Genomic DNA, 71,342 nt, shown 5'->3' on the forward strand with positions numbered 1-71,342 from the left:
GGAGGAAGTACAATTTCTGGGTCATGTGCTATCTGCTGAAGGTATAGCTGTAGATCCGAGCAAGGTAGAAGAAGTCCTTAATTGGAAAGCACCTACAACTGTTCATCAAGTTTGTAGTTTCCTAGGGTTGGCAGGGTATTACCGTCGATTTATCCCTGACTTCTCTAGAATTGCGAAGCCAATTACTGGACTGTTGAAAAATCAAACTAAGTTTGTATAGTCAACAGAATGTGAAGAGGCCTTTCAGACATTGAAGAAGTTTTTGACAACTACACCAGTATTAGCATAACCTGATATCGAGAGGCCATTTGATATCTATTGTGATGCATCTGGAATTGGTATTGGCTGTGTTCTGATGCAAGAAGGCAGAGTCATAGCATACGCTTCCAGACAACTCAAGAAGCATGAAGAACATTATCCCACCCATGATCTTGAATTAGCTGCTGTTGTTCATTCACTCAAGATTTGGCGACATTATTTATTGGGCAATATATGTCATATTTATACAGATCACAAAAGTTTGAAATACATCTTCACCCAGTCAAAATTGAATATGAGGCAAAGAAGATGGTTGGAACTTATTAAAGATTATGATTTAGAAGTGCACTATCATCCGGGCAAGGCTAATGTGGTTGCCGATGCCCTGAGTCACAAGAGTCATTGTCATTGTCTGATTGTAGAACCTATGCAACGAACATTGTGTCAAGAGATGGAGCATCTGAATTTACAAATCATAGAACAAGGTTCCCTGTCCAATATTGCAGTTGAGTCCACTATTAAAGATCAGATCATTGTTGTTCAATAGAAAAGTAAGGGCATAGCCCATATTAAGGATAAAGTCAGATCTGGGAGACCAACATGTTTCAAGATTGATGAATTAGATGTCATATGGTTCAAAGATAGATTGGTAGTACCCAAAAATCTAGAGCTGTGAAAGCAGATTCTTGATGAAGCTCATTCTACAAGATACTCCATTCATCCAGGTAGCAACAAAATGTATCATGATCTAAGAAAGAGATATTGGTGGACCAAAATGAAAATAGAAATAGCTCAATATGTAGCCAAGTGTGATATTTGTTAGAGAGTCAAAGCGGTTCATATGAAGACTGCAGGTCCATTACATTCGTTACCAGTTCCATCTTGGAAGTGGGAAGATATATGTATGGACTTCATAGTAGGGTTGCCTAGGACATCTGCAGGCTATAATTCAATATGGGTTATTGTTGATCGCCTAACCAAGATAGCTCATTTCTTACCAGTCAGAGATAAATATCGAGCGGAACAATATGCCAAGCTTTATCTTGATAGAATCTTTAGTCTGCATGGGGCACCCAAGACCATTGTCTCTGACAGAGGGTCATTGTTCATATCCAAGTTTTGGAAAAGTCTACATGAGTCTTTGGGAACTAAACTTATCCTGTAGTTCTGCTTATCATCCGCAAACAGATGGACAGACTGAAAGGGTGAATCAAATTCTTGAAGATATGTTAAGAGCATGTGTTCTTTCTTTTGGTGCTAAATGGGATGAATGCCTTCCCTTAGCTAAATTCTCGTATAACAATAGCCATCAAGAGAGCATTAAAATGGCACCATTTGAGGCACTGTATGGCCGTAGGTGCCAAACACCTTTAAATTGGTCAGAAGCTAGAAAATGTTGGTTCTTTGGACCGGATGTGGTCAAGGAAGCTAAAGAGAAAGTTAAACTCATACAAGCCAATATGAAGGTAGCTCAATCCCTAATAGAAAAGCTATGCTGATAAGAGGAGACGACCGCTAGAATTCAAAGTGGGAGATTATGTCTACCTCAAGGTCTCACCAATGAAAGGAGTTCATCGTTTTGGGATTCGGGGAAAGTTGGTGCCCCGTTATGTCGGTCCTTTTCAAATCCAACAACGGTGTGGGCCTATCGCCTATCGCGTCAAGCTACCAGATCACATGTCAGCGGTGCATGATATCTTCCATGTATCTCAGTTAAAGAAGTGCCTTCAAGTACCTAACCAAGAGATTGACTTTGGTGATGTAGAACTAGAACCTGATTTGACTTATGCCGAGTACCCCATTAGAGTCTTAGATCAGAAAGATCGAGTCACTCGGAGACGTACGATCAAGTTCTACAAAGTACAATGGAATCAACACACTGAAGATGAAGCTACTTGGGAGTCCGAGGATTACTTAGAAGAGAATTTTCCTGACTTCTTTGCTTCTATCTAGTTGCAATACCTTGTCTATATTGTAACTTGTCTCGTTTGTCAACAGAATGGAAAACCCCCTCACTCGCCTTTTTGAATAAAGTTCTAATGTGTTAGCTTGACACATTTCCTTTTCCATTACTTAGCCTTAAGTTTTAAATCTTGGGACAAGATTTCTTTAAGGGGGAAGGGTTGTAACACCTCTGGTGTTTTGACCTAGCACTAAAATTTGACATGTCATCATATGCATTGCAAAGCATTCATAAAGTAGAAAATTTTTAATGCATTCACTAAATAAGCCTTATTTCATAATGTTGTTATTTCATGTGATGTGTTTCAAAACCCTAAATAAAGATCATGACCACAAGGGTCAAATTTCATGTGATCATGTGAGGTCATGTGTCATTTGACTTAAATAACCCTAATGGGCCATGTTACTGGTCAAAAATCAAAATTTAAGTAAAAGGAAGACAAATCAAATTTGAATTCATATTCAAATTATAAAAGCCTTTTTTGCCCCTTTTGACTAATTCAAAATCCATATGGAATTTGGGGTTGAGGAAAAAAGCAAAGTTGGAGGTTATTTTATGTGGATCAACTTTGGTATTCAAAGTTTTTCAAGTTTACATATAAAATTTGGAGTAATTTTGAAATGATTCAAATGCTCAAATGCACCCCAAATTCAAATTTCAAAATGGAGGCAGAATTTGAAAATATTTCTAGAAGCAAAGTTGTAGAGTTTGAAAAATTGAACAACTTTCATTTTTGGAGATTTTCAACTTCTTTAGAAAATTTGTGAGTAATTTGAAAAATGGACGCAGTGGCAGTTCTGTAATTATTTCAAAAATCAACATCCACCTCTCTGCTTGCCGCCGGCGCCATGCGGAGGTCGTCGCCGATCGGATTTCACCGCTTCTTCTCACGTTGACACGCAGCCGGTACCGTGGCGAGCTTGGGCGTGCGCTGTCGACGCCGGGCAACCCCTTCCCGGCTATAAATAGCAGCCGCCACCGTCGTCATTCCTGTTTTTCCCCTTCTGCTCTGCTCCGCCGCCAGCTTGCTCCGCCGCTCGCCGTAGCCTCCGTCGACCAGCATCCGTCGTGCCCAGCTACGCCTACGCGATCGCCTCGGCCCTGCGCTTCTCTGCTGGCTTGCCTACGCCACTTGGGTTGGCCGGAGTCGCCCGGCGCAACGCTTTCTTCCCCAAGACCTGACCAGAGCTCCGCCATCATCGCCTTGACGTGGCCAGGCCGTTCTAGACCGTCTCTGGCTTCACCGAATGTACCGGTGTGACCGTGGTGAGCTATTGAGCGCGATACTTACCTTGTTTTAGACTCTACTATGCCATTGCCAGGGTTACACCGTGAGCCATCATGCTCGAGCCGCCATGGCCGGCAGTGGAGCCTTCTCCGGCGCGCCTTCTTTCGATTTGAGGGCTGGGATGGGTTCGTAGTAGCGTGTAGATCATTTTGGTGAGGTCAGCCTCGCCGGAGCGTCACCGTCGGCGCATTTTGAGGCCGGCCAGTGAGGGCAGCGCCGCTGTGATTTCTTTGAGTCACTGACAGTGGCGCCTGGCTATCAGTGCGAGTGAGGAAGAAGAACAGTGAAAATTTTTATTTTCTGAATTTGTGAATAGTGCTGAAACTTTAGGAATTTGTAGGAAATTCGTGATAGCTCCAAAAATTCTGAAATTTTGTGTGTAGCTTCTGTACATGTTCTAGTATGATTTAAAAATTTGAAACTTGAAATTTGAATAAATTTTTAATGATCAAATATTCAGTCCATTAATTGAAAAATGCAATTTCCATGATTTTTGTAGGTCACTGTATAATTCCAAAAATTATGAAATTTGTTTTGGTACACTAATTTGTCATGAGGAAGCTTACCTAAAATTTTCAGGTCATTTGGAACAAGTTCATTTTTGGGCTTAATTCCAAATTAATTCAAAAATAAATAAAGACAAACCCTAAGTGTTTGATTAGTGTTGGATCTTGTTTTGGTCATGTTTTGTGACTAGTTGGGTTTCAAGATCCATTTGGTCAAGTCACATGTGTGGTTCTTGATGGTAGGATTGCAAGTGGTATTGTTGGCTTGCAACTGTACCGTGAAGGAAAATCATTTGTGGGGTGTTTTTACATTTCATGTACCGTGAAAGCATCATGTTTACATTATCATCATGTTAAAGCATATGTTATCGTTTCAGTGTAGAACCCGAGAATGAAACGATTCTAGTTGAGCAAGTTCTGGAAGAATCTCCGGTTGTCACGGGATTCGATAATTGTGGTACTGATCCGGAACCTGAGATCGTCAACGAAGGCAAACCCCGGTTTAAGCATTAAACCATTACCTTGTTTACTTTGAAAAGTTTATCACTGTGTTACTTATTGCATTAGGTTGATTAATTCAAATGTTACCTACTTGATGCATTGCCTACCTTGATAATTGTTTACCATCCTTGAAGATGTTTTCATTTACAAAGGCGTAGTATGCTTAGTATGCTTTATGGTAGGCTTTCAAAGTAAAAGTTTTGATACAATCAAAGATGGCATACTGGCCAAAGAAAGAAAGAAGGTAGAATGAACTAGAGACTAGTCGGGTGACTTATCTTGAATGTTGGGTAATGTTGCCGACTATGTCTCTTAAAGGCCACTCATTGTGGATCTTCTAAACGAGACACTTTGTAGTACTGGTCACATACTCCGGTAAGCCTACTTCGGCTAATCCGATACTAAGACGAATGCCCACGCACTGGGAGTGGAGAGATGGCGGGAGTAGCGTGTACCCTCGTGGCTAGAATGTGGCCGGATTTGAGGTGTGCTGTGCTCTCAGGTGGCGTGGAGATGGCATAGTATAGGAGGATCCAGTAGCGAGGTTGATATATGCAAGATTAAGTTCTACATATGTCGTATGATAAGGAATCCCCAGCTGGGACTTGAATCAATTCGAATTGCCGGTACTCCGCGGATATGGAGACTCGTTTCATTACAGAAGCAATGTAGGACTGGTGAATTACTAAAATATGAGAAAAGAATGGAATGAGAAGGATTGGAATATGGGAAATGTTCATTTAATTTGAGATAATGAACTAAAAGAACTTAGGAGTAAAACTTGAAAATAGGATAAGAATAGTAAGCTTTTGGCAAAGGACTTTGAATTTTGCTACAACCTTACCTTGTCCCAAACCCCTGCATCTTTAAAAGTCTTATACCCCGTTATGTCGGGTTAGTCTTGTTGAGTACTTTTGTACTCAGGGTTTGTTAACCCTTGTTGTAGGTGAGTCGCATGCGCAGGCTTGTTTTGGTCCCTGCTGCATGTCTGTGTTTGAAGTCAATGACGATGAGGAGTGATGAATGGCCTTGGACAAGGCACTAGTTTGTATGATAAATAAAGTTAATGTAATATTATCCCACTACTATGGTTGTATGACACTTATGGTATTGTAAGTTTGAAAACAACTGGTTTGTAACTATGTTATCTTAAGACTTCTGCTATCTTTTGCTCTGGTATATATATATATTTGAATAAATTATTGTAATCTGCAATGTCTGTGATTGGGATCCTGTTTGAAAAGAGAATCGTAGATGATTCGGGTCTCCCGAGGACACCCGACAGACCTGTTGAGTTGTTGGGAACTCGTGTACGCTATCCGAGGTCTATTAAGACAACAATAGGTGCACGTGGGCCCGATTCCTTAGGAGGTTCTGCCACAATTTGTCCAATTGGTCAGAGTTACTTGACTTGTCGAGTACTTTGTCTTGCTTTCATCTTTGCCTTGTAAACAATTCTGCGCGCTATCTTGACAAACTTTCTTGATTTGTCGAGTACTTTTCTGTCCCATGTAAATAACTCATTATATATATAGATCTTTGCATTGATAACCTTTCTTGATCTGTCGAGTGCTTGTATGGCCTTCTTTTGTGCCATGAAAACAACTCGTTATATGTAGATCTTTGTGTTGACAACCTTTCTTGATCTATCGAGTGCTTGTCTAGCCTTCTTTTGTGCCATGTAAACAACTCATTATATGTAGATCTTTGTGTTCTTGGGTATCTCTAGTGTAGCCCCTGAGCCTCTTGCTATTTGGAATAAGTAGCTAGAGGGTCTTGTCTTGAAATTGCTGTGGTCTATGCTCAGGCTTAGTTTCAGTCGTTTTCCTTTTTGTTTCGGGTGTTAGCTTGTTAGCTACCCTCATCGGCGGGCTCAAGCATCTTTTCAGCTATTTTGCTCTTGGCCGGGATGCTCAGGCGTATTTTCAGCCATTTTGCTTTTTATTTCGGGTGTTAGCTTGTTAGCAACCCCCATCGGCGGGCTCAAGCGTCTTTTCAGCTATTTTGCTCTCGGCCGGGATGCTCAGGCATATTTTCAGCCATTTTGCTTTTTATTTTCGGGTGTTAGCTTGTTAGCTACCCTCATCGGCGGGCTCAAGCATCTTTTTAGCTATTTTGCTCTCGGCCGGGATGCTCAGGCGTCTTTTCAGCCATTTTGCTTTTTATTTCGGGTGTTAGCTTGTTAGCTACCCTCATCGGCGGGCTCAAGCATCTTTTCATCTATTTTGCTCTCGGCCAGAATGCTTAGGCGTCTTTTTAGCCATTTTGCTTTTTATTTCAGGTGTTAGCTTGTTAGCTACCCTCATCGGTGGGCTCAAGCATCTTTTTAGCTATTTTGCTCTCGGCCGGGATGCTCAGGCGTCTTTTCAACCATTTTGCTTTTTATTTTGGGTGTTAGCTTGTTAGCTACCCTCATCGGCGGGCTCAAACATCTTTTTCAGCTATTTTACTCTCGACCATGGGATGCTCAGGCATCTTTTCAGCCATTTTGCTTTTTATTTCGGGTGTTAGCTTGTTAGCTACCCTCATCGGCGGGCTCAAGCATCTTTTCATCTATTTTGCTCTCGGCCGAGATGCTCAGGCGTCTTTTCAGCCATTTTGCTTTTTATTTCAGGTGTTAGCTTGTTAGCTACCCTCATCGGCGGGCTCAAGCATCTTTTCAGCTATTTTGCTCTCGGCCGGGATGCTCATGCGTCTTTTCAGCCATTTTGCTTTTTAGAAACAACTCAGGGAAAGCCATGATGAGACATATGTTTGTCGAGAAAGAATCATCTTTATTGATCATGAATATTGATATGTCACTAATGATACATATGTTTTTGGTGAGCGCTATCTTTGTTGATCATGAATGTTGATCTCTCGTGTCTTGTATACATATTTTCCCTTGAGTTGTTTTCATGCGTAGAATCTCGTAGCTGACTGATGTGCCATGTATTATTTACTTCTTTTCCGTCTTCAGTTATGAGCTTGTATGTGCCCGGTACGTTGACTTTTTTGACGATAAAAGGTCCTTCCCATGGACTGAGTAGTTTGTGGCATCCAGTCAGTTTTTTGTATTCTTCTTAGTACTAGGTCTTCGACTTGTAATGATCGAGACTGAGTATTCTTGTTGTAGTGGCGCCTTAGTCCTTGGAGGTATCTTGCTGATTGCAGGGTAGCGTTTACTCTGACTTCTTCTGTACTATCGAGTTCTAATCTTCGGGTGTGTTCTACTTCTCCTTCGTTGTATTGCTCTATCCTTGGTGACGTCCAGATCAAGTCTGCGGGTAGTACGGCTTCTGATCCGTATACTAGGAAGAAAGGCGAGTATCCGGTGGCTCTGCTTATTTGAGTCCGTAGCCCCCATACAACCTTAGGTAATTCTTTAATCCATTTTGATCCATAGTCTATTAGTTCTTCATACAGTCTTGGTTTTAATCCAGCTAGTATGAGTCCGTTTGCCCTTTTGACCTGTCCGTTGGCCTCTGGGTGTGCGACTGATGCGTAATCTATTTTGAAACCACAGTCCTGTGCCCAACTTTGGAATTCTATGGCCGTGAAGGGAGAACCCAAATCTGTGATGATTCGATTGGGCATGCTAAAGCGGTGCATAATGTCTTGGATGAACTCGACTGCTTTGGTTGCGCTGTATTTTGCTAGTGGTTTGAATTCAATCCATTTGGTGAACTTGTCAATTGCCACGAAGATGTACTCGAATCCGCCTTTTGCTTTCTTGAGAGGTCCAACTTGCTCCAGCCCCTAGCAGGAGAAGGGCCAAGCAGGTGGTACGCAGATGAGGTTGTGGGCTAGCATATGGGCCTGTCTTGCGAACATCTGACAACTTTTGCATCTTCTGACGAATTCTTCTGCGTCTTTCAAAGCGGTTGGCCAGTAGAATCTAGTGTAAAATGCCTTGCCTACTAGTGTTCTTGAAGCAACATGGTTTCCGCAGCAACCTGAGTGTATTTCGCCTAGGATTTCTTTGCCTTCTACAAATGAGACGCATTTTAGGAGTACTCCTGACTATGTGGCTCTTCTGTAGGAGCTTGTCCCCTACTAGGACATAGTTTTTGCTTCTGTGAACTACTCGGGTAGCTTCCTTTTTATCTGCTGGCAACTTATTTTCTTTGATATAATCAATAAAATCCTATGTCCATGAAGTGTTGATTACCAGAATCTGGTTGCCTTTGGCTGTGAGTTCTGGGGTTGTCTCACCGGGTTGTTTGATAGAAGGAGCTGATAACTCTTCTATGAATACGCCAGATGGGACCTTTGCCCTGTCTGATCCGAGCTTGGCGAGGACATCTGCTGCAATGTTGAAATCGCGCAGGACATATAGAATTTCTAATCCTTGGAAATGTTTTTCGAGTTTTTGGATTTCAGCGCAGTAAGCACCCATGTTTTCTTTGGTGCAATCCCAATCTTTGTTGACTTGGTTGATGACTACTGCCGAATCGCCATATACGAGTAATCGCTTGATTCCGAGGGTAATTGCCACTCGTAGCCTGTGGATGAGAGCTTCGTATTCTGCTTCATTGTTGGTAGCTTGCCATAATATCTAAAGGACATACTTGAGTTGTTTTCCATCCGGAGAGATTAGGAGAACCCCTGCACCGGCTCCGCCTAGCTTGAGTGATCCATCAAAGTACATCTTCTAGTGGTCAAGGATTGTATTTGACATAGGTTGTTGAATCTCTGTCCACTCGGCAGCAAAATCAGCAAGGGCTTGAGATTTAATTGCTTTCTGTGGGGTGAAATCGATGTTGAGAGCACCGAGTTCAACCACCCACTTAGATATGCCTCCTGTTGCGTCTCTGTTGTGTAAGATGTCTCCGAGTGGGAAATCTGTCACCACAGTAATCTTGTGGCTTTCAAAATAGTGACGAAGCTTTCGTGAAGTGATCAGCAGTGCATAGAGTAGTTTTTGCACATGTGGGTACCGGATTTTTTATTCTAATAGTACTTCGCTGATGTAGTATACTGGTCGTTGTACTTTATACACGCGCCCTTCTTCTTCTCTTTCTACTACTATCGCCGTGCTGACTACAGTAGAAGTTGTCGCAATGTATAGCATCATGTCTTTGTCTTTCTTTGGAGGTGTGAGGACTGGTGAGGAGGTGAGGTATGCCTTAAGTTTCTTGAAAGCTTCATTGGCTTCTTCCGTCCACTCGAACTTGTCTATCTTCTTTAGTAGTTTAAAGAAAGGTAACCCTTTTTCGCCGAGTCTTGAAATGAAACGATTGAGTGCCGCCATGCAGCCTGTTAGTTTTTGTACATCTTTGATGCTTTGAGGAGGGCCCATCTCTGTTATGGCTCGAATTTGCTTGGCGCTTGCTTTGATTCCGCGATGACTGACCAAGAATCCGAGTAGTTGCCCTGAAGGAACTCCGAATACACACTTGTTTAGGTTCAATTTCCACCTCCACCTTTTTAGATTCTCGAAGGTTTGTTTTAAGTCTTCAATCAGTGCATCCGGGTTCTTTGTTTTTATAACCACGTCATCCACGTATGCTTCTATGTTTTCGCTGATCTGATCACCAAGGCATGTTTGGATAGCTCTTTGGTAAGTGGCTCTAGCATTCTTGAGTCCAAACGACATGGTCTTGTAGCAGTATGAGCCGAACGGAGTGATGAAAGATGTCTTGCTTTGGTCCTGTTCTTTTAATGCGATTTGGTGATATCCGGAATAGCAATCAAGAAAGGATAATAGGGCAGATCCTGCTGTTGAATCAACTATCTAATCTATGTGTGGTAGCCCAAACGGATCTTTTGGGCAGTGTTTGTTGAGATCTGTGTAGTCGACACACATGCACCACTCGTCCGTATTCTTTTTCTATACTAGAACTGGGTTTGCTAGCCAATCTGGATGAAGGATCTCTCTGATGAATCTGGCTGTCGTTAGCTTTGTAATTTCTTTTTTAATTGTTGCCTTCTTGTTAGGTGAGAATCATCATTGCCGTTGCTTTACAGGCCTGGAGCCTTCATTGATATCAATTCTGTGCTCAGCCAACTCTCTTGGGATACCTGGCATGTCGACCGGCTTCCAAGCGAAGATATCTTTGTTGTCTTGAAGAAAGTTGGTGAGCGCGAGTTCCTATTTTGCCAAGAGGTGGGCGCTGATGGTTGCTGTTTTGAAGGGATCGCCGGTGCCCAGGTCGATTTGCTTGATATCGGCTTCTTTTGGTGGTGCGAGGATGCTGGGCTTTTTAGCTGGTATCTCTAGTTCTTCTTGGCTTATTTCTGCGGCAATAGTGGCTATTTTTTTTCTACCATTGTTGGCTTGTGCTTTGGCTGCAATTTGGATTGCCTAAACGTCATAGTCAAAGACGCGTTTCAAATCACTTCGAATAGAAAGAACACCGTTAGGCCCTGGCATCTTAAGCAATAGGTACGGATAATGCGGTATTGCCATAAATTTTGCTAGTGCCGGGCGCCCGAGGATCGCGTGATATGATGAATCGAAGTCTGCGACTTCAAACTTGATGAACTCTGTACGGTAGTTCGAGGGAGTCCCAAAGGTAACCGGTAGAGTGATTTGTCCAAGACTGTCTTGTCGGGTACTATGCCATAAAAAGGTGTGTTTGTTGGTGTGATCATCCCGGCGAGTTGTAGTCCCATCTTCCTTAGAGTTTCTGAAAAAAATGATGTTGAATCCGGCTCCTCCATCGATTAGTACTTTCATAACAGTCATACCAGCAATGGTTGGATCTAGAACCAGTGGGTAATGGTCTGCGTTTCCTACGCTGGTCCGTTGGTCTTCTCTTGAAAATTGGATTGGATACTCTGACCAATTGAGATATCTTGGTGTAGCAGGTTCTGCTGCCATGATGGTTCGTAACGCTAGTTTTTCTTGATGTTTGCTTCTGGAATCTGGAACCCCAGCAAAGATTACTGCCACTGTCCCTCTGGATTTTTGGAATCCCTTTTCTTCATGGTTGTCTCCTTTTTCTGATTGTCTTCTTTATTGTTTCTCTTGCTATCTTTTCTTGTGTATCACTCGTTGAAGGTGTAGCAATTTCCGATGGTGTGTTTTCCATTGGGGTGCAAGGGGCAACGTATGTTCTCAATGTCGTCATACCTTCTAGGCTTGGTAATTTTCTTTGATTTGTCGGCCATTGCTACTGTGTTGTCTGGACCACGCTTTCTCTCCTGATGTCTGTTGTTTCAAGGGTTTTGCCTATCCGGGTTGTCTCTGTTGTTTCTATCCAGGAATCTTTCCCTTGTTTTTCCTCTACAATAATCATCTTTTCCACTGTCCATCTGAATTCTTCATTGTTTCTTGGGTTTTCTTTGCATAAGTCTTGAAATTGCCACCTGGCCATGATTCCGTGTGAGAAAGCTTCGATTACTTCTCGTTGGGTGATGTCATGTACTTGAGCTCGTAGTTCGCCAAATCATCGATAGTAATTTCTTAGACTTTCCCCTCCCTTCTGCTTGAGTCCTTTTAACTCTGCGTGGGTGATTGGATGTGTAATAATTCCTGTGAAATTTTCACAGAAAGCTCTTTGCAAGTCTTCCCAATTTCTGATTGATCCTGGATTCAATTTGTCAAACTATTGAAGTGGCATGGTTTCTAGGGCCATGGGAAAGAACAAGGTTTTGATGTCATCGTCTCCTCCGACCAATTCAATCGATTATGAGTAAATCCTGAGCCATTGCTTTGGTTCGGTCTTGCCATCATACTTGGAGTGGTTGGACGGCTTGAACTTGTGAGGTAGTCGTATTGAAGCAAGTCTGTTTGCAAAACAGGGGAATCTATCATGCGTTCTGGCTTCTGTATATTCTAATTCTGCGCCCCCTTCTTGCCAACTGTCGTCTTGGTGAGAGTAGTTCTGCGTGGCTGTCCGAGTAGGTGCTTTGCTTCTGGCCTTTCTTGGTTGTTCGACTCGGTTGTTTTGACTATGATTTCTTTGGCTCTCTCCGTTGTGACTTCCACTTAGTCCTAAGTCTTTCAAAAGTGGATTTCCTTTGATTTTGATCTTCCTATTCATGAGATGTTGCCCTTTCAGTCGTGCGTTCTAAGGACTGTTGATCGGAGAAAGTCCCGAAGCTGTTCTTGTTTTTCATTGGGATATGAAGTCGCCCTGAGTTCTTCTAGTGCTTCTCGGATCTTATCGTAGGGTGTATTCGCTGCTCGTCCTTCTTCGACCTCTCGCTCTGATTTTCTTCTGTTGTACTCGGCTAGATCTGACTCATATTTGATCCAAGTGTCCTTTCGCTGCTTAGCACGGTGTTGATGTCCCTGTTTCAATTTGTTCTTTCTTTCTCTCGCTTGTCTCTGACTCTCAGTCTCACCATCGTGCCCCTGGATAAATGGTGATATGTTGGATTCGGATTCATCTAAAGACCTCACGTCAGGTACTTCTGGGGGGATCAATGGTGATCGAGGACGGCGAATCATGAATACTTCTCTGGCGTGAGTTGTTCTGTCATCGTTGTTGATTTCCGTACTGTTGGAGCTGTTGATAACTTCAGTAGAGGTTTCAAGGTCATAGATCGAATCTCCTTCTTGGTAGGGTAGAGTTGCTGTTGTCGTATCATCGACTAGTTGGGTGCCGTCATCCTTAGGAACGGTACCTGGCCAGTGAACGATGCAGTCTTGAGATGTTATAGTTAAAACGAGACCTTCCTAGGCTCCTTTCAGTGGCATTCTAAGCATGGGATAGGTGGATCCTTCGTGCCATGTCTGATAAGGTGTCGCCATGTTGTGGGGTCCGAACGGAAGAGGACCCGATTTCTTTGAAGTACTCTGAGTGTACTCCGAGTAGTATTCTTGATAGGTTGACGTCATAGTTCCGGAGCTTTGTCAGAAAAGAACTCGGTTTTCCGAAAGAACTCGGATAAGACTTCGTCTCGGAAGCGAAACTTGAGTTTGAATCGGATACGTGAAGTCGTGGAATCCGAGTTGGATTGGACATTACGAGCTGCGCGAATCTTCCGGCAAGCTGATCTGTCGTTGTCGTCGAAATGAAAGAGTCCTGATGATGATCTGAATTTTTGAGGAGACGGCCTTGGAGCTTGCCATCGTCGCCTACCTCGCAGATCCATGAACCGAAGATGAAGATTGATCCCTTCGAGAAGATCATGTTGTCGAGGTCCATCGAGCTCTCGGATGCAAAGTCGCCGAAAGCCCCTACCTGGCGCGCCAGCTATCGATGTTTGACCACCGATAGCCTGCCACGGGGGTCCCCGGGGCAGTATATTCGGGCTTCAGCGTATACGGAACTCGACGGTTAACGCAAGAGACAGTCGATTTATCCTGGTTCGGATCCTCGATCGTAGATCGAGTAATAGCCCTACGTCCAATCGGCGTTAGCCTTTGCGTTGGATTGATTGTAAAGTGTTGTGTTGTACAATTGTTGTCTGAACCCCCATCCGAGGAGCCATGCCCTCCTTTATATAGTCAGGAGGCCAGAGTCCTAAGTCGGTTTACAATGGGAGTTCCTAGTAGGATTACAGAATAATACTACTACTAAAATTACAGGGGAAGAATCCTAATTAGGCTAGTTCTTCTCCCTTCCTTGCGGGGTATCCCGTGGGTCCCGCACCGACAACCGCCCCACCGTGTCCACCGCGCGCGACGGCCTAGTCGAAGTGCTTGTGCGCAAGGCCACTCCGCCGCGCCCCTGTGCCATGAGCTGTGCCAGCGCTGGCCGCCAAGGAACTTCTGCCGTGAGCTCCTAGGCGTCGGGGGTCAACAGCTCCTCCGCCACATCCTTCGGCGTCCATGATCTAGGGTTTTTTCCTGAAGAAGAAGTTTGAACCGACGGGGAAGGGGAGGAGGTTTGAGCGAGTCCGCTGTCCGTGTCGGGAGGAGATGAGCCATGAGTAGAGGGCCATTTTGGTACTTCTGAAAGAAATCTGACATGGTCAATAGGGTCAACTAAGAGATAGATATCAAATGGACGGCAGTGCTATTTACCGAAGAAAAAAGTCAACTCGGTACCAAGTTAGAAAGTTTAAAATTTTTAATGTCAACTATAAAAAACTGATTTGTTGTAACGCCAAATATAACCCTACCACAGTCTTCGCACAAATATTCCCTCTCCCAAAGGCCCGAAGTCCCGAACCTTTCCGGACCCTTCCTGCACCGCTTCCTCTTCTTTCCGCAAAACTAGTTTTATTTCTCTTTCTTCCCCTCGATTCCGGGCGAATAAGATGGCGGCGGCCGCGCGCCTCCTCGCGCGAATCTCCAAGCGGGGCGTCGCCTCTGTGGCGCTGGCGGGGGTGGCGAGGCGGCGGCCGGAGGCGGCGTCGCTCCTGGGGGCGACTGTGCTGGCGGCGGTGGAGCCCTGCGCTTCGATCAAGGTGGTGTTCCAGTCCCCGTGCATGGCTCGTGGGCAGCGGAAGCGCATCTTGCTTGTAGAATTTTTTTCCTTGGATGTTGCTGGATGTGTAGAACTATTTAGGAGTAGTGCGTCTTGAGGGTTATTCCTGAGTTGGGGGATTCCCTTAGGTGGATTTTGTACTCTTTCATAGAGATTAGTGTGTAGGGCAATTCACTTTGATCATGAAATTTTGTTGTGGCTTTTAGGGTCAACATCATTTGAATAAATTGGGGAAGCTTTGTCGGGTTCTCACTTCACACTTTAAATATCATAGGTAGACATGGATAACACCTGCGTGGGTATGTGTTTTCAGTGTCTGATCAATATTTAGTTTCGTTTATCATCTCAAAAAAAAAAAATAGTTTCGTTTGCTCGTTTATTTTTCTGGTTTTTTATTGTTATAATAACCTTATTACATAGTTGTTATACAAGCAAGTCATTCCTTTGTTGAATCAGCTGGCTCCATACTTGACATCTGCATTTCAGAGGTTTAGGTTTTTAACTTCAGCCCCCCATCAAGATGATAAGGAGACAAACAAACACACAGATGATGGGGTTAATAAAAGCGTTGGAGTGAGTACTGAAGCTTCAAGTGAAGCCAATAATGTGCCTGGAACCGAGAAGGCACAGGAAGCAGGTTCACTTGATTCTGTATCCAAGTCTAGCAGGAAGAGAACTACTAAACGAACTGCATTTTCTGATTCAGATTCAGAAGATCTAGACCTATCAAAGGTGGACCTTGTGAAGCTGCTTCTTGAGAAAGACGAATCACTGAAGTCTAAAGATGAAGAGTTTAAAGATATGAAGGATAAGGTCCTACGCAGCTATGCTGAGATGGAGAATGTCCTTGCCAGAACAAAGCGTGAGTCAGAGAACACCAAGAAGTATTCCATACAGGTTCGCGTTTCATATCTACTAGTTTGAAGCATGCCATACAGGTTTGCGTTTCATATCTACTAGTTTGATTCATAGGTTTTTATTGTACAAGGATTGATATCATTTAGCTGTCCCTGGAAACTTGCTCATACTTGATGGTTCTTGGTTCGCGCTTCATATCTACTAGCTTGATTCATAGGTTTTTATTGTACAAGGATTTATATCATTTGGCTGTCCCTGGAAACTCGCTCATAGTTGATGGTTCTTATATACAGAGCTTCTCCAAGAGCTTATTAGATGTTGCAGACAATTTGTCTCGGGCGTCATCTGTTGTCAAGGAAAGTTTCTCAAAGATAGATTCATCTAACAATTCTGATGAAGCTGTACCACTACTAAAAACCCTACTAGAGGGTGTTGAGATGACTGAGAAGCAACTTGGAGAGGTATTTCTTCTCAAAATTCCCCTGCATCAGTTGTACTATAATTCTGAAAATGTTGTCTTTTACTTCTGAACATGATAAACCTTTCCTGGAATTTCACATGCATGCAGGTCACTTCTTCTCCTTTGTCTATCTCTTTCTCTGTCAGTTTGGCTCCATCTGCCATGAGGGCAAATATTATTGTCCCCCTAGATCTGACTCTAATAAGAAGCACTTGCAGGTCTTCAAGAAGTTTGGAGTTGAAAAGTTTGATCCTTTGAATGAGAAGTTTGATCCAAACAGGCACTATGCCTTTTTCCAAATTCATGATCCTTCAAAACCGTCGGGGACTGTTGCTGCTGTTGTGAAGGTATGCATTTCTTAATAGTACTTTTTGTTTAATAGCAAACATGGCCATTCGTTGCAACGGGACGTACCATTTGTTGCGTGATTCTTGTGCCAATTGAGCTATCTATTTTTATTGGACTTAGGCCCTGTTTGGATGCGTAAGGCTAATTCTTGGCCAGCTAAATTTTAGCCCTTGGCCATCCAAACAGGGGGCTAATTGGTGGACAGTGAACTGATTTTTGAGCCAAACCTCAGACTAGTGATTAGCCAACTAGCTGGCCAATCCCAGCTAATTTGGGCTAATTTTTAGCCCCAGCTAATAACTAGCCCCAGATGAACCAAACAAGCCCTTAATTCGGCTTGCCCAACCTTAAATCAAATAAATTCCAAGGCACACAAAAAATGTTAATGCATTAAAGGATTAATCCCGTATGGGAAATTAATAGGAGATTTTGACTCAACTAAAATGGGTGGCTATCGTGTGCACTTGTTGTGAGTTTAAGGAAGGTGGAAGGCGACCGCACGCGCGCTGCAACGGGCATGGACTTGAGTGGCCAGGTCATGACGTGAGCGGTGCAGCGCCAATGAAAGTTTTGTAGCTCCGAACTCGGAAGTGTGAGAGTGAGAGCAATGTCACATGGAACACGGTACGACATGATGCTCTGCGTCCCGTGGTTGTCAATCCCAGATTGTGGATGTGAGCAAGGTTATTATGGCGTCGCCTAGCCGTCTGGGCGGTTTTCAAACTGAGGCGTCGGGCTCGCCACGACCATGCCCTGTATGGCGTCTCCTCAGGCGCCAAGGTGTCGCCAAGGCGTCGGCTGGACGCCGCACGCACGGGAGAAGGCAGTGCGTGCGCGAAAGAGGAGTCGCGCGCGGGAGGGAAACGCGCACGCCGGAAAGTGAGCGCGGGAGGGAATCGCGGGCGCGGGAAAGGAGCGCTGGAGGGAATCGCGCGGCGTGCCTATACCTCTCCCGCAAGCGCCGCATCAGGATTCCATGCGATTTGAGAGAGGGTAGAGGGTGAAGGAAAGAGAGGAGCGAGGGGGAGAGAAGAGGGCAGCGGGAGAACCTCGAAGCCGCCGCCTGCCCGCCTCAATCGGTGCCCCCGCCCCTCTGCTCTTCGATTCGTGACTACTCCAACATCCGCCCATTATTTGGCCTCAACTCCTTCCTCTACTCTGCCTCCGAGCCAGCGGTTCACAGCATAAGTACATCTTTTCTCTTCCCCTCGTTCCCCTGGTCTGTGCTCCCCCTCGTTCCTCTGTTCTTTGCTGTGATCTGCTCGTTCCTTTGCTTGGATAATTAGATCAGAGCGTATATACTGGATTCGTTGCTGGCTTGCTGCTTTGTTATGTCATTAGAGTCTAATCTGCTGCTATTGAGGCGAGAGATTTCAGATTTGCTATTTTGCTACTTTATGTTGTGCACTAGTACTCTAGTAGCACTACTTATTATGGTATTACATGCTAAGAAATGGTGGTATTAAAGTTTAATTTGCTTCTAAATTCTAGTGACATTATATACTAAGGTGTTTGTGTGGCGTCACCTCGCCTCACACCTTAAACGCCTAGGCGTCTGGAAGGGGGTAGCTCGCCACACCTCGCCTTACCACCTTAATAACCTTGGATGTGGGATCATTGTGGTTCGTCATATGGGTCAATGCTTGGGATGGTGGTTGGGACAGCATCCCTATGGTTGACAGAACAGAGGTGCCTGGAGTTGGATAGACAAAAACAATCCCTTTGCAGCAGCAGCCACTTCAAATCCAGTGGAATTAAGAGGCCTAGATAGATGAGATGAGTGATTACCAGAGGTTTCTGGTGCGAGTTGGTTACCAGAGGTGAGTGATTTGAGGTGCCGGTGGCTGCATCTTGTGGAAGCAAAACAGGGATGGGAAGAATGGAAGCATCTTGTTGTGGAAGCGAAACAGGGAGGGGAAGAATGAAAGAAGAGACGGCAGCGGCTGTTTCTGCGCGAGAAACAACAGAACGACTGGATTATGGTATAGATGTGGTGGCCTGGCGGTGCTTTAAGTGGGCTATATGGGCCGTTGAATAGAAGCACAGATCTATCCATCTCTCATTTACTTTTGCTTTCCTTTTCTTTTTAAATTTTCACATAGCACGTAAGTAGTAGCTGATTGTTATGTAGATACAAATATGAATTTGTAGTATTTATGTTGACTAGTAAATATGCCCGTGCGTTGCAACGGGAGGAAATAAGGTATTGAATATTCATAGAAAACGAGAATAAGAATGCTGAGAAAGTAAGCTATAATATTCATGGAAAATGTGAACAAGAATGCTATATAACTATTTATATATTATCCTTCTATAAAATTTTAAAACTACAATTTATTTTACGATGATCATGACATTGACAATATTTGAGGATCTATAAAAATCTATAATTTTAATTTTTTTATTTCAATCGACAAGAAGTTAGTTGTTGATATGTCAAGTATTAGTATGTCCGATGGTCATTATGATGAGATCTCTCTATTATCCACGTGGCAACACTCATCGTGGATTGCACTGATGCATGTAGAGGTGTATTTATTTAGACTGGACTGGACAACAAATTACCCAATATTTTAATTTACAGTTAAATTAATTTGACCATCGATTGGACCATGTTGTAATCGATTGGACCATGTTCTAATAAGAAAAGTCTTGTTCTTAATCAAACTTTTGTCGCAATTTGGAGGTTAAAATTTCAACGGTCTTTTATTATTGCTTTTATGTTTTTTCTTTAGTATTTATGGGATACAAACAAAAAACGAAATAAGAACTCCGTTCACGGATGCATGGGAAGGAAAAGAAAAAGGGAAAATTGTCCCATACTTTACTAACGGGAACGAAAAAAAAGAAACTTAAAGGTAGTGCAAAGTTATGGTATTTATTGGGGTCAAACTAAGTTCATGCTCGAATCTTTATTTTCTCCGTAAAAGCTATGTGGTTGCTATAAATCTGTTTGTTTCCTCGCCTCGAAGGCTCGAACGACGGCCTACGTCCTTTCATCGGCTCTCGCCTCGTCTCATCCGCTTGCCTGGCCTCATCCCACAAAGCGAGTTTCATGGGGCGTTCGCTTCTCTTGCCAACACTCGCCTCGCCTCACAAAAGCTGCTCATGTCAAACTCGATTTGATGCCGAGAATCCCCTGCTGCTCAGTTGAGCTTTACTCCTCGCTTCTCATCCGTCCATGGATCCGGCGGAGGGGGCGGCTGAGCCTGGCACAGTGGCACTACGCCAACTCCTCCGCGGCTCCGCCTCCACCTCGGGCGGCGCCCGCCTGGCCCCTACTCGCTTCCTTCCGCGCTTGGCACAGTGGCACTACGGCACCTCCTCCGTGGCTCCGCCTCCATCTCGGGCGGCGCCCGCCTGGCCCGTCGCGCTCTACACCTGCGTCACGTACGGCGCCGTGTTCGGCCTGATCTCCATGGGCGCCGTGCTCGCCGTCACGTACAGCGCCGTGTTCGGCCTGCTCTCCTTCGGCGACGTGCTTGCCGTCGCTGCCCCGGCCATGCTCGATTCGAGGCCGGTGAGGTTGATTCCATGACGGGTCTAGCTGTTTGGAGTATCTGATTCGCTCGAGTAATTTGATTGATTGGTTCAGTGTTTGGTTCCATTGTAATTGGTACTTATATATAAGATATGATATGACCCGAAAAGAAATAGTAGAGGATATGGGCATGGATACCGTATTTGGATTGAAAAGTAGAGGATATTGACATGGATACAGAGACCAGAAGGAGGACGGTGGAGATCGAAACTTCCTTATTATCGAACGCGCGAGCGGTAGGTTGGACGAAAAAAAGTGTGCAAGAAATCTTGCCTCTTTATTATTATTAGGTATAGATATAGATATGCTTCTCAAAATCTTGACATGTCGATCTCTCTTCGGGACTAATTGTTCCAAACTATTGTCCCAAAAATAGTTGGATCACGTTCCCCGTCTTGAACCAGCGCCCTGAAGAGGTATTAGCCCCACGTACCGGGAACTTGGGAAGTGTTGATCCATGTCCTGTGTGGTCACCGCCTAGAGAGCGCCTAGCGCCTTTTGTAACCTTGGCTTTGATAGAACTATGTACATATGACCATCTGATTTGCTAATACATTATGAAGCTGACCTGACAAATAGCATGGGCATTGGGTTCAAGAAAATAAGTTGCATCTGAAATTGTTAATAGCAAATAGCATAGAATTTTGTGATCACATGAAAACTCAGTGGGCTCTAAGAGCTATATATAGCTTTGTAATTAGTTGTGTTATAAAGAATATATATAGCTTTCTCTGCACTCAGCAAGGAAGAGTCTTTTATGTTTATAACATATAAGGTAAGATGAAGGTGAGAAGTATCAAGGAAAGCTTCACATATTTTCGTCAAAACTAGATACAGAGGTAAGTCCTATCAAAAAAAAGATACAGAGGTAAGTGATGGCATACCGTCATTAGGTGTTACAAACTACTAACTCCCAATGCATTGCTAGGAATAGCTTGGATGTTATAGCATTCAGGTGTGCAAAGAGATTATATATTTTTGTGGAAAAATTTGGGAATAGTGGATTCATGTGAAGGTGCAAGCCCTAAGGGCCCTATGCACCCTTATATAGGCCATTGAATTGGCCAATAGATAGATACTCTGTCCGTTTTTAAATTAGAAGGCATATTTCTTTTTGTCAGGACAAGACTTTGATCAACATTTACTCATTAATGTCACTTATGTGACACAAAATCAAAACAAGTAATTTTTATCATGAATCTAATGACATTAATTATGCATTACAAAAAAAAACATGTATTAATTAATAAAGAAATATTTGGTCAAAGGCTTACTGTAATGAAACGAAATGCACCTGTTAATTTCATAGAGGCAGTATTTGGATCACTCTTGAGAACAGATGCAATCCGCAACTGTTCCAGAGACATTTGGATAACAGCCCTCAAAATATTTAAGAATTCTGTGAAGTAGGGTTTTGACTTTTGAGATCTACTAGATGCACGAGCCTTTTCCCTCCATACAAAGAAACAATACTTAGTTTCGCAGTCTTTCTAAAGATAACAATTATGATTTTCTTTTTTCAGGTTGGCTACATGTTACATGATCGTGTTCTTCGCCCCGCTGAAGTCGGTGTCACTGAAGGTGGTCCAACTGAAGAAGAGCCAGAGGAGAAATCTAGCTAATTAACTGAGGATGCTGGCTGCACGCATCAATGACTACTGCCCTTTTTTGGTTGGATAAGCATACATCATATCGTAGGTTATGTTTTGACTAGATCTGTGAGACAAATCACCATTTTTGTAGTATGTTCAACGAGCCAATTTGTTGAAGCTAGTCCAGAATTCTCTTTTTTCTTGGTCGGTAATAAAAACGAGTTTGTAGAACATGTACATTACTGAAATTGCTTGCCAAAGACGGATTATTGCAGCCTGCATTAATAGGAATACTGACAATGAGCATGTCACATCCAAGGTGGTTTGGCTTGAATGAAAATGTCACAAACAAATGAGTGGCGATTTTTTTTGTTTGCCTTGTCGTCCCATCTTGAAGGAATTATCCGGTCGGTTGCTCCCATTTTTGTCTAAAAAATGTGCACATTTCGCTTTCGCTTTTCAATAAGTTAACTAATTTCAAATTTCACCATTTTTTTAAAGTATTAATATTTATAAGCTGAATAATTGTTATTAGATTAATGCAATATTTTTATAATAAATCTATTTTGAAACATTTATATTTTTTGAAACATTTATATTGATACTAACTTTTATATAAACATAGTTGAACTTCAAATTAATTTGCTTATTAGAAGGCGATATGCACTCTTTTCATAAAGAGGAAGTATGTAGGAGTAGGCTATTCCTATTTTTAATCTTTTCTCAGAAGATACTTTATTTTTATTCTCATATGTTTTTAGAAGAAAAAAAAACTAATTTTTTTTGCTACGACAACGTCCCTAGTGCGGCTAAATAGCACTGTCACACCTGGACTGCCATCGTGGCAGTTAAACGATACTAGGGCTATCGTCCGTGTGACGCAGCTCCTGCCACACCAACCCGCCTGGCGTGATAGGAGTGAGTATAGAGACACGCGCCGGCTCTCTTCTTTCTTCCTCAGGCTTTACCTCCTAGAGCTCCCATCCTCCGCCCCATCCCTCTCCCCAATTTTCAGATATCCATTTCCTTTTCTCAATCCGAAGCAGGAGGAAGGAGAGACCTCCCTACAAGGCATATGGCTTAGTTGCACTGTCACATTTCAAAATCTTTGCATCTATATTGTAGGGAAAATGGACTCTAGGACCATTTACTTTGGATTTTGGTGTTTGATGACCAACACAACCAAATTGGACTATTGAATTTACAAGTAATTGTTTTGTAGTTCAATAGGGTGCAAGACGTGACTTGGACGAAGACGACATGATGATCCCTCGATCAACACCATAAGCAAGACCCTAGAAGCATAAGAGAAGACCCAAGATATCAAGCAAAGTTCAAGCACGAAGATGGGAGCCAAGCCGGACGCAAGATCGCGAAGAAACGAGCTCAGCAGAGGTGACCGAGCGCGGCCCTATGAGGACCGGACGCGTCCGATCAGTTGCTCGGCAACAGCAGGCGTTAGCAGCAGCGATCGAACTCTGAGCGAGGCAGTGAGTGGACGCACGAACTTCATTGTTCATCGTCGCAGCAACAACTCAGTGAGGACCGGACGCAGCAGCTATGGACGACTGGATGCGCCAGGCAGTGACGTCCGATCAAGTCCAGAGAGGTTCCAGAACGGCGAAACGTCGACCGCACGTGTCAGATGGTAAGCGACTGGACTCGCCAGAGAGTCCGATCAACAGTGAGCGCCAACAGTCGGCTTCAACGGTCGGGACGACCGGACACGTCCGATTAGGACGACCTGTGCGTCCGGTCAATGGCAGAAAGCTGGGTTTCGTCCAAAACAGCTACTTTCTCCTATGGGACTTATAAATAGACCACCCAACTGACCATTTGAGGTGGGCAGAGCTGAGGAAGCATACCAAGGGTGTTAATACACCATTTTAATGATCTCCATTTGCATAGTGCTTAGTGATTCATTAGGTGATTAGCGTAGGTGCTTTGTGAAGTACTTAGGTTGATTAGATCACCGCTTATGCGCTTGCTCTAGGTTTAGGCCTAGTGTTTAATGAGGTTTGCACACCTCTTATCACTCGGTGCTTGCACGCAAAATTGTTGTACATCAGAGGGGCTTGTAGTCTTGCGAGATCACACCAACCACGTTTATGGTGTGGCCGCCACCGTGTACTGAAGGGAATAAGACCCGCGGCGGTTTGGCCAGAAGCTTGATAGTGAAGATGGCGGGGAGCGGTCCGGGAGAGGCTTGTCAGAAGGCACACCAGAGACCCACTTATGCGTGGGGAAGGACCCGAGGCTATCCATGGAGTTACCCGATTGGGAGCTTGGCCCTAGCGAGGGATTCCTTGCGAGGGGCTCCAACGAGGACTAGGAGAAAGCTTGAGCGCTTCTCGATACCTCGGTAAAAATATCGGAATCATCGACGGGAGTTTGCACCTCTACCTCATCTTTACCCTCCGTATTTACATTGCTACCTTGGTTGTGTGCTTTACTTTCCTAGCTTAGTTGAAAGGCTAGTTGATAGGATTGGAACCTAGGTTGCATCATTCTTTTGCGGTAGAGATAGCAAGACACCTAGCAAAACCATAGTTGCATATTTAGATAGATTACTTTCCTGCATAGGTTTTGACTAGGTGAAATTAGAGGCCTTAGTTAGAAGTAGAATTTTAAGTTGCCTAATTCACCCCCCCTCTTAGGCGTCACAGTCCCTTATAAGTGGTATTAGAGCCTGGTTGGCTCAATTTAGACCTTTGGCTTCACCGCCGTTGAGCCAACACTATTTAGAGTGGTTGGGATGGATACCTTTAGGCCTCCGCACTTTGACGGCACTAACTTCCACTACAATAAAGCTAGAATGGCTTGTCACCTTGAGGCGGTAGATTTGGGTGTTTAGAGAGTCACTCGTGACGGGATGAAACCCATTAAGAATCCCGATAAACCAACAAAGAGTGAAGGAAAAGAAATTCATTTCAATGCTAGAGCTAAAAATTGTTTATTTAAATCTTTTAGCATGGATGTGTTTAACCAAGTGTTTACTTTAAATACGGCACATAAAATTTGGTTAAAACTCCAACAGCTCCATGATGGCACAACTAATGTTCGTGAGCAAAAACATTGTCTAACTAAACAAAATTATGATTCCTTTAAAATGAATGATGATGAGCTTGTTCGTGATATGTATTCTCGTTTGAATCTAATTATCAATGAGCTCCATTCAATAGGATTAACAAAGCTATATGATGTGGACATCATGAGGAAAATCATCTCCATGCTACCACAAAAGAAATATGCAAGCATCATCACCATCCTTCACAACATGGAGGACTTGAGCACCATGACCCCGGCCATAGTCATTGTCAAGATAGTGGCATTTGAAATATTACGGAAGATGGGTCAAGAAGAAGCCTTGTCATCAAGCAAAGGCAAAGCTCTCGTATGTAGTGAGAAAAAGAAGATGAAGGGCAAGCAAGTTGAGACAAGCTCAAGCTCAAGCTCCTAAAGTGAAGATGAAGAAGATGAGGATGATGATGATGATGATGATGTAGATTCAAGTGATGATGATCAATCTTCCTCCTCCACCTCCGACCTTGATGAAGAATCAATCAAACTTATCAACAAGGTGAAGAAGATAATCCAAAGGCTCAATGTCAAGGGTGTGCCCATCTAAATTCAAGATTTCATCTTCATCAATCAAAGAAATGAGCAAAGAAAGAAAGGATGTTATGGATGCGGCCAGTTAGGGCACTTTGTGGAAGTTTGTCCAAACAAGCCCACACCCAAGACAAAGAAGAAGGCGTGCAAGGACAAAGCCCTCACATCAATAAGGTCATGGGATAATTCTTCAAGTGAAGAAGAAGACCATCACAAGAGGCGAGGCCACAAGCACTCATCATCAAGGTCTTCTCGTGTGTGCCTTATGGTCGAGGTAATGAAAGCTCATCCTCTAGTGAGAGTGATAGTGATGATGAAATGCCTTCTCTTAATGAACTTGTGTAAGAAAATCTTAAATATGCTAAGGCTTGCACTAGCCAACAAAACAAGCTAAAAAATTGCAAGAAAAGCTAGATAGTTCACAAGAAGCATATAAAACCTTGCTTCAACAATATGAGACATTTGCTAATCTCAATATTGAACTATCTACTAAAATTGAGCAACTTGAGGCTAGTGCAACAACAAATGCATGCACAATCAATGATGAGCAACTTGTAAAGAAAAATGAAAAATTAAAAGAAAAGTTAGCTAGCTCACAAGATGCTTATAAAAGTTTGCTTGCTAAAATAGAAACCATGTGCAAACATTGTGATGAGCTAACTAATAAAGTTGCTAATCTTGAAGCCGTCTGTACAACCCTCACCAAGGCACCTAAAAACAAAAGTTCTATCTTTGATATGCCTAAAAAGAATGCTTCTACTTATTGCAATGATTTATGTTTAGACTCATCCTTGTGCAACCAAGTTTGTGTTGAGAAAGTTGTTGTAGATACATGCACACAAGAGGTCGCAATAGAGAATGAGCAACTCAAGCAAGAAGTGGCTCGCCTTACTAAGGACTTGACTCAAGTAAAAGGCAAAACGGAGCAAACCCAACATCATCAAGATAACACTGTTAAGGGAGTGAAGAAGCTTGATGAAGGACAAACCGTGGTTTGCTACGTGTGCCACAAGGAAGGCCACAAGTCCTATGAGTGCAAGGTGAAGAATGGGAGAGGAGCTAAGAAGAAAGAGAAAAATAAAAAGAAAACAAGCAAGCTCACCAACACCTACACCAACAAGGTGGACAAAAAGGCCTCCACACCTTATCTCTTGAAGAAGAAGAAAAATGGCAAGGTGGTGGCCATCAAGGTGAACAAGCAAGCCAACATTGGGGCCAAACGCATTTGGGTGCCAAAGGAGATCATTTCCAACATGAAGAGCACCAAGAAGGTTTGGATCCCGAAAAGGAAGTGAGAAGTCTAATGGACATTGAAGAATTTGGAGACTTGGCAAAGTATGGGTGCATTTCATGGGGTGCATTATTATGGACAAGGTAATTGCCAAGTGGGTTAGTGAATACTATGGACCCAAATTCCTCTTCCCATGTTATGTAACTAGATTCAATTTCTTACAATTTCAATTAGCATCTAGTTCCTTTTTATGCCTAGGTTTGCATTTGCATGTTTAATCTTTTGTCTTATATACACTAGGTATATTTTATGGTAGGCTTGCTCGGTTTCACTCTTAACCCTTGGAGCAAACCTACATGGTTTAAATTGTTTAGGAGCACGGCACATAGCTTATTTTACAATTGTTCATCTAATATGTGCCAAAGTCCAAATTATAGATAATTTCTCCCAAATATCACTTTCAAAAATGATTCTCACATTCATGTGATGTCATCTTTCAAGTGGTATTTTTATTCTAAAATCAATGTGCGTGTCTCCTACAAGTATTACATATTTGTGTGCACAAATTTAGGGTAGGTTACTCTATAAGTTAGATGCTTTGAGACTAACACCTTTTCAAGCTTATCATGTGTGTAGTAGTCTCATTGCAAGGAAAATGGAGTCCTCGGAGTTGAGCATCATACTTCAAATATCCACCACCTATTACAAGTGGTATAAATCAAATTGATTTCCACATGTGGTATTTCTAAACCGATATCATCACGTTGATTTTACTTTGGTATTTATATGCTTTCTCCATGCATTATATAGATTAAACTCCCTTGAGCATTAATTTGCCAATTATGCATAAACTACATTCTCTATCATATTATGGATATATTTAGGGGGAGCCTAGTCTATGTAATGTGAGAGTCAAATTTTGTGACCTATTCCACTTCACATACAAAGGATCACAAAGTTTGACCCTCCCTTGTGCTACTAATGTCTTCCTTTTCGGTGTTTGATTTCAAAGGGAGAGAATTTGTAGGACAAAAGCAAGCCCGATCATAATAATTTACAAGTGGTAATGGTTTTGAGAAAGAGAGGATAGTGGATTATGGAGTTAGGGGGAGGCTTAAATCCATAATGCCACATGGGAACATTTGCAAGGGCATGATAAGTTTCCAAAGATGTTTACATGTGGTATCTTTTAGCATCATATAACCTTGCCCTTTGCATTGCATCCTAGCAAATAATAGTTTTTAAATTCCAAAATTTTTATTATTTGCTTGCTTTGGTCGTGTTGTCATCAATCAACAAAAAGGAGGAGATTGTAAGAAAAATGGACCCTAGGCCCATTTACTTTGGATTTTGGTGTTTGATGACCAACACAACCAAATTGGACTAATGAATTTGTAAGTAATTGTTTTGTAGTTCAATAGGGTGCAAGACGTGACTTTGGAGTGATGATTGCCCACGTAGCGGCGCGAACCAAGTAAGCCTTGCACATTCCTACTCTTTCCATATCAATTCGATTTACGCTCCCGTGTCCCACGACGCATGACTACTCGTGACTGGGCGCCATTATGGCACAGCGTGACTAGGGAGGCTAACCGCCCCCTAAGACTGCATGCAGAATAACCTACCGCAACCATGCCCCCACTCTTGGGTCAGCCCTTAGAAGGGCTTGAGGCCACAAAGGGATAGGGCAGGTTGAGATGGGCCCCTGTGGCTCTAATCGGTGGTACAGAGCCATGCGACCATCTCTCTGTGTTTGAGTCGTCCGCTTCGAAGTCACCTGGGTTGACCCCCTCTAGGGGAGGCATCTTGCCCTCTGACCGCTACGAAGGCAGGTCAGGGACCGACATGTTTGACGACCGATGATTTATGAGACATCTCTCGACGAGGCACATCCGAACTCCATATCGATTGGGAAGAATATCAGGTCCCACTCGAATTACCCATCGACTCCGATGAGGCGCACCGCTCCTACCGCATAGTTACAGTGGACATGCCTCTCCCCGCGTGGGGCGAAACCAAACCCACCTGTAACAGGGCAACACGACCTCTCCAGGTCGGCAAGGACGCTAGGGAAAAACGGAGTCAGTTCCTCGTGACCCCGTAAGAGGTCAAGGCCAAGCCATGGCCCAACTCCTCCCTACGCCCTAGATCCAAGACCTAAGGCTAGCTTTGGAGACTCATAAACCGTCAGAGGTCAGGGAGATCAAAATCCTTCTAAAGGCGGAGCCGGTACAACATCGGCGAGACCGCTCGGCCCCACCTAGATCATGAACCCCGTTGCGCAGCACACTGACACGGCAGGGCTTAGTAGTTGCGTACCGCATTGTTAGGGCGTCCTGATAGGGTGGGACGTAACTGCCATCTACTGCATTGAATGTGCCAGCCCGGAAGGGGTTGAGCGACGAAGCTTTGATAGGCCACGACTACGAACCCGCACTCAGCACACGCGCATCTCAGTGCTTTCATGATCACTTCATGATCGCAAAAATACTCAGGGGCTACTGTTGGGGTTATGATACCCCGGGTATCTCAAAGCACCGATTAGATAGCCGCTTGGGCAGTCCACGGTACGCTAGCTAGTATAAGCCCAAACGACCGAGGCCTAGTTAAGTCAAGTGGACTGGGCCCAACACTAAGACCCAGGGTCACCATGACCCCTCCATCTACCTTAGTCGCACGCCGCACGAGGACTCATGATCACTCCACCGTCCTGACCCTTGGGAGGAATAGGGAGAGATCTAGTCTAGCCAAGCGCGTCTGCTCTGACAGGAGCAGACATGCCACACTAACTCCGCAAGAACCGAGGGGACAGTGGTCATCTCGGTCCGATCAAATGCCATCCCTGCGCCACGCAACAGAGACAAGACAACACCACCAAGCGGTGACGGCTAGTACAGTGACCCGTCGTCCAAATACGGCCCAACAAGACATATGTATGACTCCACCCACTACGGGATGGGATCCACGATGGTGCCCTTGACTTAGAGGCTATCCAAGCGAATAGGGGCCATGACCCGGAGCCTGGGATCATGGCCCCCAACTCCACAAGCTAACAAGACGACCAACGACCTAGGGTGGCTACCAACTCCTATACGATGCCCTCGGGAGCTCAAGAAGCGATGACGAAGGCCACGACGAAGACCGCGTCGCGCAGGACGGCTAGTGAAACACCAACGTGCCCACAGTGCTGCTATGAACGGCGCTATAGCACCACGTCACACCATGCTACGACATGGACACAAGACCATGACGACAACCACGTCCAGACGTGCACCACAAAACGGCGTTGCTTGCAAGCCAAGTTAGCTAGGTTCCCTTCCTCAGGCTCACGACCCCTCGGTCGGGAGAATCTCCTTCTTTGTACATGACTTGGCCCCGGACTCTATATAAGGGCAGTTAGGGCACCCCATCTTCATCATCTCTGGACTCTCGAAGCTCTCATTCGGGCAGTCTATCTCCTAGCTCTAGCTCCGTCTCCTAACTCTTCCACCATTCTTGCACCCCCATTATAAGAACTTCGGAGCATTCAAGCAAGCAACACGCACTCGATCATCTCTGAGACTGGACGTAGGGCTCCAGCGTGAATCAGTATAAATCCTCATGTCTTTTGGATGCTACAATCATCTTTCTAAATCAGCGCGACAATCGTATAAATTTACTAGTCTGGTTTACAAACCACCGACACCGCCCCACCGTGTCCACCGTGCGCGACGGCCTAGTCGGAGTGCTTGTGCGCAAGGCCACTCCGTCGCGCCCCTGCGCCATGAGCTGTGCCGGCGCTGGCAGCCAAGGAACTTCCGCCGCGAGCTCCTAGGCACCGGGGGTCAACAACTCCTCCGCCACATCCTTGTCTCCTCTAGCGTCCATGATCTAGGGTTTTTTCCCAAAGAAGAAGTTTGAACCGACGGGGAAGGGGAGGAGGTTTGAGCGAGTCCGCTGTCCATGTCGGGAGGAGATGAGCCATGAGTAGAGGGCCATTTTGGTACTTCTGAAAGAAATCTGACATGGTCAACAGGGTCAATTAACGGATAGATATGAAATGGACGGCAGTGCTATTTACCGAAGAAAAAGTCAACTCGGTGCTAAGTTAGAAAGTTTAAAATTTTAATGTCAAATATAAAAAACTGATTTATTGTAACGCCGAATATAAGACAGTCTTCGCACAAATATTCCCTCTCCCAAAGGCCGGAAGTCCCGAACCTTTCCGGACCCTTCCTGCACCGCTTCCTCTTCTTTCCGCAAAACTAGTTTTATTTCTCTTTCTTCCCCTCGATTCCGGGCGAATAAGATGGCGGCGGCCGCGCGCCTCCTCGCGCGAATCTCCAAGCGGGGCGTCGCCTCTGTGGCGCTGGCGGGGGTGGCGAGGCGGCGGCCGGAGGCGGCGTCGCTCCTGGGGGCGACTGTGCTGGCGGCGGTGGAGCCCTGCGCTTCGATCAAGGTGGTGTTCCAGTCCCCGTGCATGGCTCGTGGGCAGCGGAAGCGCATCTTGCTTGTAGAATTTTTTTCCTTGGATGTTGCTGGATGTGTAGAACTATTTAGGAGTAGTGCGTCTTGAGGGTTATTCCTGAGTTGGGGGATTCCCTTAGGTGGATTTTGTACTCTTTCATAGAGATTAGTGTGTAGGGCAATTCACTTTGATCATGAAATTTTGTTGTGGCTTTTAGGGTCAACATCATTTGAATAAATTGGGGAAGCTTTGTCGGGTTCTCACTTCACACTTTAAATATCATAGGTAGACATGGATAACACCTGCTGTTAGTCGCTGAATTCTCACTCTTGGTAGTAGGAGAATTCTTACTCTCATCGAGAGAGGATGACACTAGGAGTTGGGGCAATTTTCTTGTCTATTTCTCACACAAGCTCACACAAATGCCATGCCAACTCAAGGGGTTGGGGTTACATATTTATAGGCTGCTAGCCAGCCAAGCATATGCCAAGATGCTAGTCTAAGATGCTAGTCTAAGATGCTAATATGCTGTCCTAGCTAAGATGCTGTCCTCTAGTCTAAGATGCTGTCCTCTAAGATGCTGTCCTCTAGTCTAAGATGCTGTCCTAAAAACAGAAAAACAGCCACAAGGACCATGACCATGTGAGCATCATAGCCCCACAAAGACCAGCCACACATGAGACTTATCCATCATTCTCCCCCTAAGTCTTGTGCGTCGTCTTGTGGGAGAGTTGAACCATCCCGGTCCTGGAGCAGAGCTCAAGGAACTTGATCCTCCCAAGGGGCTTGGTGAGCAGGTCCGCAAGCTGGTCCTTGGTGTTGATGTAGCTCGCCTTGATGCTCCCTTCCTCCAAACAGCTTCGGATGAAGTGGTACCTCACCCGGATGTGCTTGCTGCGTTCATGGAACACGGGGTTCTTTGCCAGGGCCAGAGCGGACTTGCTGTCCACCCTGAGCTCCACCGCTCTAGTGTCTCTGCCGAGGAGATCACCAAGCAGTCGAGCGAGCCAGAGCGCCTGAGTCGAAGCGGTGGAGGCCGCTATGTACTCGGCCTCGCAGCTGGACAGGGCCACCACCTGCTGCTTGACCGACTGCCAGCTAACGAGGCACTTGCCGAGGAAGAAGAGGATCCCGCTCGTGCTCTTGCTGGTGTCGATGTCGCCGGCGTGGTCGCTGTCGCTGTACCCGACGAAGTGTGCCGCCCCAGGGCACCTCGGGTAGTAGAGGCCGTGGTCGAGAGTTCCCGCAACGTAGCGGATGATCCTCTTCACAGCCTGCTGGTGCTCCGTCGTCGGTCGCTGCATGAACCGACTAACGTAGCCGACAGAGAATGCCAAGTCCGGCCGTGTGTGGGCGAGGTAGCGAAGGCTCCCCACAAGACGCCGGTACTGCGTAGCGTCCACCTCCTCCGTCGTGCTGTCGTGGCTCAGCTTCAGCCTCTCCTCCATCGGAGTGAGAGCTGGGTTGCAGTCGGTGAGCCCAGCTAGCTCAACGATGCGCTTGGCGTAGGCGGTCTGTCGAAGCGTGATCCCAGAGTCATCCTGGTGTACCTCGATTCCCAGGTAGAAGGAGAGAGGCCCCAGGTCACTCATCTGGAAGGTGGCCTTCATCTCTTCCTTGAATGCCGCCACCTCCGCATCCTTGGTGCCGGTGATCACCAAGTCGTCGACGTAGACACCCACCAGCAGGGCATTACCTCCATTGCCCCGTCGGTAGATGGCCGCCTCGTGCGGGCTTTGCTCGAAACCCATCCCCTTTAGCGTGGAATCCAGCTTGGCATTCCACGCCCTCGGTGCCTGCCATAAGCCATAGAGGGCCTTGCGCAGGCGGAGCACCTTGCCCTCCTTGCCGGGGATCGCAAATCCCGGCGGCTGGTGCACGTAGACCTCCTCCTTCAAGTCGCCGTTAAGGAATGCCGACTTGACGTCCATGTGATGAACACGCCAGCCCTCTTGGGCAGCTAGCGCAAGGAGGAGTCGCACGGACTCCATCCGTGCCACGGGAGCAAAGGCGTCGTCGAAGTCGACCCCCTCCTGCTGCACGAAACCTCGTGCTACCAAGCGAGCCTTGTGCTTGACGATGGCACCGGCTTCATCCCTCTTCAGCTTGTACACCCACTTAAGGGTGATCGCGCGATGACCACGAGGAAGGTCAGCAAGCTCCCAGGTGCGGTTCTTCTCAACCGCATCCATCTCCAACTGCATCGCGGCGCGCCATGCCACGTGTCTCTCGGCCTCTGCGAACGACCGAGGCTCGCCGTCGTCACACGCAAGGTGCAACTGCGCCTCCAGGTCCTCCAGGTCATGAGGCACCAGTCCCGGCACCAACTGGTCGCCGAGAAGGTTCTCCATCGTACGGTACCGCAACGGCTCGCCGTCGTGGTACGCGTCGATGCGCTCCTCGTCGTGAGAGAGCGGAGTAGCGAGCTCAACCGGGCTATGCTCGACACGAGCTGGTGTTGGAGTAGACATGCCCGGAGAGGTGCCTGTCGGTGCTGGAGTGCGTGGCGTTGCCGGCTGTGGTGGAGCCGGCGAAGAACTCATCGCAGCCGAGGTCCTGGCTGGAGAGCGTGGAGCTGTCGGAGTAGCAGGCGCCGGGGTCGGTGGAGGCTCGGGGACTGGGGTAGACGCGCTCGCCGAAGAAGAGCTGCCTACTCCCCCAGCTCCCTCGAAGTGGACGTACTCGACAGTGAAGTCGTCGTAAGTCGGAGCCGAGCCATCGTCCACCGCCTTGTCCCACGCCCATCCTCGCCCTTCATCGAACACAACGTCGCGCGCCGTGCGCACACGCTGTGTCTTTGGGTCGAGGATGCGGTAGGCCTTCGAGCCCTCCGCGTAGCCGATGAACACTCCCGGAGTGCTCCTGTCGTCGAGCTTGCTGATGTGGCCAAGCTCCTTGGCGAACGCGAGGCAGCCGAAGACCCGCAAGTGGGAGACCGCCGGCTTGCGCCCATGCCAAGCCTCGTACGGCGTCCTGCCGTCGAGCGCCTTGGTAGGCGAGCGGTTGAGGATGTAGACGGCCGTCACCACCGCCTCTCCCCAGAAGACAGCCGGCATCCCCCTCTGCTTGAGGAGGGCCCGAGCCATCCCCACAACCGTCTGGTTGCGCCGCTCGACGACGCCGTTCTGCTGCGGGCTGTACGGCGCGGAGTAGTGGCGCTGAATGCCCTCGTCAGCGCAGTACGACGCGAATTCAGCCGCCGTGAATTCGCCGCCGTTGTCGGTGCGCAGCACGCGCAGCTTGCGGCCGCACTCCGCCTCCGCAGAAGCCTGCGCGCGTCTGATGGCGTCCGCAGCCTCTCCCTTGCTGCCGAGGACCATCACCCACATGTAGCGGGAGAGGTCGTCGACGAGCAGCAGGAAGTAGCGTCGTCCTCCTGGTGTGGCCGGTGTCACCGGGCCACACAAGTCCCCGTGCACGAGCTCGAGCCTCTCCTTGGCTCGAAAGCTCGCCTGCTGGGGAAAGGGGAGTCGCCTCTGCTTCGTCAACACGCAGACGTCGCAGAGCTGCTCCACATGGTCGAGGCACGGCAGGCCTCGCACCATCTCCGTGGCACTGAGCCGCTTCAGGGCCTCAAAGTGAAGGTGCCCGAAACGCTCGTGCCACTGCCACGCCTCGTCGTCCCGACGAGCAGCGAGGCAGAGGGGTTGTGCCACCTGCACGTTAAGGACATAGAGTCGATTTGCGCTTCTGGATACCTTGGCAAGAAGGCGACGACGACGATCCCAAATCCTCATGACTCCGTCCTCAACCACCACGCGCGAACCGTTCTCATCCAGCTGTCCCAAGCTGATGATGGAGTTCCTCAACGCGGGGATGTAGTAGACTCCGGTGAGCAGCCTGTGCTCACCAGACACGGCGGTGAAGATGATGGAGCCGACGCCCTTGATCTCCACGCCGGAGGCATCCCCAAACTTGACGGAGCCTCGGACGCTAGAGTCAAGCTCGGTGAAGAACTCCCGTCGACCGGTCATGTGATGGGTGGCGCCGGTGTCGAGGCACCACCCGTCAGTCTTGTCGTTGCCGGAGCTGTCGCCGAGGAGGGCGTGTGCTTTTGGCTCGTCAAGGTGGAGGAGAGCCGCTGCGGCCGGTGCCGCTGGAGGTAGCTCGATGCTGGCATGTGCCATGAACAGAGCCGGCTCCTCCTCCTCCGCCTGTGCGACGTGGGCCTGGCCGCGTCGTGGCTGTCGACAGTCCTTGGCCCAATGGCCAAGCTGGCCGCAGTTGCGGCAGGCGTCGTCTCGTGCCGGCTTGTGCCTGCCGGCGGCGCCGCCCTGGGCGCCTCCGCGGGCATCACCCTCGGCACGTCCTCGCGCCCCGGCCTGGACGTCTCTGCGCGCCTTGCGTGGCTTGCCACGCTTGCGGCCACCTATCGCGGAAGAAGGCTCCCCCTTCCTCCGGTCACCTTGGCTGGCAAGCCACTGCTCCCGAGTGAGGAGGAGCTTCCCGCCAGTGGTGATGGGCCCCGAGAGGGACTGTGGCTCATCGCTGTCGACGACCTTAAGGCGACCTATCGCCTCCTCGATCGACATCGTGGGAGATCCAGCAGAGACTCGATCGAGCGAGCCATCTGCTTGTACTTCTCGGGGACGCAGCGGAAGAGCTTTTCGACAGCTCTCTCCTCGCCGTAAGTGTCGTCGCCGAACTGCACCATCTTCTGCAACAGAGTGTTGAGACGGAGAGCAAAGTCATCAACGTCCTCACCTGGCTTGAAGGCCAGGTTCTCCCACTCCTTGCGAAGTGCCTGCAGTGTGGACTTGCGGGCGCGGTCGCTGCCGATGCGTGCCGCAGCGATGGCGTCCCAAGCCTCCTTGGCAGTCCGCTTGCTGGTAAGCGAGAACTGCATCTCGGGCGGGACTGCAGCGATGAGAGCATCCAGCGCCCGTCGATCTAGGTCGTAGTCGACGTCGCCATACCGGACTGCCTCCCACATGTGCCGCACCTGGAGCTTTACCCTCATCACCGCAGCCCACTCGACGTAGTTGGTCTTGGTGAGGGTAGGCCACCCACCACCAGGACCGACGTCCCTGACAACAGCCTGGAGCCCGTGGTAACCACGGTACCGATCCGGGGAGAGAGAGCCACGCTGCCTGTGAAGGCCGTGCTCTCCATCGACCCGTCGGTACCGATCCGGGGAGAGAGAGCCGCGCTGCCTGTGAAGGCCGCGCTCTCCATCGACCCGTCCGCCACCGTTGCCGTGCGCGCCTCCTCCAGGAGCGCCGCCGCCGTGCGCGCCTCCTCCAGGAGCGCCACCGGCGCGTCCGCGCCTGTCTGGGCTGCCGCCGCGCTCGTGGGCGTGCGCGGCTGCCCCAGGAGCGCCACCGCCGTGCGCGCCTCCTCCAGGAGCGCCGCCAGCGCGTCCGCGCCTGTCTGGGCTGCCGCCACGCTCGTGGACGTGCGCGGCTGTCCACTGCGCCGCCCGCGCTCGCGCTGCCTCCCTCTCTAGCAGCTCGAGGTCCGCGTCGGCGGTGTCGTCAGCGGAAATGGAGCTGCCGATGCTGCCGCGCAGAGCCTCGACCTCCGCCGCCGCCGCACGCGCTGCATTCGCCGCCGCCGCTGCTTCCGCCTCCGCTCTGGCTGCTGCCAGCTCCGCCGCTGCTAGCCTCGACGCCCTTGCCGCCGCCGCAGCGGTCTCTGCCGCCGCTCGCTCGCGTTCCTCTGTCGCGGCAAGTTCGGCCTCCTGCCGACGCCGCGTGCTCGAGGCGACCGAGCGCTGAGACTGCCCTGCGGACATGACGCGCTACCGGGGGGCTGCTGCGTGGGGAGAGGGCTGCTTCAGACGAGCTGGGAGAGGAGTGAACAGGAGCGGCCGGAGGAGCTGCTGCTGCCAACAGCTGGGGCTGTTGTGGGGCTGGGAGAGAAGATGAGCAAGAGATGCTCAGGCTACAGGATAATACGGCTCTGATACCACTTGTTAGTCGCTGAATTCTCACTCTTGGTAGTAGGAGAATTCTTACTCTCATCGAGAGAGGATGACACTAGGAGTTGGGGCAATTTTCTTGTCTATTTCTCACACAAGCTCACACAAATGCCATGCCAACCCAAGGGGTTGGGGTTACATATTTATAGGCTGCTAGCCAGCCAAGCATATGCCAAGATGCTAGTCTAAGATGCTAGTCTAAGATGCTAATATGTAACCCCAACCCCTTGGGTTGGCATGGCATTTGTGTGAGCTTGTGTGAGAAATAGACAAGAAAATTGCCCCAACTCCTAGTGTCATCCTCTCTCGATGAGAGTAAGAATTCTCCTACTACCAAGAGTGAGAATTCAGCGACTAACAAGTGGTATCAGAGCCGTATTATCCTGTAGCCTGAGCATCTCTTGCTCATCTTCTCTCCCAGCCCCACAACAGCCCCAGCTGTTGGCAGCAGCAGCTCCTCCGGGTGAGGTACCACTTCATCCGAAGCTGTTTGGAGGAAGGGAGCATCAAGGCGAGCTACATCAACACCAAGGACCAGCTTGCGGACCTGCTCACCAAGCCCCTTGGGAGGATCAAGTTCCTTGAGCTCTGCTCCAGGACCGGGATGGTTCAACTCTCCCACAAGACGACGCACAAGACTTAGGGGGAGAATGATGGATAAGTCTCATGTGTGGCTGGTCTTTGTGGGGCTATGATGCTCACATGGTCATGGTCCTTGTGAGCATCATAGCCCCACAAAGACCAGCCACACATGAGACTTATCCATCACCTGCGTGGGTATGTGTTTTCAGTGTCTGATCAATATTTAGTTTCGTTTATCATCTCAAAAAAAAAAATAGTTTCGTTTGCTCGTTTATTTTTCTGGTTTTTTATTGTTATAATAACCTTATTACATAGTTGTTATACAAGCAAGTCATTCCTTTGTTGAATCAGCTGGCTCCATACTTGACATCTGCATTTCAGAGGTTTAGGTTTTTAACTTCAGCCCCCCATCAAGATGATAAGGAGACAAACAAACACACAGATGATGGGGTTAATAAAAGCGTTGGAGTGAGTACTGAAGCTTCAAGTGAAGCCAATAATGTGCCTGGAACCGAGAAGGCACAGGAAGCAGGTTCACTTGATTCTGTATCCAAGTCTAGCAGGAAGAGAACTACTAAACGAACTGCATTTTCTGATTCAGATTCAGAAGATCTAGACCTATCAAAGGTGGACCTTGTGAAGCTGCTTCTTGAGAAAGACGAATCACTGAAGTCTAAAGATGAAGAGTTTAAAGATATGAAGGATAAGGTCCTACGCAGCTATGCTGAGATGGAGAATGTCCTTGCCAGAACAAAGCGTGAGTCAGAGAACACCAAGAAGTATTCCATACAGGTTCGCGTTTCATATCTACTAGTTTGAAGCATGCCATACAGGTTTGCGTTTCATATCTACTAGTTTGATTCATAGGTTTTTATTGTACAAGGATTGATATCATTTAGCTGTCCCTGGAAACTTGCTCATACTTGATGGTTCTTGGTTCGCGCTTCATATCTACTAGCTTGATTCATAGGTTTTTATTGTACAAGGATTTATATCATTTGGCTGTCCCTGGAAACTCGCTCATAGTTGATGGTTCTTATATACAGAGCTTCTCCAAGAGCTTATTAGATGTTGCAGACAATTTGTCTCGGGCGTCATCTGTTGTCAAGGAAAGTTTCTCAAAGATAGATTCATCTAACAATTCTGATGAAGCTGTACCACTACTAAAAACCCTACTAGAGGGTGTTGAGATGACTGAGAAGCAACTTGGAGAGGTATTTCTTCTCAAAATTCCCCTGCATCAGTTGTACTATAATTCTGAAAATGTTGTCTTTTACTTCTGAACATGATAAACCTTTCCTGGAATTTCACATGCATGCAGGTCACTTCTTCTCCTTTGTCTATCTCTTTCTCTGTCAGTTTGGCTCCATCTGCCATGAGGGCAAATATTATTGTCCCCCTAGATCTGACTCTAATAAGAAGCACTTGCAGGTCTTCAAGAAGTTTGGAGTTGAAAAGTTTGATCCTTTGAATGAGAAGTTTGATCCAAACAGGCACTATGCCTTTTTCCAAATTCATGATCCTTCAAAACCGTCGGGGACTGTTGCTGCTGTTGTGAAGGTATGCATTTCTTAATAGTACTTTTTGTTTAATAGCAAACATGGCCATTCGTTGCAACGGGACGTACCATTTGTTGCGTGATTCTTGTGCCAATTGAGCTATCTATTTTTATTGGACTTAGGCCCTGTTTGGATGCGTAAGGCTAATTCTTGGTCAGCTAAATTTTAGCCCTTGGCCATCCAAACAGGGGGCTAATTGGTGGACAGTGAACTGATTTTTGAGCCAAACCTCAAACTAGTGGTTAGCCAACTAGCTGGCCAATCCCAGCTAATTTGGGCTAATTTTTAGCCCCAGCTAATAACTAGCCCCAGATGAACCAAACAAGCCCTTAATTCGGCTTGCCCAACCTTAAATCAAATGAATTCCAAGGCCCACAAAAAATGGTAATGCATTAAAGGATTAATCCCGTATGGGAAATTAATAGGAGATTTTGACTCAACTAAAATGGGTGGCTATCGTGTGCACTTGTTGTGAGTTTAAGGAAGGCAGAAGGCGACCGCACGCGCGCTGCAACGGGCATGGACTTGAGTGGCCAGGTCATGACGTGAGCGGTGCAGCGCCAATGAAAGTTTTGTAGCTCCGAACTCGGAAGCGTGAGAGTGAGAGCAATGTAACATGGAACACGGTACGACATGATGCTCTGCGTCCCGTGGTTGTCAATCCCAGATTGTGGATGTGAGCAAGGTTATTATGGCGTCGCCTAGCCGTCTGGGCGGTTTTCAAATTGAGGCGTCGGGCTCGCCACGGCCATGCCCTGTATGGCGTCTCCTCAGGCGCCAAGGTGTCGCCAAGGCGTCGGCTGGACGCCGCACGCACGGGAGAAGGCAGTGCGTGCGCGAAAGAGGAGTCGCGCGCGGGAGGGAAACGCGCACGCCGGAAAGTGAGCGCGGGAGGGAATCGCGGGCGCGGGAAAGGAGCGCTGGAGGGAATCGCGCGGCGTGCCTATACCTCTCCCGCAAGCGCCGCATCAGGATTCCATGCGATTTGAGAGAGGGTAGAGGGTGAAGGAAAGAGAGGAGCGAGGGGGAGAGAAGAGGGCAGCGGGAGAACCTCGAAGCCGCCGCCTGCCCGCCTCAATCGGTGCCCCCGCCCCTCTGCTCTTCGATTCGTGACTACTCCAACATCCGCCCATTATTTGGCCTCAACTCCTTCCTCTACTCTGCCTCCGAGCCAGCGGTTCACAGCATAAGTACATCTTTTCTCTTCCCCTCGTTCCCCTGGTCTGTGCTCCCCCTCGTTCCTCTGTTCTTTGCTGTGATCTGCTCGTTCCTTTGCTTGGATAATTAGATCAGAGCGTATATACTGGATTCGTTGCTGGCTTGCTGCTTTGTTATGTCATTAGAGTCTAATCTGCTGCTATTGAGGTGAGAGATTTCAGATTTGCTATTTTGCTACTTTATGTTGTGCACTACTACTCTAGTAGCACTACTTATTATGGTATTACATGCTAAGAAATGGTGGTATTAAAGTTTAATTTGCTTCTAAATTCTAGTGACATTATATACTAAGGTGTTTGTGTGGCGTCACCTCGCCTCACGCCTTAAACGCCTAGGCGTCTGGAAGGGGGTAGCTCGCCACACCTCGCCTTACCGCCTTAATAACCTTGGATGTGGGATCATTGTGGTTCGTCATATGGGTCAATGCTTGGGATGGTGGTTGGGACAGCATCCCTATGGTTGACAGATGAGAGGTGCCTGGAGTTGGATAGACAAAAACAATCCCTTTGCAGCAGCAGCCACTTCAAATCCAGTGGAATTAAGAGGCCTAGATAGATGAGATGAGTGATTACCAGAGGTTTCTGGTGCGAGTTGGTTACCAGAGGTGAGTGATTTGAGGTGCCGGTGGCTGCATCTTGTGGAAGCAAAACAGGGATGGGAAGAATGGAAGCATCTTGTTGTGGAAGCGAAACAGGGAGGGGAAGAATGAAAGAAGAGACGGCAGCGGCTGTTTCTGCGCGAGAAACAACAGAACGACTGGATTATGGTATAGATGTGGTGGCCTGGCGGTGCTTTAAGTGGGCTATATGGGCCGTTGAATAGAAGCACAGATCTATCCATCTCTCATTTACTTTGGCTTTCCTTTTCTTTTTAAATTTTCACATAGCACGTAAGTAGTAGCTGATTGTTATGTAGATACAAATATGAATTTGTAGTATTTATGTTGACTAGCAAATATGCCCGTGCGTTGCAACGGGAGGAAATAAGGTATCGAATATTCATAGAAAACGAGAATAAGAATGCTGAGAAAGTAAGCTATAATATTCATGGAAAATGTGAACAAGAATGCTATATAACTATTTATATATTATCCTTCTATAAAATTTTAAAACTACAATTTATTTTACGATGATCATGACATTGACAATATTTGAGGATCTATAAAAATCTATAATTTTAATTTTTTTATTTCAATCGACAAGAAGTTAGTTGTTGATATGTCAAGTATTAGTATGTGCGATGGTCATTATGATGAGATCTCTCTATTATCCACGTGGCAACACTCATCGTGGATTGCACTGATGCATGTAGAGGTGTATTTATTTAGACTGGACTGGACAACAAATTACCCAATATTTTAATTTACAGTTAAATTAATTTGACCATCGATTGGACCATGTTGTAATCGATTGGACCATGTTCTAATAAGAAAAGTCTTGTTCTTAATCAAACTTTTGTCGCAATTTGGAGGTTAAAATTTCAACGGTCTTTTATTATTGCTTTTATGTTTTTTCTTTAGTATTTATGGGATACAAACAAAAAACGAAATAAGAACTCCGTTCACGGATGCATGGGAAGGAAAAGAAAAAGGGAAAATTGTTCCATACTTCACTAACGGGAACGAAAAAAACAAACTTAAAGGTAGTGCAAAGTTATGGTATTTATTGGGGTCAAACTAAGTTCATGCTCGAATCTTTATTTTCTCCGTAAAAGCTATGTGGTTGCTGTTAATCTGTTTGTTTCCTCACCTCGAAGGCTCGAACGACGGCCTGCGTTCTTTCATCGCCTCTCGCCTCGTCTCATCCGCTTGCCTGGCCTCATCCCACAAAGCGAGTTTCATGGGGCGTTCGCTTCTCTTGCCGACACTCGCCTCGCCTCACAGAAGCTGCTCACGTCAAACTCGATTTGATGCCGAGAATCTCCTGCTGCTCAGTTGAGCTTTGCTCCTCGCTTCTCATCCGTCCATGGATCCGGCGGCGGGGGCGGCTGAGCCTGGCACAGTGGCACTACGCCAACTCCTCCGCGGCTCCACCTCCACCTCGGGCGGCGCCCGCCTGGCCCCTGCTCGCGTCCTTCTGCGCTTGGCACAGTGGCGCTACGACACCTCCTCCGCGGCTCCGCCTCCATCTCGGGCGGCGCCCGCCTGGCCCGTCGCGCTCTACACCTACGTCACGTACGGCACCGTGTTCGGCCTGATCTCCATGGGCGCCGTGCTCGCCGTCACGTACAGTGCCGTGATCGGCCTGCTCTCCATCCGCGACGTGCTTGCCGTCGCTGCCCCGGCCATGCTCAATTCGAGGCCGGTGAGGTTGATTCCATGACGGGTCTAGCTGTTTGGAGTATCTGATTCACTCGAGTAATTTGATTGATTGGTTCAGTGTTTGGTTCCATTGTAATTGGTACTTATATATAAGATATGATATGACCCGAAAAGAAAGAGTAGTAGAGGATATGGACATGGATACCGTATTTGGATTGAAAAGTAGAGGATATTGACATGGATACAGAGACTAGAAGGAGGACGGTGGAAATCGAAACTTCCTTATTATCGAACGCGCGAGCGGTAGGTTGGATGAAAAAAAGTGTGCAAGAAATCTTGCCTCTTTATTATTATTAGGTATAGATATAGATATGCTTCTCAAAATCTTGACATTTCGATCTCTCTTCGGGACTAATTGTCCCAAACTATTGTCCCAAAAATAGTTGGATCACGTTCCCCGTCTTGAACCAGCGCCCTGAAGAGGTATTAGCCCCACGTACCGGGAACTTGGGAAGTGTTGATCCATGTCCTGTGTGGTCACCCGCCTAGAGAGCGCCTAGCGCCTTTTGTAACCTTGGCTTTGATAGAACTATGTACATATGACCATCTGATTTGCTAATACATTATGAAGCTGACCTGACAAATAGCATGGGCAATTGGGTTCAAGAAAATAAGTTGCATCTGAAATTGTTAATAGCAAATAGCATAGAATTTTGTGATCACATGAAAACTCAGTGGGCTCTAAGAGCTATATATAGCTTTGTAATTAGTTGTGTTATAAAGAATATATATAGCTTTCTCTGCACTCAGCAAGGAAGAGTCTTTTATGTTTATAACATATAAGGTAAGATGAAGGTGAGAAGTATCAAGGAAAGCTTCACATATTTTCGTCAAAACTAGATACAGAGGTAAGTCCTATCAAAAAAAAGATACAGAGGTAAGTGATGGCATACCGTCATTAGGTGTTAGAAACTACTAAATGCATTGCTAGGAATAGCTTGGATGTTATAGCATTCAGGTGTGCAAAGAGATTAGATATTTTTGTGGAAAAATTTGGGAATAGTGGATTCATGTGAAGGTGCAAGCCCTAAGGGCCCTATGCAGCCTTATTTAGGCCATTGAATTGGCCAATAGATAGATACTCTGTCCGTTTTTAAATTAGAAGGCATATTTCTTTTTGTCAGGACAAGACTTTGATCAACATTTACTCATTAATGTCATTTATGTGACACAAAATCAAAACAAGTAATTTTATTATGAATCTAATGACATTAATTTTGCATTACAAAAAAAAACATGTATTAATTAATAAAGAAACATTTGGTCAAAGGCTTACTGTAATGAAACGAAATGCACCTGTTAATTTCATAGAGGCAGTATTTGGATCACTCTTGAGAACAGATGCAATCCGCAACTGTTCCAGAGAAAATTGAATAACAGCCCTCAAAATATTTAAGAATTCTGGGAAGTAGGGTTTTGACTTTTGAGATCTACTAGATGCACGAGCCTTTTCCCTCCATACAAAGAAACAATACTTAGTTTCGCAGTCTTTCTAAAGATAACAATTATGATTTTATTTCTTCAGGTTGGCTACATGTTACATGATCGTGTTCTTCGCCCCGCTGAAGTCGGTGTCACTGAAGGTGGTCCAACTGAAGAAATCTAGCTAATAAACTGAGGATGCTGGCTGCACGCATCAATGACTACTGCCCTTTTTTGGTTGGATAAGCATACATCATATCGTAGGTTATGTTTTGACTAGATCTGTGAGACAAATCACCATTTTTGTAGTATGTTCAACGAGCCAATTTGTTGAAGCTAGTCCAGAATTCTCTTTTTTCTTGGTCGGTAATAAAAACGAGTTTGTAGAACATGTACATTACTGAAATTGCTTGCCAAAGACGGATTATTGCAGCCTGCATTAATAGGAATACTGACAATGAGCATGTCACATCCAAGGTGGTTTGGCTTGAATGAAAATGTCACAAACAAATGAATGGCGATTTTTTTTGTTTGCCTTGTCGTCCCATCTTGAAGGAATTATCTGGTCGGTTGCTCCCTTTTTTGTCTAAAAAATGTGCACATTTTGCTTTCGCTTTTCAATAAGTTAACTAATTTTAAATTTCACCATTTTTTTAAAAGTATTAATATTTATAAGCTGAATAATTGTTATTAGATTAATGCAATATTTTTATAATAAATCTATTTTGAAACATTTATATTTTTGGAAACATTTATATTGATACTAACTTTTATATAAACATAGTTGAACTTCAAATTAATTTGCTTATTAGAAGGCGATATGCACTCTTTTCATAAAGAGGAAGTATGTAGGAGTAGGCTATTCCTATTTTTAATCTTTTCTCAGAACATACATTATTTTTATTCTCATATGTTTTTAGAAAAAAAAACTAATATTTTTTGCTACGACAACGTCCCCCCTAGTGCGGCTAAATAGCACTGTCACACCTGGACTGCCATCGTGGCAGTTAAACGATCCTAGGGCTATCGTCCGTGTGACGCAGCTCCTGCCACACCAACCCGCCTGGGCGTGACAGGAGTGAGTATAGAGACGCGCACTGGCTCTCTTCTCCTTTCTTCCTCGGGCTTTACCTCCTAGAGCTCCCATCCTCCGCCCCATCCCTCTCCCCAATTTTCCGATCTCCATTTTCTTTTCTCAATTCGAAGCAGGAGGAAGGAGAGACCTCCGTACAAGGCATATGGCTTAGTTGCACCGTCACATTTCAAAATCTTTGCATCTATATTGTAAGGAAAATGGATCTTAGGCCCATTTACTTTGGATTTTGGTGTTTGATGACCAACACAATCAAATTGGACTAATGAATTTACAAGTAATTATTTTATAGTTCAATAGGGTGCAAGACGTGACTTGGGCGAAGACATGATGATCCCACTATCAACATCATAAGCAAGACCCTAGAAGCACAAGAGAAGATCCAAGATATCAAGCAAAGTCCAAGCATGAAGATAGGAACCAAGCCGGACGCAAGATCGTGAAGAAACGAGCTCGACAGAGGTGACCGGACGTGTCCGATTAGGACGACATGCGCGTCTAGTCAATGGCAGAAAGCTGGATTTCATCCCCAACGGCTACTTTCTCCATGAGACTTATAAATAGACCACCCAACCGACCATTTGAGGTGGGGAGAGCTGAGGAAGCATACCAAGGGTGTTAATACACCATTTTAGTGATATCTATTTGCATAGTGCTTAGTGATTCATTAGGTGATTAGCGTAGGTGCTTTGCGAAGTGCTTAGGTTGATTAGACCACCGCTTATACGCTTGCTCTAGGTTTAGGCCTAGTGTTTAGTGATGTTTGCACACCTCTTATCACTCGGTGCTTGCACTTACCATTGTTGTACATCGGAGGGGCTTGTAGTCTTGCGAGATCACACCAACCGTGTTTGTGGTGTGTCCGCCACCGTGTACCGAAGGGAACAATTCCCGTGGCGGTTCGGCCGGAAGCTTGATAGTGAAGACGGCGGGGAGTGGTCCAGGAGAGGCTTTCCAGAAGGCACATCGGAGACCCACTTGCGTGTGGAGAAGACCCAGGGCTATCCACGGAGTTACCCGACTGGGAGCTTGACCCTTACGAGGGGCTCCAACGAGGACTAGGGGAAAGCTTGAGCGCTTCTCGATACCTCGACAAAAATACCAGAGTCATCGACGGGAGTTTGCACCGCTACCTCATCTTTACCTTCCGCACCTTGGTTGTGTGCTTTACTTCTCTAGCTTAGTTGATAGGCTAGTTGATAGGATTGGAACATAGGTTGCATCATTCTTTTGTGGTAGAGATAGCAACACACCTAGCAAAACTGTAGTTGCACATTTAGATAGATTACTTTCCTGCATAGGTTTTGACTAGGTGAAATTAGTGGCCTTAGTTAGAAGTAGAATTTTAAGTTGCCTAATTCACCCCTCCCTCTTAGGCGTCACGGTCCCTTACATATATATTAGGTTATGTGGAGTCTAGGGTTTCATAGTATGAGGCTTCATCAACCCTAAATCCCTAGGCCCCAATCAACTAAGGTATATGATGTTGTTGTAGTCATGAATTAGAAACCATAAGGTTCATGTATGGCACTTGTCGGTGTTTCGAACAAACACCGGCTAGTAAATTTGTAATTGTTGCGCGTTAGGCCCGGATGGTGCACTAAAGGACATAGGGTTTATACTGGTTCGGACAGAATATCCCTACATCCAGTCTGCTGCTGCTCGTGTCATTAGTACCAAAAAAGGTTCGTAGTAGGGGGTACAAACGGTCGAGAGAGGGAAAGGTCCCAAGTCTCTGATGGAATGGTCGAGAGGTCGCCGAGAGCTCAGTCGCTGCTCGGCTGTGTGTATGGTGTGTGTTGTCGAATCGTATCGATCGATCTTTTTGTCAGTTGATCTGTCCCCCTCAGCGGGGTGCCCTGCCCTCCCTTTTATAGACTAAGGGGAAGCAGGGGTTACATGTTGGAGAAAGGAGAAAAACCAGAGGCCAAGGAGCCCCTCCGAAGGTGTTGGGCCCTCCTTTTTCGCTGAGCCAGCCTCGCTAACATGGTCAGACGGTGTCAGGGATTGGCACGTTCGCCGAATGCCCATGTGCTGGCGCCACCATGCCCTTACCTGATCAGCAAGTGGTCATGTCCCGTCCCGCCCCCCGGGTGGTGTGTCGGACAGGGGTGTTGACCTGTAGCCCCGTGGGGAGCGGACGGTGCGGTGACTGTACGTTCATCACTGTAGAGGGCGTGAGTCTCTTCTTGGACCGTAGTGGTTGTCGTATGTTTATGTCAGGTTCCGCGCCCGAGGGTTGAAGGCGGCGCCTACAACACTATTTAGACTCTGCCATGCCTGGAATGGCCTAAAGCACCCGTCCCGTTGTACCTTGACGGTACTTTCCTACAGCGGTGCAGGGCATTGTCCTTTGTACTGCACTTGACTCGAATGTCCTGTTGTACCCTGTGCTCGTCATTATGAAGGAGCAGGGTGTAATCATCGGGCGAGGCGGAGTCTGCCCTCGACCGTCGGGCAAGGCAGAGCTTGTCCTCAGCCGTCGGGCGAGGTAGGACCTACCTTCAGACATCGGGTGAGGAGGAGCCTGCCCTCGAACGTCGGGCGAGGCGAAGCCAGCCCTCGGGGGTCGGGCGAGGCAGAGCCTAGCCCTCGGAGGTTAGGCGAGGCGGAACCAGTCTTCCGTCGTTCGGACAAGAAGCACAGTGGCGTTCTCGTCTGATCAGAAGTGTCAACGTTCGATGGTCATTAGTTCCACCTCATTAAGTACCCCGGTATTAGGTCCCTGACAGTAGCCCCCGAGCCCTCGGGTGATTCGGGTAGAATGGCCCGGGGGGTGTTTCGGTTCGCCAGAGGGTGCGCGCGAGCGCACCCGATGGGTGTAGCCCCCGAACCCTCGGGTGATTCGGGCAGAATTGCCTGAGGGGTGTTTCGGTTTGCCAGAGGGTGTGCGCGAGGGCACCCGATGGGTGTATCCCCCGAGCCCTCGGGTGATTCGGGCAGAATCTCCTGGGGGGCGTTTCGGTTCGCCAGAGGGTGCGCGTGAGCGCACCCGATGGGTGTAGCCCCCGAGCCCCGGGTGATTCGGGCAGAATCACCTGGGGGTGTTTTGGTTCGCTAGAGGGTGCGCGCGAGCGCACCCGATGGGTGTAGCCCCCGAGCCCCCGGGTGATTCGAGCAGAATCGCCCGGGGGGGGGGGGGTGTTTCGGTTCGCCAGAGGGTGCACGCGGCGCACCCGATGGGTGTAGCCCCCGAGCCCCTCGGTGATTCGGGCAGAATCGCCCGGGGGGTGTTTTGGACCCTTCGCGGGTAAGGCTATGAGACTCGGTTTTTGTCAACTAGATAGCTTTAAAGGAACCCTGGTATCCTGTTCGTGGGGATTTCGCCCAGGGTAAGCCTGGCTAGGGCTCGACCGTGGATCGAGGCTCTACTGATGCTCGTGTACCTGTGTCTTAGTCGCTCGTGGGCGTGTCCCTTATTGGGTTGGCCATTGAGACTGTTGGGCTGGCCCTTAGGCTTTCTAGGCCCATACGGGCCAGAGAAGAAATTTTTTGACCCGTGTCCCCTCTGTGGGAAAAGAGTCTGATCCGCTTAGGAAGGCGAACCGTCCGGCACAATTTTGGTGGGAAAGGATAGGGATCGTGGGTGCGTATCCCACAACATGACATGGCGGTGTGTCATGGTAGGCTCGGAGATCGAGGCGGATGGTTGCCCTTCTCGCATCCGTCGCCCCTATAAAACCACGGGGTTTGCCCCTAGGGTTCTATACTTCACCTTTTTGCCTTCGCATCGTCAACCTCCGCCGCCAATCGCCAGAGCCTCCCGCATTCGCATTGCGGCCACCATCAAGCTCACATCCGTCCCCCTCCCAATCATTTTAATGGAGTCATGGTGCAGATCCAGCATCACCCCTCATCACTTGGAGGGCCTCGTTCGCCGTGGTCTCCTTCGCCGTGGCCTCCTTCGCCCGCTGACTGCCACCGAGGAGTGGCTGCTGCCCGGTAATGAGGACATGCCGTCGCCGCCCGAAGGGTATGTCGTGTCCTTCGCTCACTTCCATGAGCGAGGATTCACCATACCTGCTGACAAGTTCCTTCGGGGGCTATTGGATTACTACCAGGTGGAGCTGCAGCACCTTACCCCCAACGAGATCTAGCACATGGCGGCGTTTGTTTCCCTATGCGAGGAGTTCTTGGGGATTGATCCTCACTTCGACCTGTGGCAACATCTCTTCGCCGTCAATCTTCTGAAGAAGCGGGTCGGAAAGCAAGAGTTGCACGCGTCGGTGGGATGCGCCGGCATTCACCTCCGCAACAATCAGGCAGAAGCATACCTGTTAATGCGTCTGCCGACCTCCAACAAGGGGTGGCATTCGCAATGGTTCTACGTCAAGGATGACGTCGCCACCCCCCTACTAGTTTTCTCTGGGTGCGTCATCGAGGAGGCCCCGAGGTCGTGGAAGTGGGGCGTCCCGGTCAAGGAAAAGAAGAACCTCAACGACCTTCTCGCTGCCCTCCAAACTTTGAAGGACAGGGGCATGAAGGGATCGGGGATCATTGGCACCTACCATGCGAGGAGGGTGGCACCACTGATGGCACGCGTGCTTCCCCTGCACCAGATGGCGCCCGGAGTGTCGTTCGAAGGGACGGTGCTTGTCGATGAAGTGCTCCCTCCCTCTGAAGTGGCGCAGCGCATCAAGGAGGCAATGGAGCCTTCGAAGGACACCACCACTGTTGTCCTTGATTTTGTGTTTCCAGTGCTGAGGCATCCCCCAATGCGGCCGGAACTGGGGTTTATTGACTTCATAAGTTTTCTTTCTCTATACTCCTTTTTACTTGAATTTCCGACCCCTTGAAGCTGACCATGGGATGGCGGGACCAGCTGAGGGCACTATTCTTCAAGGAAAGCCCAGCTCCGTTGCCGAAGGATCGGACCCTGGCGAAAGCGAACCGTATTACGGCCGAGTAGGACAAAAGGACAAGGGAGCTCAGGAAGAAGAAGCTGCTACGGAAGCAGTAAGCGCGTGATCGAGGAGAGGAGACATGCAGTGATGATGATGACGACGACGGGGCAGCTACCGACATGGATTGGGGTGTCCTGGAGGGCAAGGATTCATTGACATGTGCCCACCCTGTCCACATAGGGACCCTTCCCATTCCACGCGGGGGGAAGCGAGCCCTCAAGACCGACAGAGATGGGCCTAACCATCGGCCTGTCCTCAGGACCAATGGAAGCGGGTGGGCCTGTCGTCGTGCCTAGGGTGTCGACAGAGGGGGGCGGCTCCGATGCCGCTCCCCACGAGCCGACAGGGGCGGGCAGATCTGCCACCACGCCCGAGTTAACGGTAGAGAGGGGCGGCTCCGCTGCCACGCCCTCGGAGACAAGGGAGGTGAGCCTCTCTGCTTGGGAGCAGGGGGCAGGCTCGAAGTGGCCCCACCTTGATGAGGTGGAGTAGGAAGCTGGGGGTTCATCCCCCAAACATCATCTAATAGCGCCAACGTAGTTTGCCGACTCCTCTGTTATCTCTGTTTTTCTCTATTTTTCACGGTGACTCATGACTTTCGTTTCTTCTGCAGCGCTGGGGGGCTGGTTAGACGAGGCATTCCTATAGCGCTAGCGCCCAAGAAAACCCTCGCCCTTCAGGCGAGGCAGGGGCCACCATCTGACATTGCTCCCATTCTGGGCGAGAGCGAAGCCGGTGCCATAGCCTCGCCGGTGGGTCTGGCACCACCCGCGATGGTGCCCATGCCCTCGGTGGGTCGAGCAATCGGCGTAGCCGAGGGATCACCCTCAGAGGTTGCCGTGTGACTGGCGATGAAAGTGATCCCGCCTTCAACGTCGGAGCAGGCAGAGCCTGGTGGCCGCACCCGTCGCATCGGCTACGGTGGTCGAGGCATAGCCGGATGAGGTCCCGCCAATGGGGGCGGAGGTGACAGTGGCTGTGATGGATGGACCACAGCCAAAAGCTGTGGTGGCGGCGCCCGAGGCAGCGGTGCATCTCGCGCCACCGGCAGCCTCCGAGGCGACGCCCGTCCTAGCTAGGATGGAGGGGTCGCTGGCGAGGGACCCTCGGACGCCGCTAGTGGTTATCGAGGAGGCCAGCAGGGAGTTGTCCCTATCCCTAACATCAGGGGGGCAGCTGCCCGCCCATGTAGGACGAGCACCCGCTCCAGTGGGGGAGTCCACAGGATCCGTCATCGGTGATCTTCACCCTCGATGATGGCGTCGAGGGCATGGATAGGGAGAGCCTTGGCAATGGGATCACGACTATGCTGGATGCTCTAAACCATGCCTAGGGCACCCTTCGAGATGTCATCGTTCCTATCGGCTAGGTATTTGCTTGGTCTTGCCTCTTGATTTTTTCTTTCTTCATCTATTTTTATTTTCTAACCACCTATCTTTTTTCCAGTCTCTTGCTGCTCGTAGCTAGGAGAAATCCTGGTTCCTGTGCGAACACAAGGAAGAGTGGGACTACCTCGTCGATGAGGCACGGCTGCACAGGGACGTGACCGCCCAGCTCTGCCAGAGGGTGGCCGAGCTGACTCCTCTCACGGAGGAGGCAGACGATCTTTGATGGTGGGAAGCTGAGTCCTGCTAGCACACGGAGGATGCCATGAGAATGCTCTAGGATCTAGCGATGAGGGCGCGGCATGACGCGGAGGAGGCTGCCAGGGTGCAGAAGCAGCAGGATGAGCTGCTCCAGCGGGATGCCAAGGCCTGCCAGCGGATCATTGACCTCCTGGATGAGGTGGGGAAGGATCGGGAGCTCAGGCTGTGAGCCGAGAAGAGGTCCATGGCCCTAGAGCAGAGGGCGAAGCTAGACGCCGAGGTGGTCACTCGGCTACGCGGGGAGCGAGACGAGCAACGCCAGACCTCAGAGAGGCTTCGCTTGGAGCGCGGTACGATCTGCTGGGGAGCGCAACCAGGCCGTGCGGGAGCGTGACAAGGCATAGCAGAGGATCAGCTCCCTCTAGGCCGAGCTTGCTACCGCAAAGGCTCAGAAGCTTGAGGCCGAGGGCGCCGCTGCCAGACTTGCCAGGGATCTCGCCGAAGCAAGGAGTGTTCTTTAGGCAGAGAGCGACGAGCTCGAACTCCTGAAGGTTGGCCTAAGCATTGTTTGCGATGACCTGCGGGTGGTGCAGGCGGAAGGAACCAGCTCGCTCGTGGCCCGTGCCATAGATATCACAGCGCGGGTGCGCCAGCTAGAGAAGGAAGCTTTTCGCTTGGGGATTATCCAAGCCTTCGCCATCGCCCGCTCGCATTATGATGATAACATCAACCTGAGGGCAATGAGCCTGGGTTTCATGCCTGGCTATGAGCTCTCTGAGCTGGATGAAATAGAAGTGGCGGTGACTCCTCTTATGGAAAGCCTGGCAAGCAAAATTGAAGATATGGTTCTCCCTCGGAGGGGTAGTTAGTTAGTTGAGTCTAATAAATATTTATCTATAATATGTGGACAAGTGTCGGTACTTTCATGTCTGAAAACAGATTCATGGCTTTGTTTCGCAATTTCGTTTCATTTGTTTGATCTTACCTTCTTCCCTTTTTGCAATGAAAAAGATTTATGCGATCCGACCCTTCCGCTCATTAAGACTGTAGGGCCCGAGGTGTTTAGGGGAAATTTTGATTGTGCTGGTGAGCAAAATTGCCATAGCTGTCTAGGCACGGGCTTTTTGCAGTCTTACCTATTTGTTCCCCCAAACCTTATCGCTAGTCTCGACGTGAGGAAAAGGTCTTATGTAATGACTGTTTCAAAAAAAAGAAAGGAGGTGCTCGTACCTTTGTTAGCCCCCTGAGTGAGATCCAACCCCTTGCGGTTGCTGGGGCCGGATGTTACTGGAGACCGGAGCGAGGGTAGCGAACTTAGTCTTGCATTCGCACGTACCCCTTACTTAGGATTTTGACGATCATTGTGTGACCATGCATTTTGGTCTTTTCGCTGGCCCTGGCCTTCCCTAAGCCCCCACACATGGTGGGGATTCAGTCAAGGGCCGGCTCATTTTGTGACTATCACCCCATCCATGGTTTCTATAACTGAGGGGTTAAGGCAACGTCACTTGCCTCGACGGCTCAAGTGACGTGCTTTATGAGCTCGCTAACAGGGATGTTCGGATGGAATCTGATCCCATTTGCTTTGTGATAGGGTCGGCAAAGCCCTCGGGTGGCATTCTGTTGCTCTTTGACCTGCCTTCTAATAGATTTCCCCTCAATGGGGATTCTATGGGCTCGGCTAGAGGCTGGATTGAACTAGAAGGTTAAGATGACCCTTCCTGCCTTAATGCGGGTTGGGCAAAGGCCGCTGAGGCTCATCTATGTTTTTCTCCCCTGGCTCTTGTTGGACGTGAGGTGGCCTTAGACCCTTCATGGGTTAGCCTTCGAACCTTGGTCTCTCGATCATGGATTGAGTGGTTTGAGCTCCCGAGCCCCTTAGGGTCTGATAGGGGTCGGCCATGTTTCGTGCGTTACCCTGTCCTCGGTTTCCACAACCGAAGTGGCTGAGTTGATGATCCTTGCCTCGACGGCTCAAGTGTCGTGCTCCATGAGCTCGCTAACGGGTATGTTCGTGTGAAATCTAGGTCCATAATTTGCTGATGGGGTCGGCAGAGCCCTCTTGTGGCATTTCACTACTTCTTAACCCACCTCCCGGTAGATGCCCGAGCCGTTCGATAGGCTCAGGTGGCCCGTTGGTCTCTCCTCGATGGAGATTCTGTGGGTTTGGCTCGGGGCTAGAATCAAACGAGGAAGGTCGAGATGTCCCTGTCCGCCTCTGAGTGGGGTCAGGCAAGGCTACTGGGGCTCATCTAAGTTTTTCTCCCCTGGCTCTGTTTGACGTGAGGCAGCCTTGAGCCCTTTGTGGGCTGGCCTTCGAACCTCGATCAGTTGCCGCTCATATTGAATGAGGTGGCTGCCGCTTCGTGATGCGACACGAAGCGTTGAGATGCAGCGATTTTCATATGCGACGTTTGGATGACGGGATTAATGTGTGATTTAATTGAAACGAAAGGGGGGGTTGGTAATGTTACCTCGGTGGTATGAGCGATGAGAAGCTTTTACCAGAAATGTCCGTGCGGGCTTCGGATCCAACGTTTGTGACGAGGTCGGTGTAACCTGCACAAGTATTGCCATTTTTCGTTTATGTCTCTCAGCGGCGATCCAAGCCATTCGATTGATTTAGGCGTCCTGACAGCTTCTCCTCGAAGGATATTCTATAGGAGGACCCCTCTGAACCCTTCTCAAGAAGGTGGGAGCTAAAGCTTGTGGTGCGGGGAACTATGAATTCGATTATGCTGGCGAACAAAAACACCATAGCCGTCGGGGCGTAGGGTCTGGCAGTTCATCCAGTTGTATTCAAAGTTTCATATCCACACACCGTGCTTCCGGTTTTAGCTGTAAGGAGGGGTCAGGCGAAGAGGATGTCTAAATAGGTAGACACTCTCAGTAGCCCTCGAGTGGTGTCCATGCCCCTACCATTGCTGGGGTTGGAAACTCGGTAATGAAGTTGACGCGCAAAGTAAGAAAACAGAGGTGCTTATCTTTTAGCGGGCCATTTGTTCGTCGTTTTGTCTAGGCCATCCGGTCAACCCAGGAGGCTTGTTGGGCCACCTTGGATGGGGGTTCCATCGTTGGGTCATTCCATGGTCCTGCCTAGGGAAGCAGAGAGTCGCCTACATGCGGGTGTGCCCTGGTTCTCGCGTCCGGTGTGCATTAGTGGTGGGCCACACCTAGGCAATGTCCTGCTTGACCAGGCGATGTCTCATCGACCAGAGCGCGTCCCGTCAGCTCCGACGCGTCTCCTCGGGTTCCCGTCGTCCTTGTCCTCGGTGTTGTCCGTGGTGGGGGCAGGCTCATTCCCCTCCTCCCCTTTGTTGGAGCTTCCAGACAAGAATTTCCACATGAGGCTGCAGTCGTTGAGCAGATGCTTTACGGGAAAGGCGTGGTTCGGGCACGGCCCTTCGAGCATTTTTTTTTCAATGTGGTTCAAAGTGCCCTCCGCGGGCTTCTGACCACCTCTTCTCTTGAGGCATGGTTGGTGGCGATGTCCAGGAGCTCCTTGGTGGTTCACAGGCCCTTGCATCCTAGCTTATGAACCAAGGACTCGTAGGTTGTCCTGGATAGGAAGGCTCCTATCACGTTGGCGTTGGCGATGTTAGGGAGCTCGTTGCACTGCTGGGAGAAGCGCCAGATGTACCCCCGGAGCGTCTCACCGGCCTTCTAAAGGCAGTTCTTGAGGTTCCATGGGTTCCCAGGGCATTTGTACATGCCCTGGAAGTTTCCCACAAAGATCTCATTCAGATTCGCCCAACTCTGGATTGCATTGGACGGTAGGTGTTCCAACCACGCCCGAGCCGAATCGGCCAAGAATAGTGGAAGGTTGCGGATAATGAAGTCATCATTATTCGCAAGCCGATAGTCTTCAAGCCAAAGCCTGGGGTTTGTCTCCTCGGAGTACTTAGGGATGTTAGTAGGTGGTCGATACCTTGGTGGGAACACAGCGTTGAGGATGTGCCGACCGAAGGCCTGAGGGCCTGGCAGGCTAGGGCTCGAGCTCGGGTCCTCACCACTGTCGTAGCGTCCGCCGCGTCGAGGATGATAGCCGCAGCGGACTCCTTTCCTTGGGTCGCCGTAGGTGCACCTGTGGGCGCCCATGGTGCTGCATGCATCGCGGTCGCGACCGAGACGCTGATGTATCTGGGTCGCAACGTGCTGCCCACTGCCTTGTGGTGCTTGGTGGACTGATGCGTCCCTAGCAGGACGTACTGAGGGTGTACGCTGGCTGGTGTCAAGCTCGTGTCGTTGAGACAACAAGCTTTTCGCCTGCTGCACCGCCGCACGCTCGAGCAGCGTGCGAATTTCGCGGTGGGCCCAGCGATCCTCAGGCGTTGTGGCCTCTAGAAGGCCATGGAGCAAGGCCGTGGCAGCGGCGATGTTCTGGCTCACCTGAGCGAAGTGAGGAAGGGTTTCATCGTTGGCGATGATCCTTCGATTTATGTCATGGGCCACGGTGTGTGTGTGCCCACCGTCTCCACGGCGTTCGATCTCCCGATCAACCAACACGTATTCCCGAACAAGCTGTTGTCCAGCTTCATCGATCTCCCACTTTTAGGCTTTTAGCTATTCCACCCCTACGTGGGATGGGGCTGCCATTCTTCCTTTGGTTCCATCGCCGTGGTTGCCTGTCGGGGTAACCTCCTTCTCGGAGGCGCTTTCGACATGTCCCTTGGAGGTTTCCGCCATGAAGCATTCCCAGGAGGGATGATGGCTCCCCCTACCTGAGTTAGAGCCAGAGTCTGACCCCGAACCTTCCGTGAGGAGATCGTGGAGGGATTCTGTGACGCTTTTGATCATCCCCATGAACTTGTTGTTCGTGGGGGACGGGATCGTGCGTTGGGCCACAAGGTGGCTTAGGGTCGCCACGGTGTTGCGGAGACCGAACGAAAATGCCGTTGGGGCGCTCCATGCGGAGTGTTCCGAAGAGAGGGTGAGGCGGCGTGGGTCCTGCTTGGACAGCTAGGGTCCGAGGGAGACGCCGGGCTGGCGCTCAAGCCTCCGGTAGCCGGAGCCGATGGAGGGGAGAGATTGGATGGCGAGATGGGCCAACGCCAACTCTCCTCCCACCATGACGATAAAGTCTTGGTCACCAAAATGCACGTGTGCGCCCGGGACCCAGCTGATTGCATGGTTAGTCCGAGGCCTGATTTGGAACGCGCAAAGGCCCCTACCTGGCGTGCCAACTGTCGGTGTTTCGAACAAACACCGGCTAGTAAATTTGTAATTGTTGCGCGTTAGGCCCGGATGGTGCACTAAAGGACACGAGGTTTATACTGGTTCGAGCTAAATGTCCCTACGTCCAGTCTGCTGCTGCTCGTGTCATCAGTACCGAAAAAGGTTTGTAGTAGGGGGTACAAATGGTCGAGAGAGGGAAAGGTCCCAAGTCTCTGATGGAATGGTCGAGAGGTCGCCGAGAGCTCAGTCGCTGCTCGACTGTGTGTATGGTGTGTGTTGTCGAATCGTATCGATCGATCTTTTTGTCAGTTGATCCGTCCCCCTCACCTATAGCCCTATGGGGAGCAGGACGGTGCGGTGACTGTATGTTCGTCATTGTAGAGGGCGCGAGTCTCTTCTTGGACCATAGTGGTTGTTGTATGTTTATGTTAGGTTCCGCGCCTGAGGGTTGAAGGCGGCGCCTACAACACTATTCGGACTCTGCCATGCCTAGAATGGCCTAAAGCGCCCGTCCTGTCGCACCCTGATGGTACTTTTCTACAGCGGTGCAGGGCATGGTCCTTAGTATTGCGCTTGACTCGAATGTCCTGTCGTACCCTATTCTCGTCATTATGAAGGAGCAGGGTGTAATCGTCGGGCGAGGCGGAGTCTGGCCTCGGTCGTCGGGTGAGGCGGGACCTGCCCTCGGACGTCGGGCAAGGCGGAGCCAGCCCTCGGGGGTCGGGTGAGGCGGAGCCAGCCCTCGGGGGTCGGGCAAGGCGGAGCCAGCCCTTAGGGGCCAGGCGAGGCGAAGCCAGCCCTTAGCCGTCGGGCGAGGCGGAGCCAGCCCTTAGCCGTCGGGCGAGGTGGAGCCTAGCCCTCGGAGGTCGGGCGAGGCGGAACCAGTCTTCTGTCATTCGGACAAGAAGCGCAGTGGCGTTCTCGTCTGATCGGAAGTGTCAACGTTCAATGGTCATTAGTTCCACCTCATTAGGTACCCCGATATTAGGTCCCTGACAGCACTGTTCAACTGTAATTCAGAGTAATCTATGATGTAATATAATTGGGCAAGATTATAACTTTTGTCCTTAGTTGCAATGTAGATAAGTGTTGGCGGTCAACGATAATGAATTTAATTTATTTGCCTCGGTTTTGAATATGGAAGACATGTGGTGTAGGGAGAAGTGGCGAAAGAAGGATCGTCCCAAAGATTTATAACCGGACGCGTCTAGCAAGGATGTACATATCCATCCTGAACTACTAGTGCCTAAATGTGACTGTGATCAGACTGGGATGAGCTAGTCAAGGTGGTTGAATCGAGGCATGCAGATTAGAGATGGCAACGGGCGCAAACCCACTTGGGTTTTGCTAACCCAAACCCATGCTCATGAACAAAAGATCTACCCATTAAAAAAACCCATGACCCATCACAGGTACAATTTTGTGCCCAAACCCATACCCACTCAGGTCACGGGTACCCAACGGGTTGCCCATGCCCACTAACTAGCCGTCAAATTGAACACTCTAAAAAATAATTTGAATATGTTTAATAAAATATATCCTAATTTGAACATGTTTAATCAGACATATATCCAACTAATATCCAAACCTATAGCCGAATATGAAACATTTTCGTTGGCAAAATTTATTTTTTCCATTTCGACCGCCCTTACATGCTAGGAGACGGATTGGAGGCAGGATGTGTGGCTTCACGAGGTGGGACAAAACCAATCGTTGTTTTTTTAGCAACGAAACCAATCGTTGCTGTGTGCTGGCCCTGTGACCTTGTCCCTATCCCGCCAAAATCTGTTTGGCTAAGTGGGCTACGGTGATATCAAAGCCCATAATTGCAGCGCGATGTAGTTAAACATAGACTAGCCATTTTCTTTCTTAGTTTTTCCTTTCATTTTCACAAATGTTTATGATTTCCTAATGTACAAGTTTATGGGTTTAAAAAAACCCATGGGTTTATGGGTATGGGTATTATACTCCCAGACCCACGCCCGGAAACCCGCTGGGTAGCTTTTTACCCAGAAACAAACCCATGGGTAGAGAAATTCACCCATACCCTTACCCTAATAGAGCAAAAACCCAACAGGTTTCATGTTTCGGGTTTCGGGTACCTGCTGCCATCTTTAATCCGGATAATGCTACATGGGCTTACTACACATGACGTGATTGTTGTGTAAGTAATCCTTTGTAAATTGTTAATGTTGTTTCTTTTATATTCCTAATTTAATTCCCGATATGATGGTGGTATTAACTTTCGTTGGATGAGGAGAGGTGCTATCTCTTTTAGTGAATCGACAGGTCTGAACAGTTTGACCCTAGGTTCCTCCTTTTCAAACACTGGGCGTCGCCGACTCCATACAAGAGGTTCAAGCAGTGGATTCCACCGCCCCCGAACCCTCTGCCGATGATGGACAAGGATAAGAACAAAGCCGCCTCCAAGCGACTTGACAACCCACCCTTGTGTGAATGTGGAGATTCAGCTATGGTTGCATCTTCTTTTATTGCCCCCACAGTTTGAGCATGGTAACAAAAATTAAGTAAACCCATTTTTCTTGATAACTTGTAGTTGTATGTATGGAATTACTTATGTATCAACTTGTGCAACACAGATATTGGAAGTGCCACTTCAGAGAGTGGCTCTATGGACCTAAGTCTCATTGGCGTAAACTGACGCAAAAGGAGAAAGAAAAGAAGAGGCGTGTTGCCCCGGCAGTAAATTTCCATTGTGGCGTGGTGCCTTCAGAACTTGGGAATAGGTCACTTTTGCGGGCATGTGATTGATTATGATCGATCAGGTTGGTCATGTATTGAATACTTTAATTTCATGTATTCGTAGAGTAAAGTTCGTATGGTTACACTTGTGGCATAAAATGACTAATGCCTATGAACAGAGCACTCCAAAATTCAAAGAACAAGTTGACGAAGAAATGCAGAAGAAGAGTATACTTGGCCATAAGTTAAGTGTGATCCTCAGCTCCTCGATTCCTACATTAAATGCTGCAAGGAGGAGCAACGTGTTGTGGTGTGGTGACTAGGACTACCTGTCAGGATGACCTCCCTCTTAAGTAGACTACCTAACTAAATAGTTTTTCATTGACTATCATTAGTTAGATAAACTTAATCGGTAATCTCGGTACACCACCCATGATGTACTAAACCAACCTTCATCTAGGATCATGCGAATGGAAAGGATCATTAGAATATACAACAAGTTTACATCACATTAGAAGTAGTACACTAGGTTTACAACGAGTTGTTCCAAATTTAGTCATCAGACCATCGCCACAGAGTACACCAGCGGAAATCTTTTATGAAAATAGCATAAGTTTAAGATACAATGCATGGGTGTGCCATTTCCATGCATCTACACAACACCACATCTCCTACCACTCCTGATCCTCAAAGACTCAGCTACATAGGAGAATACATAGCTAGGACAGAGATACCTGCAAGACTTAAATAATTATAGGGTGAGCACTCAGTTGTACTCAACAAGACTTACCAATATAAGTACAAGGATTATACATTTGGTTCATAGCAAGGATTGCGAGTGGTTTTGCATAAAGGCATTTTGTACAAGATAAAAAATGTGATCCTAACAACTAAGGTAGCATAGCATGTTTAAGTAAGTGCAAGCAATTAACAATTGGATCTCGTTCTTCTACAAGTCCTTTTCCGTCTCTAGTCGTATCTACAAGCGTAGAACTTATAGCATAAAAAAAATTAAAACTCTGCAGAGGGGTAGACATTGACCTCACCAAAGACAAAGGATATCGCTAATATGACCCATCGATACATAAGGGATATCTCGATGTCTCAACCTTTCCCAAGGCAGGCCAAGGATGCCCACGAACGGTTTAACTGTGGGCGTAGGTACTAGCTTCTTCTAGCTACCGCATGCCACACCTCGCGGCAAATCCACGAGAAAGTATGTCTCAACGAAGTACTTGGCTTGCCACACCCATATAAGACTAGTGGTTTTTACAAATATGTTAGCTAGAAGGATAGCCCGCGCATTGCTGCATAACTTTTTTAGAAATAAAAAATTCTTGCATGTATGAATTAAACCTATATATATTCTTACATCCATTTTACCAAAATTAGATAAGGCAAGGAAAGAATCCTATAAAAAACTAACAGAATTAGATCGAATTATAAGACGATGGAATGGCAAAACAAATAGTAATATATGAATGCCTCTATATTTCTTATATGTTGAAATTAAATTGTGCTTAGTGGAGATGGTGTGAATACCTTGCATTAAGAGATTGAAAATTAGTGGGATGACATGGCTATTAGTGGGAGGTGATGTGGATAGGTAGTGAGAAATGATGTGGAAGTCTTGCATGTTAAGATAAAACTTGTAGTGGGGTTTAGCTTTATAAGAGAAATAGATGCCTTACCACCATAGATACACAGTCCTTAACGGGACCAACAAGCTACACTATTCAAGACCTCATCCATCTTGCCGTGGTCCAACCCCTCGATTCATTCTCATCATCATGGTCAAGTTTTAAATCATCTCCCCAATATATGGTGCTTAGTCGAAAAGCGTGCCCTACACGCACGAGAGATGAGAAAAACTCATCTCCATCTCTACTTCTACCGTGTAAGCAAGATAAACATGGATTATACAATAACAAAATTAAACAACTAAAGTTACAAGGCATTGGGTCAAATACAAGGATGAAAGCTCAAGTAGGCAAGCATAGAAATTCTAGTCATATAGTAACATAGCAATGCTATACTTAACCTTTAGGCACATTATGTAAATTGCAAAACAAGTTAGAAATGCTTAGGTGCTACCGGTGTCTGATGACCGGCAACACGTCACGGGGTTACTCGGGATGATGTTTGGTGTGTTTCGACAAAGGCTAAACTCGATGGTAAATGCAAAGACAACATGATTTATTCTGGTTCAGGCCACTAGAATAGCGTAATACCCTAGTCTAGTTAGGTGTGTTGCCTTGCATTGGATTGTTGTATGTGAGATGAATACAAGGGGGTGACCCCGCCTCTCTTTATATAGTCAAGAGGGCAGATGCATTGATCTAGTCCTAGTCAGATAGGACAAAAGAGTTCTAGCTCTATTACAAAAGCTATCTTTCCTAGAACCCGACTAGGTCGATCCTTGATATCTTGGAGTACACGCCACCTTGACTCGTGTCCTCAAGTAGACCGTGGTCTGCCCAGGCCCATATTGGGTAGTCGATCCCATGGGCACCCCTTAGGATCCTGGTCCGTCAAGCCCCTGAGCTCTTCATGGTTGAACTTGTGAAGTCTTCTTGAATCCCTTGGTCTTGGCCAAGTAGAATCAAGCAGCATCCGAGTGCCTACTAAGAGAAACCATGAGTGCTCTTGAAGTCTTCGAGTGGTATGTAGTTTTTGGCAAAGTGCACTAACTGAGGGTAGCCCCCGAGCCTCTTGCTATTTAGCATAAAAAGCTAGAGGGTCCTTTTTGCAATTTTTCAATTCCTTTCGAAGAAATTTGAATGCATCCACTGAGGATATATATTTTGTAGCCCCTAAGCCTAAAACCAACTACCCAGAATTGATTATAGGATCTTTCATACATCCTCAAGGGTAAAGTTGGGGAACCTCCTCAGGACAATGATCAATGATCGCTTGTCCATGAGTAGTTAAGTGCTTTATATCACATGTGAATAGGAAAAAGAATCCTTAGCCTCTGTACCAGCTTTGTCTGCATACCACCCGTGGTGTACTATAGAGTCACATGGGTGGTTGGAATCTTGTCCTTGATGCTGTAAAAGCACAACTGATTGCCCTTGTCCTATCGCAACATGTGGAACCATCCTGCCATGCCCTATTAACTCTGTCTATAGCCATCTTGTGAACTCGGTCCATGAACCTAAAGACTTGGCTATAAATACCCTGGTGAGCTCACTATCTTCACTAGTATTAGTTGTGTTGCAAAACTTAGTCCACAACCCTTGAATATGATAGTGTTTGAGATGCTAGAGTCCCCGGGCGTAGTCATAGTAGATAGTAGTAACCTTGTCTTTTAACTAGGAGAATTCTTGTGATAGGGAGTAGCGTCAGGCTAGTCCCAAGCAGGTGTAGAATAGAATGTCTTATAACTGTAGCTAGAAGAATCCTTGTGATGGCTGGATATAGAGTTTTAGCTCGGTTACGTAGCTATTCTTCGCGCTTGACTCTACACCGTGGCCCCGGAAACATTGCCATCAGCTCCTCGGGCTACTTAAAGATGTAGGCTAGGAAGTTTTGCTCTATCTTACCCAGACCTTGATGCATTGTGGGTCTATTCATGAAGCTAGGTGCGTTAAGGTTAGTGTTGCCGCTAGGATAACACTAAAAGTGTTTGTATCTTGCAATGGCCTACTAGGCCGTGTACTTTGTTCCTCAATATCTAATTTATAATCTAGTCTTTGATTGAATAAATTCTTAAAAATCGTCTTCATAGCCCCTGAGTATACCCTGTTCGTTTGGAGGAATCTAGATGAATTTGTGAGAGCGTGAACAATATTTTTCATCTGCGCACAGTGAATTCCGGCTAAAATTGTGAGCAGCTGAACGACCCCCGACTAAGCATGGCTAAGAGAGCCTTGAGCTTAGTGCCGACTAAGTTGGAGTCCAATTCCAATTCAGATATGAATTCTTAAGTGATCCGACTAGCCTTGAGTTGAAATAACTAAACCTGAGCCAACCAATTAACTGATGTGACACTAGTAGAGAACAGACCTTTGATCCTCGGCCAAAATGGGCTCTAGTCCTGGAATTTTTTGCCCCCGGGACTAGAAATACCTTTAGTCCCGGTTGGTGGCTCCAACCGGGACTAAAGGTCCCTGCCCAACGGCTACTGCGCCAGACAGAGGTGGCAGGGACCTTTAGTCCCGGTTGGAGCCACCAACCGGGACTAAAGGTATACGTTTACTCCCGGTTGGTGGCTCCAACCGGGAGTAAAGGTCTACTCCCGGGCCGTGGCTGCGCCCGGGGTTGGAAAGTTACCTTTAGTCCCGATTGGATCTATCAACCGGGACTAAATGTTCTCCCTTTATAAATCGGCCGTCTCCTCCTTCCTCCCCGAGCCCGAGCTCAGCACATTTTGAAGCTCACTGCAGTAGTGTTCTTGCTTCCTCCCTCCCTCCATTGTTCCTCCATCCATTCTTCGATTCCTCCGTCGATTCTTCAGTTGTAAAGGTTACCAATCTCATACTCTCATTTTTTACCATTTTCTTATGCCATTTTATTCACTATATATATTTATGGTTCTTTATTGTGGTTTTTTTTCATTTGTAAGCAATTTGAGCTCAAAATCACTTTAAGCTTGCATATTTACATGAAAGAAGGTTAAAGTATATATAAATATAAAGTTAGAAAATAGTTAGAAAATTATAGCAAATCCTTACTAGTTGAACTTGCGGACCAGTGTTCAGGTCGGCGAGGATGTTCTCTGCCGAGCGGTAACGGACGTCAAGGAGGAGCTTTGATTCTACGAGGGAGAGCGATAACGGTCGTGGAAGACCGTGTTCCCTTCCTCGTAGAATCGGAGCTCTTCCTTGACCAAGTACGGTGCCGTCCGGTGGAGAAATCCTCGCCGAGCTGATCACGTAAGCAAGGTCAACTAGTACGGATGGTTATTTATTCACATGTCCCGATATCGTCGTAGTAGTCTGTCAATCACCGTACCTAAACGTAGTATATATAAATAAAAACTTAGAAAATAGTTAGAAAATTATAGAAAATCCATACTAGTTGAACTTGCGGACCGTGTTCAGCTCGGCAAGCATGTTCTCTGTCGAGCGGTAACGGACATCAAGGAGGAGCTTTGATTCTATGAGGGAGAGCGACAACGGTCATGGGAGACCGTGTTCCCTTCCTCATAGAATCGGAGCTCTTCCTTGACCAAGTACGGTGCTGTCCGGTGGAGAAATGCTCGCCGAGATGATCACGTAAGCAAGGTCAACTAGTACGGATGATTATTTATTCACACGTCCCGATATCGTCGTAGTAGTCTGTTATGTGTGTACATTCCCATTCTTCTGTTAATTTGCGGAAATATCATATGAATTACTTACCTGCCGCAGTAAAAGACGAGAACACAATGACCATTAAAAATATCATTGTTTAGAGATCTAGATAATTTTATAGTTTGTTAATTTTATTTGTTTATAAAAGAAGAAATTTATAGTGTATTAAAAAATGAGTATAGAGAGTAGATGGCAACTGCTTCCGGGTCCTCGGCCTCTCATGGGTTTCCAAAGCGACTTAGGCCGGGCCTTCCTCTCATTCCATGCGGCAAGTGTCGTGATGAGATGAAGATTGTGATGGAGTACCGAGTGAAGAAGGAGGGTCCCAACAAGGATTGTATCTTCTACAAGTGTCCGGATCGCAATGTGAGTTATTTTATCGTATTTAATGATTATGGTTAGTTTATACCTATTTTCATGATGGTTGTGATTAAAGTTCTAGTTTTTTGTTTTAATTTCAGTGGGATGGCAGTGGACGATGTTCAGGCTTCTACTGGGAGGAAGAGTATGTTGAACTCGTGCAAAAATATCTTGCACAACAGGCAGATACGGCGGCTAATGAGGCAGTGATCCAGCCGAAGAAGCCCAAAGATGTTGCACAATCAGGGGATCTGTCTGTTTTAGTTGAGATTGGTCGCGAAATCCTTGTGCTCCTGAAATGTATTTTAGCTTTAGTTCTTTTAGTGGTAGTTGGGATTGTCTACATTGTAGCGATGCTTTCATAAATTTGTATCTTTTGTGGTGGCACGCATGTTGTATAAATAATTAATTATGATCTAGGTTTTAATATGATATTTATGTCATGTAATGCAGATGAGCCATCATTGGATGTATAATGCTGATCGCCGCTCACAAGAGTTCATTGACGGCGTGCATTCTTTATTACGTGCGGCCGAGACAAACAAACGCGATGGTTTCATGTGCTGCCCATGTGCCATATGTAAGAATACAGGTGGAATATCCTTGCTCAAGGACTCTTCATTCACACTTGTTCAAGTCGGGTTTCATGCCAAACTATATTTGTTGGACAAAGCACGGAGAAACCGGTGTTGTAATGGAAGAAGATGAAGAAGAACAATGGGACGACAATGATATTATTCCTGATGGTGCGTGCTTCAATGATACTGCAATGGGAGAAGCTGAAGAAGAGGTAGCCACAGAAGATGAGCCGGCTGATGATCTTTGTCAGGTCATTCGTGATGCACAAAGAGAATGTGAAAGTGAAAAGGAGAAGATCAAGTTCGAGCGGATGCTAGAAGATCACAAGAAATTGTTGTACCCAACTTGTGATGCAGGGTAGAAAAAGTTGGGAACCACACTAGAATTGCTGCAATGGAAGGCAAAGAATGGTGTATCTGACAAGGGATTTGGAGAGTTACTAAAAATCCAAAAGAAGATGCTTCCGAAGTACAATGAATTGCCCGCCACTACCTACGAAGCAAAACAAGTTGTCTGTCCTATGGGGCTAGAAATAGAGAAGATACATGCATGTCCTAATGACTGCATCCTATACCGTGGCAAAGAGTACGAGAAATTGGATGCATGCCCGGTATGCCATGCGTCGCGGTATAAGATCAGGCGAGATGACCCTGGTGATGTTGAGGGGGAACGTCCACGTAAGAAAATCCCTGCCAAGGTTATGTGGTATGCTCCTATAATACCACGCTTGAAACGTCTGTTCAGAAACAAAGAACATGCAAAATTGTTACGATGGCACAAAGAAGACCATAAGGTAGACAATATGTTGAGACACCCTGCTGATGGGTCCCAGTGGAGAGCAATCGATAGAGAATTCCCGGAGTTTGCAAATGACGCAAGAAACTTAAGGTTTGCTTTAAGTACAGATGGTATCAATCCTTTTGGAGAGCAGAACAGTAGTCATAGCACTTGGCCTGTTACTCTAAGTATCTACAATATTCCTCCTTGGTTATGCATGAAGCGGAAGTTCATTATGATGCCTGTGCTCATCCAAGGCCCGAAGCAACCTGGCAATGACATCGATGTGTACCTGAGACCACTTATTGATGAACTTCTCATTTTGTGGAATAAAGAAGGTGTACGTGTGTGGGATGAGTACAAACAGGAACACTTTGATCTGCGAGCATTGTTGTTCAGTAACAATCAATGATTGGCCTGCTCTAAGTAATCTTTCAGGACAGTCAAACAAGGGATATAATGCATGCACACACTGCTTCGGTGATATTAGAGGTGTATTCTTGAAAAAATGTCGAAAGGTCGTGTACCTTGGCCATCGTTGATTTCTTCCTGCAAATCACCCCTGTAAGAAAGAAAGGTAAGCATTTTAAAGGGAAAGTAGACCACCTGACCAAGCCTCGCAACCGAACCGGTGAGGATGTACTCGATATGGTCAATGATGTGAAAGTCGTCTTTGGAAAAGGACATGGAAGCCAACCTATTCCGAAAGACGCTAACGGTCACGCACCCATGTGGAAGAAAAAGTCCATATTTTGGGACCTACCCTATTGGCAAGTCCTGGAGGTCCGTAGCTCGATCGACGTGATGCACCTGACGAAGAATCTTTGTGTGAACCTGCTAGGCTTTATGGGTGTGTATGGAAAGCCTAAGGACACATTTGAAGCACGACAGGACCTGCGTTGTTTGAGAGAAAGAGACAACCTGCATCCAGAGAAGACAGATGATGGACGCCATTACTTACGTCCTGCTAGCTACACTCTAAGCAAAGAGGAGAAGGAAATCATGTTTGAATGCTTAAACAACATCAAGGTACCATCTAGATTCTCCTCGAATATAAAGGGTATTATAAATGTGACAGAGAAGAAATTCTGTAACTTAAAGTCCCATGACTGTCACTGTTCTCATGACGCAATTACTTCCAGTTGCATTAAGAGGAATTCTACCTCTAAATGTACGTCTAGCCACCGTAAAGCTATGTGCATTCCTCAATGCAATTTCTCAGAAGGCAATTGATCCAACTGATCTAGCTAAACTACAGAATGATGTGGTTCAATGTCTCGTCAGCTTTGAGTTAGTGTTCCCTCCTTCCTTCTTTGATATTATGACACACCTCCTAGTTCACCTAGTCAAGGAGATTTTCACTCTCGGTCCTGTGTTCCTACACAACATGTTCCCCTTAGAGAGATTCATGGGAGTCCTAAAGAAATATGTTCACAACCGTGCTCGCCCAGAAGGAAGCATCGCCAAGGGCTATGGAACAGAAGAGGTCATTGAGTTCTGTGTTGACTTTATTCCCGACCTTGACTCGATTGGTGTTCCTGAATCGAGACATGAGGGGAGACTAAGCGGAAAGGGGACACTAGGGAGGAAAACATATATTGGTACGGATGATGATTATTTCAATAAAGCGCACTACACAGTTCTACAGAACTCCTCTTTGGTAGATCCATATATTGAGACACACAAGGATCTCTTACGATCCGAGTTTCCAGGGAAGACTGAAGCTTGGATTACGCATAAGCACATGGAAACTTTCGGCGGTTGGTTGCGAAAAAAATGTCAAGGTGATGAGAGCATCCATGAGCAACTGTATTTATTGGCTATGCAACCATCATGGCATATCGTCACATACAAAGGGTACGAGATAAATGGGAACATATTCTACACAGTAGCCCAAGATAAAAGGAGTACCAACCAAAACAGTGGTGTCCGCATAGATGCCACAGACCCGAATGGGAATAAGCAGACATATTATGGACGCATAGATGAAATATGGGAACTAGAATATGCACCTACTTTGAAGATCCCATTGTTCAAGTGCCAATGGGTCAAGGTGACCGGAGGCGGAGTAACAGTAGACAACGAGTATGGAATGACAACAGTAGACCTTAGTAATATTGGGTACAAAGACGAACCATTCGTCCTTGCTAAGGATGTGAATCAGGTGTTCTATGTCAATGATATGTCTACCAAACCAAAAAGAGGGAAAAACGATAATGACTCAACCAAAGAGCCAAAGCGCCACATAGTTCTTTCAGGGAAAAGAGTCATCGTGGGAATTGAGGACAAGTCGGACATGTCAGAAGAATATGAAAAGGATGACCGAATTCCGCCCTTCAAAGTGAACAAAGACCCTAGCATCTTGGTAAATGATGAGGACACTCCATGGTTACGAAGCGATCATAACCAAGGGACATACGTAAAGAAGAAGTTCACTGCTAGTGCCCACTTGATGATATAGTGATTTAATATAGTGTGTGTTTGAGATATTATGTAATAATTGTGAATTCAGATGTTTATTATGTCATGTTTCAAATTAAATCAATGTTTGATTTGGTGGGATTTCTCTCTCAAAAAGGTAAATTAGGATACTGAGTGATGAAAAATTAAAATATTAACGTTAAAATGATGTGAAAACAAATTTCCTGTCCAAAACCAATAATTTTTATTAATTTTAATTAAACACTACATTTTTGCATTAACGAAATAATAAATATTAGTTACATTATGTTTTATAATTCTAACAAAAAATAAAAAAAGTTAGGTTATCGATTTTTCCTATGTGCAATAAACAAAAATAAAATTCATATTTTTAACAAAATAATTTTATGCCTTTTATTTAATTTACTATGTATTTAATAAAAACTATTGCATTTCTATTGTATTTAACAAGACTATTGCTTAAAACAGGCGGGAAACGAAACTGCAGGCCACCTTTACTCCCGGGTGGGAAGCCCACCCGGGAGTAAAGGTGGGCTGCAGTTTCGTGGCCCGCCAAAAAAAAGCCTTTACTCCCGGTGCGTGTTACCAACCGGGAGTAAAGGTATACCTTTACTCCCGGTTGGTAACACGCACCGGGAGTAAAGGCACCTTTACTCCCGGTTGGTAATACGCACCGGGAGTAAAGGGTTTTTACTCCCGGTTGGTGGCTGGCACCGGGAGTAATTCTCCTCTGCTATATAACCTCCGGCGCCTGGCAGATCGATCTGCTCGTCTTCTTCCTCGTCGAACACCGCCGCCCTCTTCTTCCTCGCGCTGCGTCCGTTCGCCTTCCGTGACACCGGCGCCGCCGTCTTCTTCCTCGTGCGGCCTCCACCGCGCGCGCCTGTGCCCCTCCTCCGCGCTTGCCCGTGGCCCTCCACCGCGCCCTCCTCCACGCCCGAGGCCCTCCACCGCGCGTTGCCCCACCGCGCCGGCCCGAGGCCCTCCAGTACGTACACTGCCGAGCTTCGAGGTGATATATTCGTCGATCTCTTTGTACATTCGTCCGAGCCCTCCACTGCCGAGTTATAGATCACGTCGAAAACTACAACTTTGGTGTAAGCCATGTGTCAACGGTCGAGGTCGATTGAAAATTCCAAATTTTGAATCACAAAATCTAGAAACTAAAAATGAATATTTGGAACTCTAAATGATTTTAAATAAAAACATATCTTAAGGCAAGTTTTGAATATTTGGAACTCTAAATGACAAGTATAATTAAGGATCACCAATGAAATTACTTTAGAAATTAATTAGATCGATGTAAATCCATGGCTTGTATAATAAACACGCTATATATTATTTGGAAACAACGCTACCGCGCCGGCCCGCCTCACGTCATCGTCGTCAGCACACCGGCCACCGCGCCGACACGTATATATACGTCATTTGTATTCATATGCATTTCGTCCATGCGTTTCTATGTATACGGCGGAGCACCGCCGCCCTCGTTCACCCATGTGTACAGACATATATACGGCGGAGTGGAGCACCGCCACTCTTGTCACACCGCCCTTTCTCGTGCCCTAATTCGCCCTAGTACTGACGTAGTTCGTCCTAGTGTGGCGAATTGCGTCCGTGATCGAGGGGCAAGATTTAATAATGCATATTGTTTGTAGATTTTACGCATGTAATAAGCAAAGATTTGACGTACTATATATTGGTTTTGTTTTTTGAAGCTAGATGGCCGACCCGAGAAATATGGATGAGGAGGAGTTGATGATGAATTTGATCAACACTGGCACTCAAGTTGCCAGCGATGATGGTGCTAAAAATAACGTGCAAGAGGATGTAGATGACGGGAGTCAGTACTTAGCTCTTGAACAAAATGAGCAACAACATATTGGCCAAGTATATATTTTTTATTATTAGCTATATATATATATTATCATATGTCTTATGTGTGCTCATGACATTAAAAATAATGTTTATGTTTTGTAGCCCTCTGGATCGACATCAACAACTACAACGAAGAGTAAAAATGTTCGAGGTCCCAAAAAGCCATTGGAGGGATCGCTTCATCATCTCGGAGTTCAATGTGGATACAGGAGAACCGGGGGGGCCGAATAAAATGAAATTTGTGCACCACTGTGGTTACCTTGTACGGGACCGGCTCCCGATTAGTACCCGTGAATGGAAGAAGAAGACCAATGCTCCTCATATCAGTTTTGTCTCCGATCGTGACAAGGCGTTAATTTGGAATGATGTCTTGGTACATTTCACTGCTCCAAACAGATGATTATGATGATATAATAGATGGTGATGAATTGAAGGAGCGAGTTAGGGATTGGGCAATGAAGAAGATGGCCACCCAGTTTCAGACTTGGAAGAAACACCTATACACGACGTATGTCAAGAAGAACATAGCACCAGATTTTACTGTCCCAGGCCCGATCTCAAAGCAGAGGCCCTATTGGGATGAGTTTGTACAGTACAAGACTTCAGAAGAGGGTG

The 71,342-nt window shown here is 47.3% G+C and overlaps 2 protein-coding genes across 3 annotated transcripts; both read left to right on the forward strand.

Moving 5' to 3' along the window:
• Positions 1–14,527: 14,527 nt before the first annotated feature.
• On the forward strand, positions 14,528–21,933 carry LOC136500797 (grpE protein homolog 2, mitochondrial-like). 2 transcript variants are annotated; one of them, XM_066496231.1, is made up of 6 exons: positions 14,528–14,803; positions 15,310–15,460; positions 15,530–15,720; positions 15,975–16,142; positions 16,360–16,488; positions 21,554–21,933. In XM_066496231.1, exons 1-6 carry the CDS (start codon positions 14,654–14,656, stop codon positions 21,650–21,652), a joined length of 888 nt encoding a protein of 295 aa, XP_066352328.1. In that variant the 5' UTR covers positions 14,528–14,653; the 3' UTR covers positions 21,653–21,933. The 2 variants fall into 2 exon arrangements, with proteins under 2 accessions (XP_066352328.1, XP_066352327.1); XM_066496230.1 differs by having other exon boundaries at positions 15,310–15,720.
• Positions 21,934–30,753: 8,820 nt separating this feature from the next.
• On the forward strand, positions 30,754–44,456 carry LOC136499761 (grpE protein homolog 2, mitochondrial-like). The gene is made up of 5 exons (XM_066495297.1): positions 30,754–30,957; positions 37,730–38,206; positions 38,461–38,628; positions 38,846–38,974; positions 44,037–44,456. Exons 1-5 carry the CDS (start codon positions 30,754–30,756, stop codon positions 44,115–44,117), a joined length of 1,059 nt encoding a protein of 352 aa, XP_066351394.1. The 3' UTR covers positions 44,118–44,456.
• Positions 44,457–71,342: the final 26,886 nt, after the last annotated feature.

The sequence above is a fragment of the Miscanthus floridulus genome, chromosome 13 (assembly GCF_019320115.1).
Source record: "Miscanthus floridulus cultivar M001 chromosome 13, ASM1932011v1, whole genome shotgun sequence".
NCBI classification, from domain to species: Eukaryota; Viridiplantae; Streptophyta; class Magnoliopsida; order Poales; family Poaceae; genus Miscanthus; species Miscanthus floridulus.

Coding starts and splice junctions, on each gene's coding strand:
- LOC136500797 (XM_066496230.1), top strand. CDS start 14,654: ATGGCGGCGGCCGCGCGCCTCCTCGCGCGAATCTCCAAGCGGGGCGTC. Junction 16,143..16,359: donor CTGAGAAGCAACTTGGAGAG/GTATTTCTTCTC, acceptor AAGCACTTGCAG/GTCTTCAAGAAGTTTGGAGT. Junction 16,489..21,553: donor CTGTTGCTGCTGTTGTGAAG/GTATGCATTTCT, acceptor TTCTTTTTTCAG/GTTGGCTACATGTTACATGA.
- LOC136499761 (XM_066495297.1), top strand. CDS start 30,754: ATGGCGGCGGCCGCGCGCCTCCTCGCGCGAATCTCCAAGCGGGGCGTC. Junction 30,958..37,729: donor AGCGGAAGCGCATCTTGCTT/GTAGAATTTTTT, acceptor CTTATTACATAG/TTGTTATACAAGCAAGTCAT. Junction 38,975..44,036: donor CTGTTGCTGCTGTTGTGAAG/GTATGCATTTCT, acceptor TTATTTCTTCAG/GTTGGCTACATGTTACATGA.